Source organism: Homo sapiens, chromosome 9, assembly GCF_000001405.40.
Source record: "Homo sapiens chromosome 9, GRCh38.p14 Primary Assembly".
In the NCBI taxonomy this organism is placed as follows: Eukaryota; Metazoa; Chordata; class Mammalia; order Primates; family Hominidae; genus Homo; species Homo sapiens.
This window is the reverse complement of record NC_000009.12, coordinates 61,158,794-61,230,882: the sequence shown is the minus strand read 5'-3', so window position 1 is coordinate 61,230,882 and position 72,089 is coordinate 61,158,794. Positions and strand designations below refer to the sequence as shown.

General features: G+C 41.8%; 1 protein-coding gene and 3 long non-coding RNA genes across 5 annotated transcripts; 1 reads left to right on the top strand and 3 right to left on the bottom strand.

Moving 5' to 3' along the window:
• Nucleotides 1-18,509: 18,509 nt before the first annotated feature.
• Nucleotides 18,510-25,623, bottom strand: FAM74A4 (family with sequence similarity 74 member A4). 2 transcript variants are annotated; one of them, NR_110998.1, is made up of 3 exons: nt 24,864-25,623; nt 19,938-20,021; nt 18,510-19,609 (listed from the first exon to the last, which is right to left on the bottom strand). It is a non-coding gene; the product is annotated as a family with sequence similarity 74 member A4 (long non-coding RNA). The 2 variants fall into 2 exon arrangements; NR_026802.1 differs by lacking the exon at nt 19,938-20,021.
• A 1,813-nt stretch (nt 25,624-27,436) lies between these two features.
• LOC124902165 (uncharacterized) lies at nt 27,437-36,672 on the top strand. Its single transcript, XR_007061523.1, has 2 exons — nt 27,437-28,063; nt 35,312-36,672. It is a non-coding gene; the product is annotated as an uncharacterized LOC124902165 (long non-coding RNA).
• On the bottom strand, nt 34,603-40,847 carry SPATA31A7 (SPATA31 subfamily A member 7). The gene is made up of 4 exons (NM_015667.2): nt 40,630-40,847; nt 39,373-39,430; nt 38,744-38,804; nt 34,603-38,488 (listed from the first exon to the last, which is right to left on the bottom strand). Exons 1-4 carry the CDS (start codon nt 40,816-40,818, stop codon nt 34,753-34,755), a joined length of 4,044 nt encoding a protein of 1,347 aa, NP_056482.2. The 5' UTR covers nt 40,819-40,847; the 3' UTR covers nt 34,603-34,752.
• Nucleotides 40,848-55,217: 14,370 nt separating this feature from the next.
• On the bottom strand, nt 55,218-56,631 carry LOC105379249 (uncharacterized). The gene is made up of 2 exons (XR_948988.1): nt 56,592-56,631; nt 55,218-55,462 (listed from the first exon to the last, which is right to left on the bottom strand). It is a non-coding gene; the product is annotated as an uncharacterized LOC105379249 (long non-coding RNA).
• Nucleotides 56,632-72,089: the final 15,458 nt, after the last annotated feature.

Sequence of the window (72,089 nt, the reverse complement as noted above, 5' to 3'; positions counted from 1 at the left end):
TTTGGGAGGTTGAGACGGGAAGATTACGAGGTCAAGAGATCAAGACTATCCTGGGCAACATGATGAAACGCTGTCTCTACTAAAAACACAAAAAATTAGCTGGGTGTGGTGGTGCGAGCCTGTAGTCCCAGCTACTCAGGAGGCTGAAGCAGGAGGATTGCTTGAACCCAGGAGGCGGCGGTTGCAGTGAGCCAAGGTGGCGCCACCGCTCTCCAGCCTGGCAACAGAGCGTGACTCCGTCTCAAAAAAAGAAAAAAAAAAAATTTCAGGGATATTTATGTAGTGACCTGTTATTTAATTTTTCAATAATATAAATCTGTTTCAAGAAAAAGAAATTTTAAATAAACTCTTATGATTTTCTTTCTCCTGAAAATTATTCCAGAACTTAAAAAAAAGAAGAAACAAAACAGAGTAAGTACATTAGCTTTATTCAACATAGCATCTTGTCTAGTAGTAAACTACTAAAAACAGTCTCCTGAGTGGAAAAAATATAAATTTTTGTCTATAGCATCAGCGTTGTCCTGCATGTTCTCATTATTTTCTCCAAATAAATTGGCTCAATATGCTGCTAAGTATTACCATTTATGTTTATTTTGAAGTTCTATATCTTGTCTTTCCTGTTTCATCTGTAAACAGGCAATTATTGCCTCAGTGTGTATTCTGATACATTTTCTCTCTAAATCTATTGTCCAACATCTTGCATATAAAATCTGGCTTTTCTCTCATATATCAAAATCACAGGTCACATAGTCTCAGTGCCAAGAGTTATAAGAACAACTGCTTTATTTCACTCCTATCTCTGTGAATACAAAACTTCAATCTCTAAAGTATTTTCTATCTATTTATAACACTATGTTCCTGGTTTATTATTATATTATTTCATTATTAGTTCTTAAAAACTTAACAAGGTGCTGAATAATTTTGTGAAATATTCCATGGAGAACTACCATTAAAATAGTGATTACTTTAATTATATTTCATCACCTCATTTCACAAGTCATTACAAAACTTCTTAATTGTTTAAAAATGAATGTACTTGGGTGGGGCACAGTGGCTCACACCTGTAGTCCCAGCACTTTGGGAGGCCGAGGAGGCCAGATCACCCGAGGTCAGGAGTTTGAGACCAGCCTGGTCAACATGGTGAAACCCCGTCTCTACTCAAATTACAAAAATTAGCCAGGCATGGTGGCACACGCCTGTAATCCCAGCTACTCAGGAGGCTGAGGCAGGAGAATTGCTTGAACCCAGGAGATGGAGGTTGCAGTTAGCCGAGATCATGCCACTCCAGCCTGGCCGACAGAGCAAGACTCTAACAAAAAAAAAAAAAAAAAAAAAAAAAAAGGAATGTGCTTATCAGTCCAAGGGAAATAACTATCAAATTAGTCACTGCCCAAGTGTACGTCTTTTTTAGTGAACACAAATTGAGAATTTAGCACTGAATCTCCAAAGATTTAGTTTTTATCTAGGTTTTGAAATTGAATTTTGTTTTGTTTTGTTTTTTGTTTTGAGACAGTGTCGCTCTGTCGCCCAGGCTGGAGTGCAGCGGCGCAATCTCGGCTCACTGCAGGCTCCGACCCCCGGGTTCACGCCATTCTCTCGCCTCAGCCTCCCGAGTAGCTGGGACTACAGGCGCCCGGCGAATTTTTTGTATTTTTTGTAGAGACGGGGTTTCACCGTGTTAGCCAGGATGGTCTTGATCTCCTGGCCTCGTGATCCGCCTGCCTGGGCCTCCCAAAGTGCTGGGATTACAGGCGTGAGCCACCGCGCCCAGCCTGAAATTGTATTCTTAAGTCTCAGAAGGCTGAAGCTTTCAAGACAGGAAGAAGACAGGGATTCCCGAGTTGAACAGAGAGTGGGCCGGGCGCAGTGGCTAAGGCCTGTAATCCCAGCATTTTGGGAGGCCGAGGCGGGTGGATTCCGAGGTCAGGAGATCAAGACCATCCTGGCTAACACAGTGAAACCCCATCTCTACTAAAAATACAAAAAATTCGCCGGGCGTGGGGGCTTACGCCTGTAATCCCAGCTACTTGGGAGGCTGAGGCAGGAGAATGGCGTGAACCTGGGAGGTGGAGGTTGCAGTGAGCCGAGATCAGGCCACTGCCCTCCAGACTGGGCGACAGAGCGAGACTGTGTCTCAAAAAAAAAAAAAAAAAAAAAGGCCGGGTGCGGTGGCTCACGCCTGTAATCCCAGCACTTTGGGAGGCTGAGGCGGGTGGATCACAAGGTCAAGAGATCGAGACCATCCTGGCCAACATGGTAAAACCCCGTCTCTATTAAAAATATAAAAATTAGCTGGGCGTGGTGGCAGGCGCCTGTAGTCCCAGCTACTCCGGAGGCTGAGGCAGGAGAATCGCTTGAACCCGGGAAGTGGAGGTTGCAGTGAGCCGAGATCATGCCATTGCACTCCAGCCTGGGCAACAGAGTGAGACACCCTCTTGAAAAAGAAAAAACAAAAACAAAACAAAACAAAAAGATAGTAAACAAGAAAATACTAATGTAGTTGTTAACTTTGAGAAGGCAGTAATTTAAGACATGGATGTGAATGCAGATAATGGAAGTAAGGAGAGATCAGTGTAGGCCACAGTCCTGTGCTGAGTGCTGTCTTTACCTGTCTTGTAGGGATGGCTCAGATAAAGTCTTAACAAACAGGCAAATGACTGATTTATCTTTTTAGATTCTAAAGTTCATAAGAATAATAATGAGCTTTATAGTTGACAATAGCTAACTAAAATTTGATCTAAGGGGAAAAGAGCGCTCAATGTTAATCAGTCAGTTTAATCTTTCTGTAAACCCTCTCAAAAAGCAAAATTAAATTAGATCATTGTGGTGCACAGATTCTTTTGGTATGTGTGTCCCACCTATAATAAAGTTCTGGGCCAGGCGCGGTGGCTCACGCCTGTAACCCCAGCACTTTGGGAGGCCGAGGCGGGCGGATCACAAGGTCAGAAGATCGAGACCATCCTGGCTAATGCGGTGAAACCCCGTCTCTACTTAAGAAATACAAAAATTGGCCGGACGTGGTGGCGGGCGTCTGTAGTCCCAGCTACTCAGGAGGCTGAGGCAGGAGAATGGCAGAGCTTTCAGTGAGCCGAGATCACACCACTGCACTCCAGCCTGGGCGACAGAGCCAGACTCCGTCTCAAAAACATAAATAAATAAAATAATAAATAAATAAAGTTATTGGCCAGGAGCAGTGGCTTACACCTGTAATCCCAGCACTTTGGGTGGCCGAGGTGGGTGGATCACCTGAGGTCAGGAGTTCAAGACCAGCCTGGCCAACATGGTAGAACTTCCCTCTCTACTAAAAATACAAAAATTAGCCAGGCATGGTGGCGCAAATCTGTAATCCCAGCTACTCAGGAGGCTGAGACAGTAGACTCACTTGAATCCAGGAGGCAGAGGTTGCAGTGGGCCGAGATTGCACCACTGCACTCCAGCCTGGGTGACAGAGTGAGATGCCGTCTCAAAAAAAAAAAAAAAATTTATCTGAGGACTGACCCCACAATGGTGAGCCCTGCCTGCCATGTTTGTGTTATGGAATCATGTCCCATACCTGACCCTATTTATTTAAAGGTAGAACAACTGACCCAACCACATTTTCTCTTTAAAAAGTGGGAATTGGGATTGAGAGATACTGGTCTTTCCCTATGGGTCATTTCAACTTAGAATATTTAAGTTTGGGATCGTTGGTGCTTCCATATTTAACCAGCAGCTTAGAAAAGCAGACATAGTCAATCTGTGGAAAGAAAAGCTGAAGTGATGTGGAGAGAGAAGTTGTGAAAAGCGATCAGAGCGCCTGGGAGAGATTTACTTAGGGTAGCTGGAGCTGTTCCTGGAGCTCTTTCCAGACTTTGGTTCTAGCTCTTGAAGCTACCAGGCTTCCAGCCTTTAGAATAATTCCATTTTAACCTCAGAGATTTTGCGCTGGTTCAACACCAAACAAAAGAACACTGAATAAGACAGTAATGTGAGTAGAAAATTCTATGAAATAGAAAAGAAACTTAATGATGCGTCATAGACCATTAATATTCACTTTCCTCCGTCCCATGTATATAGATCACTTCGCCTCTTCCAAAATTCTTATTTCATAATAAAGATTAACTAGTTATTTAAAAGTTAACCATAGCCTATTTATTGTTTATTAACAAATGTGTTTAAAAGGATCAGGTGCTAAACCTTGGAAGAATATTAAGGCAAGATGTTATGAGATCACAGAAGCTTAGTGTTGAAGGGTGCATGCCTTCACGTGGGTACAGATTCCTCTCCGAGTGCTCATTCACCCATTGTGGTGTGAGCCCTGTGTGAAAACTCTTCAGATGCAGACATGAATAAGACAAGGTGTCTGCTCAAAGTCAACTAGAGGAGACAGTAAGCAAATAATTAGAATGTGGAACATGCCATAATCGAAGTGGATGGGTGTCATGGGAGCACAGATCATGGGGTATCTAACTTTGCTTTGGAGGTTAAAGTATAGCAGTCGTGAAGACTTCAAAGGGGAGGTGGATTTTTATTGGAACTGTTGAGAATAAACAAGGATATACATATTTTCAACTATGGCCTGAGGGTATATGAGCTTTAAGAGCTGAACTGTTGGGGGCATTCCAGACCAAGAGGAAGTCGTGGGCAGAGGCAGGAAGGTGAAAGGAGTATGCTGTTTTTGGGAGAAGCATAGTTAGTGCAGAGGGGCTATGACTCAGGGCACACAGGGTGGCAGAGTGTGTCCGGGAGATGAAACTGGCTTACAGGCAGGAAGTGAGGAACAAAGGACCTTCTGAACTTCTTATGGAATTTAGACTTCTATAGATAACAGAGAATCACTGTATGAATACACTGTCATACATTCTTTGAGAGAAAACACATTCATTTTTGAGAATCCTCATTCCTGAGTTCTTCTTTTTGTCTGTGGTACAGCTTCCTGCAGCCCCATCCACCAATTACAGACCTATCTTCTTAGTGTGAGTCTAATGTCTCCTCCATGGGAGGGAGCTGTAGAATTTAAAGTTGACCATCCTGCTCATGCCTGCGTTTTCTCTCTCCTGCAACTAATGCCTTCCTCTCTGTCTGAGACCTGGCATGTCAGGGTAGAAGGCCCTTCACCCTCCTTCTCTTGACAAACTCTGATTTATTGACATCTTACTGAATATCCAATGGCTGGAACTGGGATCAAGCTCTTCAGTGTGGTCTAAAAGCTGGGGGCAGGAGAGACCTCACTCCCTTCAAACTCACTAAGATATGAGGTGACCTCATTATACCACAGGCTTTTGTCAAGGCCACAGGGACATAAACTCAGGTCACTTTTGTTTCACAAGCGTTATTCTAATATTTGTGTTTTTTTGTTTGTTTGTTTGTTTTTTGAGATGGAGTCTCACTCTGTCACCCAGGCTGGAGTGCAGTGGCACGATTCGGCTCACTGCAGCCCCGCCTCCTGGGTTCAAGCAAGTCTTCTCCCTCAGCCTCCCGAGTAGCTGGGAGCACAGGTGCATACCACCACGCCCAGCTAATTTTTGTATTTTTAGTAGAGACAGAGTTTCACCATATTGGCCAGGCAGGCTGGTCTCGAACTGCTGACCTCGTGATCTTCCCACCTCGGCCTCCCAAAGTGCTGAGATTACAGGTGTGAGCCACCACGCCCAGCCTAAATTTGTGTATTTTTAAACTAAAGTGTCAAACTACATTTATCGCCCTCTTCTTAGTTTGGAAAAGTGCTTTGTTTCTGTTAAGATTGTTTTAGGTTTTATCTCTTCACCACACACAGGCTGCTCCTTCCAGTTCAGTATTAGCTGAGAATTTCATTTCAGTCCTCATACAGAGCAGTGATAACAGCTGAATAAACCAGAGCTGAAAGTGGGCCCATGTCCCTCTTTCCTACCTTTCTTTCACACCTGAGTCTGATTGAGTGCAGTATGCAACTTGGATGAGCGTGTGTATGCAAAGTGCACGTCAGCAATGACCATAGCTGGAACAGGATGGAGCTAGCCACCTCTTTATCATCTCCCTGCTCATTCTTTGATGCAGAAAACTAACCATGTCTCAAGCACGTGTAAATAATTCATGCAAAGTTACAAGACATGGTTCAAGTCATGTCCCCTCCAACCACATCAGCACCATGAGCAGTCCTTGAGGGTCTTCAGATAATAACAACACTAAGAGTTAGCATATGTTGAATGCTGTACTACGTATATCATTCTAAGGGGAGAAGCTATGTAGAACCAAAAGTAAGCACAGGCAGCTTCAAGCAGCACAGAGAAACACAACACAGGAGGTGGCTTATTTGATTGTCATTGAAGTTGTGAAAAAGTGTTAAAAACAATAAATACAATAGTTTAAAAAAGAAACAAGGAAAGTATTATATACCATAACAAAGTGGGATGTACTCCGGAATGCAAGCCTAGTTCAACAGTCGAAGATCAGTCCATTATACCAATGGGTTAAAGAAGAAAAATCATGTAATCTTATCAATAGATGCATAAAAAGAATTTGACAATATCTAACAATCATTCATGATAAAAACTTTCAGCAGGCTGGGTGTAGTGGCTCATGCCTGTAATCCCAGCACTTTGGGAGGCCAAGGCAGGAAGATCACGAGGTTAGGAAATCGAGACCATCCTGGCTAACACAGTGAAACCTCATCTCTACTAAAAATACAAAAAAAAAAAAAAAATTAGCCGGGCATGATAGTGTGTACCTATATCCCAGCTACTCAAGAAGCTGAGACAGGAGAATCGCTTGAACCCAGGAAGCGGAGGTTGCAGTGAGCCGAGATCACACCACTGCACTCCAGCCTGGGGGACAGTGTGAGACTCTGCCTCAAAAAACAAAACAAACAAACAGACAAAATAAAAACTTTCAGCAAACTAGCAATAGAGAGAAACTTCTTCAAATTGATTTTTTAAATCTAAAAAACCCCTCCACTTAACATGATACTCAAGCCTGAAAAGTGAGATACTTTCCCACTAAGAACAGGAACAAAACAAGGATGTCTCCTCTTATCACTCTTATTTAACTTTGTGTGGAAAGTCCTAACTAATGCAATAAGACAGAAAAAAGAAATAAAAGGTATACAGATAAGAAAGGAAGTGATAGCGGGGCGCAGTGGCTAACGCCTGTAATCCCAGCACTTTGGGATATCGAGGGAGGCGGATCACGAGACCAGGAGATCGAGACCATCCTGGCTAACATGGCGAAACCCCGTCTCTACTAAAAATACAAAAAATTAGCCGGGCGTGGTGGCGGGTGCCTGTAGTCCCAGCTACTCGGGAGACTGAGGCAGGAGAATGGCGTGAATCTGGGAGGCAGAGCTTGCAGTGAGCCGAGATCGAGCCACTGCACTGCAGCCTGGGTGACAGAGCGAGACTCCGTCTCAAAAAAAAAAAAAAGAAGAAGAAAGTGATAAAACTGTCTTTGTTCATATATGCCATGAGTGCCTATGTAGAAAATCACAAAGAATAAACAAAAAACTCCTAGAATGAATTCTATGTATATAATCTTTTATAAGTGATTACAGCAAGGATGAAGGATACAAAGTTAATTTAAAAAAGTCATTTCTTTTTCTATATGCCATCAATGAACAGTTGAAATTTAAAATTAAAAACACAGTGCCATTTACATTAGCACCAAAAATGAAATACTTAGGTATAAGTCTAACAAAATATGTGTAGTATCTATCTGAGGAAAACTATGAAAATCTGATGAACGAAACCACAGAAGATCTAAAAAATCGACTTACTGCATGTTAATGAATAAGAAAATTCAATATTGTTAAGATATCAGTTCTTTCAACTTGATCTACAGATCAGTATTGGGATCAATGCAGTACTTATCAAAATCCAAGCAAGCTACTTTGTAGATATTGACTAGCTGACTCCAAATCTATAGAAAGTCACGAGATGCAGAAAAGCCAACATAATATTAAAGAAGAACAAAATTAGAGAACTAATGCTTACTGACTTCAAGACTTACTGTAAACTTACAGTAATCAAGAGAGTGTGGTATTGGTAAAGAATAGACAAATAGATCAATGGAATAGAACACAGAGTACAGATAGAGACCCTCACAAATATAGTCAATAGATCTTTGACAAATAAGCAAAGGTAATTCAATGGGAAAAAGATATGCTTCTTAACAAATGGTGTTAAAACTACTGGACAACCACATGTAAAAAAATGAATCTAGATACTGACCTTACACTTCTCACAAAAATTAACTCAAAATGGATCATAGACTTAAATTTAAAGGCAAAACTATAAAACTTCTAAAAGATAGCAGGAGAAAATACAGGTGACCTTGGGTTTGACTATGAGTTTTTAAATACAACCCTATAGTGTGACCTATAGAAGAAAAACTTGCTAAGTGGGACTTTATTATAATTAAAAAAATAAAAAAACTTCTACTGCATGGGTGACACTGTTAAAAGAATTAGAAAACAAGTCACAGGGAGGGAGAACATATCTGATAAAGGGCTAGTATTCAAAATATACAGAGAATACTTGAAACTCTACAATAAGAAAACAAATAATCCAACTTAAAAGTGGGCAAAAGGCCGGGCGTGGTGGCTCACACCTGTAATCCCAGCACTTTGGGAGGCAAAGGTGAGAGGATCACGAGGTCAGGAGTTCAAGACCAGCCTGAACAACACAGTGAAACCTCATCTCTACTGAAAATACAAAAATTAGCTGGGCCTGGTGGCACGTGCCTGTAATCCCAGCTACTGAGGAGGCTGAGGCAGGAGAATTGCTTGAACCTGGGAGGCGGAGGTTGCAGTGAGCCAAGATCACACCACTGCACTCCAGCCTGTGTGACAGAGCAAGACTGCATCTCAAAAAGAAACAAAAAAAAGTAGCTGGAATCATACAGTATATATGTTGATATTATTTTTCCAGCTATATTATAAACTCCACATGGGCAACGTATATTCCCTACCTTATATAATGTATAATATATACAATATGTACCTGGTATAATGTATAATATGTACATATTTAATAAACACTCATTATTATAAATATTCACAAATAAATATACATAATAAATGTTCTCTAATCAACCACATAGAGTTTTTTTTAACACCTTTGAATAATGCAATAGGAACAATCTATTAAAATAAAACAGAAAAATATTCAAATTTAAATGAAACAAAGCAACTGCCAAATTATTAAATCCAAGTTCCTTATCTTAGGGGTCAAATGCAAATATTCTTATAGCTTTTATTGCACATACATGTTGGCGGTCATGGTAAAAGAAGATACAACTCTCAACTTCAATAAAATGTATTTCAATATTCAATAAAATTTCAATATTATAAGGAAACCAAAATGTTGTGTTAGTACCAGGACAGTTGCGTGTGTAGGTACTTGTGATTTCTTTTTCTTTCTTTCTTTCTTTTTTTTCTGAAATGGAGTCTTGCCTTGTTGCCCAGGCTGGAGTGCAGTGGCGCCATCTCAGCTCACTGCAAGCTCCGCCTCCCAGGTTCACGCCATTCTCCTGCCACAGTCTCCCGAGTAGCTGGGACTACAGGCGCCCGCCACCATGCCCGGCTAATTTTTTGTATTTTTTTTTTTTAGTAGAGACGGGGTTTCACCGTGTTAGCCAAGGTGGTCTCGATCTCCTGACCCCACGATCCACCCGCCTCCCAAAGTGCTGGGATTACAGGCGTGAGCCACTGCGCCCGGCCCATACTTGTGATTTCATGTGCACAGTGAGAGTTTGACTCCTTCATCCTCGCCCAAATACTTTTTCATCCCATGACTGTTGGGCTTTTTTTTCCCTTTCTTTCTTTCTTTTTTTAAGATTGCAACTCTATCAATACTGGGATGTCTATTCAAGCTAGCTAAATATGTTGATTAACTTCTCCACTCCCAGCACCTCCTAGAATCCCACTGCAATAACAACAAATAAGAACAAAGGGGCCGGGCGCAGTGGCTCAAGCCTGTAATCCCAGCAGTTTGGGAGGCCGAGGCGAGTGGATCGCTTGAGGCCAGGAGCTCAAGACCAGCCTGGCCAACATGGCAAAACCCCGTCTCTACTGAAAATATAAAAATTAGCCAGGCGTGTTGGTGCGCGCCTGTAATCCCAGCTACTCAGGAAGCTGAGGCAGGAGAAGAGCTTGAACCTGGGAGGCGGAGGTTGCAGTGAGCCCAGATAGCGCCAGTGCACACCAGCCTGGGCCACAGAGTGAGACTCTGTCTCAAAAAATTAAAAGGAACAAAATGAACCCATTTATACAAAGACTACAAGGGTGGAGAGACTTGGATAGCATGCAGGATATTCACAAGCAATTCTGGAAGAAAAATGGCAGATGAGTGCATTCTGTTATTAAAATCACAGCTCAGAGTCCTCCCAGGAAATGGCTGCGGTGTGTAGGGAGCTGTCTTTCACAGTGATGAAAAGAACTCTAGGTTCAGAGTGGGCAGGTATCTGGAAGAACATTTTTTCGCCAGCATCCCTTTATTTATTGATACGTCGATGAGAATAGTACCACAGCCCAATGACATTTATCATTTCAGTTGGCAGTGTCTCTGAGAGCAAGCTGCAAGATTTCCAAGCCTTCACTGAGTCTTCTACTGACATTTAGCTTAATCTTGACAAGTATATCTGACTACTGCAATGTGTTAATGATCAAGGAGTATGTCAAATTATAACATGTCTGCTGCAGGAAATTATGGGGCAATACAGACAGTGTGCACTGGATCAACCATTATCTATGCCTGGTGTTATGACAAAAAGTGATTGATTTTGGCATCAAAATTAAAGTGTTCGTCTGGTTCAACTTGTTCTTTGTACACCGTCCTTCATTATGACAAGCACATATAGCAAAAATACTGTCTTCAATATGAACTGTTGATTATTGATTAAACAGATCACATTTGGATGGGCTGCAGTTTCTGCATGTCTAACGGATGGGATCCTTCTGAGAATGCTAGAGTAGGGAATCATGACACCGAGCCACTTCAGTCATAGACCTTATTCTTGCACTTTTTTTTCTTGCTGGCAATTTTACATAGCAGGTTGAGAAAGCTACTCTATGCTAGTATAGACTATACACCAATAATTTTGATAATGAGTTCCAGGATGTATTTTTCTTCTTATATATTTTCCTTCCTACCATGATACTAGTAATTTATAAGGGGTCTGTGTAGTTTGAATGTATTTGAATAACTTTAGCTCTACTGTTTGATTTGACCCAAAGAAGCGAAGAGGACGTAAATATTCCCATTTAGAAGCCCAAAGTCAGTGAGATGAAACCCAACATCAAGAAATTGAAGCAAAGTTACTTGTGGATAAACAAAGCATTAGGTAAGTTGTCTAGAGCATAATAATTAGATTTACTGGCTTTCAAAAATTTGGATTGCAATAAGAGGAAACTTCATGCTATTTTTACAATTTTCAGTACAAAGGGGTGTATATCTAGAAACAATAAAGTTGTCATATTTGAGTACCTTTTCAAAAAAACGTAACCATAACCTATTTTTTTTTTTTATTAAAAGGACCAGGTGCTAAACCTTGGAAGAATATTAAGGCAAGAGTATTAAGGCATTTTAATTCAGCTTAAGTATCATGTTAAGTGGTGAAATTCAGATGTAATAGAATGCATAAAAGTGTTAATCACCAGTGCTTAAGATGGCCCACAGAGGTTGTTCTACCAGGCATATAGAAATCTTTCTCACTATGCCTGTTTGTGAGCAGGATCAGTGGTTTTGCACTGCAGGCACACATTTCATTTTGTCAAATATTTTTGCAACCTCCCCTCTACTTAATAGTTTAATCACTACATCTATACAAACTACTTGGTCAATGAGGGCCCATTTTACTTGTGTCTTCCAGAAATATTTTGCATTACCCCAAATGACATCTTCCAGCAGATCTTCCTCAGATATAAAGTTTCCAAAAAACTGGCAAATAAAATTACTATCTTCAGAACTTTTCTGTATTTAAAAATAACAATAAAAAGCTATGAATTTACATAAAATTCAAACCATTGTGTTTATAGCCACAGTCCTCCACACAATTTTCATGAGACCATTGGTAAAATCATGTATAAGCAACATTCCTTTATTCCTAGAAAGTAAATGTTTGGTAGAATTCTTCACTGAAGCCATTTAGACCTAGCATTGGAGTCTTTGTGGAAAGGTTTTAAATTACAGCTTCAATTTCTTTAATAGATACCGGGCTATTCTGTCTGTTTGTTTTTGAGTAAGACTAGATAATTGTGTCTTTGGAGAAATTTGTCCACTTCATCTAAGTTGTCAAATCTGTTGGCACAATGTTGTTCATAATTACCATTTATTATCTCTTCAGCATCTGTTGAATCTGTTGTTATGTTACTTCTCTTATTCCTGATAGGTTGTTTTTGTATTCTCTCTTTTTTTCCTGATAAGCCTGAATAGAAGTTTATCAATACTATGGACCTTCTCAAAGAGACAGAGTTTGGTTTCATTTATTTCCTGTAAATGATTTTTCCTGTTTTCTATTGCATTGATTTCTACACTGATGCTTTTTCCTTCCTTTCTTCTGCTTACTGTTGGTTTTATTTTCTTTTCTAGTTTCTTTTTTTTTTTTTTTTTTTTTTTGAGATGGAGTTTTGCTCTTGTAGCCCAGGCTGGAGTGCAATGGCAAGATCTCGGCTCACCGCAACCTCCCCCTCCTGGGTTCAAGCGATTTTCCTGCCTCAGCCTCCCGAGTAGCTGGGATTACAGGCATGCATCACCACACCCGGCTAATTTTGTATTTTTAGTAGAGACTGGGTTTCTGCATGTTGGTCAGGCTGGTTGAACTTCTGACCTGAGGTGATCTGCCTGCCTCAGCCTCCCAAAGTGTTGGGATTACAGGCATGAGCCACCATGCCCAGCCTCATACCTGATTTTATTGTGCTTTGCTTTACTGCACTTCTCAGATACTGCATTTTTTATAAATTGAAGGCATGTGGCAACCCTGCATTGAGCAAGTCTATCAGCACCATTTTCTCCAATAGCATGTGCTCACTTTGTGTCACTGTATCACATCTGGTAACTCTTGCAATATTTTAAATTTGTATTATTATGTCTGTTATGTGATCTGTGATCAGTAATCTTTGATGTTACTATTGTAACTGTTTTGGGGTGCCACGACTGTGCCAATATAAGATGACAAACTTGCCAGTAAATGTGTGTATTCTGACCGCTCCACCGACCATCCCCCATCTCTTTTTTCCTCTCTTCAGGCCTCTGTATTCCCTGAAACAGAACAGTATTGAAATTAGGCCAATTAGTAATCCTACAATCGCCTCTAAGTGTTCAAATGAAAGGACGAATCACGTATTTCTCACTTTAAGTCAAAAGCTAGAAATGATTGAGCTGAGTGAGGAAGGCATCCTGGAAACCAAGATAGACGGGAAGCTAGGCCTCTTTCACCAAACAGTTGGCCAAGCTGTGCATGCAAAGAGAATGTTCCTGGAGGAAATTAAAAGTGCTACTCCAGTAAACACACAAGTGATGAGAAAGTGAAACAGCCTTATTGCTGATATGGAGAAAGTTTGAGTGCTCTGGACAGAAAATCAAACCAGCCACAACATTCCCTTAAACCAAAGCCTAATCCAGAGGAAGGCCCTAACTCTCTTCAGTTCTATGAAGGCTGAGAGAGGTGAGGAAGCTGAAGAAGAAAAGTTGGAAGGTAGTAGAGGTTGGTTCGTGAGGTTTAAGGAAAGAAGCCATCTCCGTAAATTAGCTTTTAAAACTTTTTTAAGCAGGCAATCTCTGACTTTGCTTCAGTAACATTTCCTTCTCCTGCTCTTTCTCATTTTCCCATTGCTCATGCTTATACCTGCCCATCTTTCTCTAGTATTAAAGTTTGGTTAAATGTTTGATCTTTGAATAATATTTTATATTGTTATATGCCTCTGATTTTATCCTCTGGACAAACTTGAGAGACAGTGCAAAAATTTCTTTATATCTTTATAATATAAAGAATTATGGCAAATTTTAAAAGAAGTACCAGCTTTATTGAGGTATAATTTACGTATAATAAACTGCACCCTCTCCACCCCCTCCCCTCACTGTCTACCAAAAAATGTCTGATGATATCCTGGCAATCTGACCCTGCCTGGAAAACACCATAGAGAAAGACAGCAATGTGCTTCCTCACTCTGGAGTTCTATTGGATTTTAATGGCCATAGATGTATTATGAGCCACACAAACCAGCACTAAAGTAGAGATTTTTTTCCAGAAAAGGTGTGCTAAAAAAGCATGTAAATGAAAGCTTTTATTTGTTTTATTTTCAGCAACCAAGACATAAAATTATTAGGTAGGCCATGATACATAAACACTAACCACTGTACCATCCTTTGATGTTCATTGCAATGGATTCAATGTTTGTGCCCCCCACACAAATTCATATGTTGAAATCCTAGCCCCCAAAGTGATGAGATTAGAAGGGAGAATTGCTGAGAAGTGATTCAGTCATGATGGGCCCTGGGAAATGGGATTAGTGCTCTTATCAAAGAGACTAGGAGCACTGGCTTGCCCCTATCACCACATGAGGACACAGCAAGAAAGCACCCATCTATGAACCAGAAAGCAGGCCTTCACCAGACACTGAATCTGACAATGCCGTGATCTTGGACTTCCCAGCCTCCAGAACGATAAGAAACACATTTCTGTGGTTTATAAGTCACCCGGTCTATGGTATTTTGTTGTAGCATCCCAAATGGACGAAGACATAGTTCACTGTCAGTTCAATTGACCATGAAGGATTATGGGGCCTGTGTGTCCCTGGCACTGTGATAGGAACCGGGGAGAACACAGAGGGAAATTAATAATACTTCAGCCTGTATTTTAATAACTTAGAGTTTAGTAGAAATAAACTGAAAGGCATAGCAGGGTGAAAAAAAAAGTGTAAGTAATGTACTAATATTTGTTGAGCCCCACCATATGCTAGACTCTATTGTCTTACTTATACCTCTCAGCAAACCTATAAGTTAGGTCCTATTAGCTGATTTATAGATGGCAAAATAGGCTCAGTGAGGTCAAGTAACTTGCCCTATGTTATAGAGTTATCAGTGGGAAAGTTGAAAGTGGTCAAGGGCTATTTATAGTCAGGAGAAATTAAGCGAGTTTAGAGTCATTCCTTTTCTGTAGCATTACATTAGTCCTGAAATAAAGCAAAATGTATCAAATTCATATACCATATATAAATATATATTTTATTTTATTATTATTATTTTAAGACAGAGTTTCAGTCTTGTTGCCCAGGCTGGAGTGCAATGGTATGATCTTGGCTCACTGCAACCTCCGCCTCCTGGGTTCAAGTGATTCTCCTGCCTCAGCTTCCCGAGTAGCTGGGATTATAGGCATGGACCAACACATCCGGCTAATTTTGTATTTTTAGTAGAGACATGTTGGTCAGGCTGGTCTCGAACTCCTGACCTCAGGTGATTCACCTGCCTCGGCCTCCCAAAGTACTGGGATTACAGGCATGAGCCACTGCGCCTGGTCCTGTATTTTAGATAAGAAAGATGCTTTATCTGTCTCCCATTGGAATACATTTTTGTTGTTCGTTTTTTTTAACTTAATTAAACTTGAAAGCCAACTTTTGTCAAAACAGAAGAAAATAAAGCAATTTTTAAAAAAATCCAGTATTTAAAATACTTGTCATTTATAATATATGCATATAACAGAAAAGTAGAAAATAATTTTGCATTTTAAAAGCTTAGCTTCTACATGGCAAGTGTGGGACATAAAGTTGATACTTGACCATTAACTGGATATATTCTAGATTTTCACATTTAATGATAATGGATGTGTGTGTCTCATGGTCAAACTAAAATGATTTATTTTTTACAAATTATCTTTATCATTAGCAAACCAGTCTTACTTTTATTAGTCAATTATAAGTCCACAGAGATATAGGAGCTCAATTTGTTACAGGGAACTTGAGCATTCCATGGATTATCTGAGCTGAATTTGAAGAATGTACTGTGGAGATCTTCTATGTGACATATATAAAGGACGTAGGTCAACTACTGGTTATTATTTAGAAAATACTTTAGGGAAAAAAATTATCTTCTGGGGCCAATAATTGAGTTCTATTAAACTACAGAGGTAGATAATTTTGAAATGAGAAATCAAAATATATTTTGATTTTATATTACTCATATTTTCATTTTATTCATAAAGTCTTTTGGAAAAAGACAACAGAAATTGTACTTTGTTGAGAAGACTCCTAGAGCCAAATAGTCACAGACTCAGAATACACAGAGACAAGCAAAGATGGTTCCAGCAAGCTCTAAGGACACAGACATGTGAAAGAGGTGCTGAAGACACACGAGGACTGATGCATGGTAGATGTCATCCTGATATGGCTGGGCTTCTGGACTCACTGCCTCCTCCTTCTAGAACCCAGCACCTCCAAGGCTGGGAGAAGAGAAGTTTGGGGTCTATGGGAAATGACCTCTGGAAGTGGCTGTGACTGTTTCCAAAGACAAATACAATCTAGATTCTCGAAACAATGCAAATGAATAAAAAATGTAAGTTTAGCAGTTAGTGAAACATTAAGATGAGATACAGGAGTAAACACATTTTTTTCCATAAAAGTAGTGAATGTTAAATAATGAAATACAGTGGTAAAACAATTACAGCCTGGAGGCTTTAAGATGTAAATCAAAAATGGAGACCAGTGGTGTTAATATCATATGAGAGGATTAAATATGAGCTGCTGGTCCAACTGTGTTCTGCAGGAATTCAGGTAGATGGATGAGAGACAGGCTATGAGTAAAGCATTACCACAGCTGGGGGTGCAGTGTATGGAAGCTCATCCTAGCTAACACTTGGAGAAGAACTCACACATTGCAAACATATCCGGTTAAAAACTGGCATTTGCTGCAACTAAAAAAGGCAAGTGATGGTCTAGGTGAACTGCCTTTTCTTTCTCTCCTTCCAAAGGACAAAATTAATTTTTATTTTTTTTTGAGACGGAGTCTTGCTCTGTCACCCAGACTGGAGTGTAGTGGTGTGATCTCGGCTCACTGCAAGCTCTGCCTCCCAGGTTCACACCATTCTCCTGCCTCAGCCTCCCAAGTAGCTGGGACTACAGGTGCCCCCCACCACGCCTGGCTAATTTTTAGTATTTTTTAGTAGAGACGGGGTTTCGCCATGTTAGCCAGGATGGTCTCAATCTCCTGACTTCGTGATGTGCCCGCCTTGGCCTCCCAAAGTGCTGGGATTACAGGTGTGAGCCACCGCACCCGGCCCCACAAAATTAAATTCTTAATTAAGGAAACTGTTTCTTTTACATCTATTTTTTCATCCCAAACTCAAATGCCAAATATTTAGCTATTATACATGTATTCATTTGCTTAGAATACACTCTATCCAGCTTGACATTTCTTTTAAATTTTCCCATTACATAATTAGATTCTTGATCCTCATTTATGTGATGTTTCCATCCTGTGCTGGGTTTTATGCTCCAAATACATGTCCTTTCATACTTTAATGGACACAAATGTGCTTTATAAATATTTTGAAATCCATTTTAAGGTAATTTATTGAGTGAAAATTCTGTGCTCGGTATTTTATTGGGGTCAGTGGTGGGGTAGGAGAAGGAAAGGACATGGCTTTTGCCCTCTAAGGAAGTTGCAGGGAAACTGTCTCTGATTTCATTATCAAAGCGAGGCCCCTTTCTATTTCTCCATTTCAATACCTTTTCTACTGACTTCAGATCTATCAGATGTTATAATTATTTCCCACTTGTGTTTGTGTAACTGTGTTCTGACTATCCACACATTAGGTGTGGGCTCTGTGAAAGCAGGGACCATATTGATCCTGTTCAGTGTCATACCATATCCCTAGCATAGAACTAGTACAGGCATAACAAAGATCTGTGAAAAAGTAAATGCATGCATAACTCAGTTGATCAATTAATGTACATCACTTGGCAGAAGAATAAAAGGATCACGAGAGCAGATGAAAGAAGACTTTATATTTTGCAGAAGAAAATTTTCTGTGTCTTCAAATGATCACAAATATAATTAATAAAGTTGATGAGGCTTTCTTCAAAATGGTGCTTGTAGAAAAAGTGAGAGAAAGGCAAAACAAGAGAAATAATATGGATATTTAGCATTCTGGATGTTTGCTAAGTGACAATTTAATCACAAGAATACACTTCACAGGCCGGGAGCGGTGGCTCACACCTGTAATCCCAGCACTTTGGGAAGCTGAGGCAGGCGATCACGAGGTCAGGAGATCAAGACCATCCTGGCTAACATGGTGAAACCCCATCTCTACTAAAAATACAAAAACAAAATTAGCTGGGCGTGATGGTGGGCGCCTGTAGTCCCAGCTACTCAGGAGGCTGAGGCAGGAGAATGGCGTGAACCTGGGAGCTTGCAGTGAGCTGAGATCGCGCCACTGCACTCCAGCCTGGGCGACAGAGCGAGACTCCGTCTCAAAAAAAAAAAAAAAAAGAGTACATTTCACTCCATTGTCGAGAGAGAGAGAGATATATATAAAATACATATTAAATTATGTGTGTGTATATATATATCTTTTAAGACCAATTTTATTGAGATATAATTTATAGACAGTTAAAGTCACTCATGTTGTGTATAATACGATTAGAATTTTGACAAATGTGTACATACAGTTGTATAATTGGTGCCACCATCAAGATATAAAATATTTCCATTACCCATAAAAAGTTTCCTCAGTCCCTTTTGTGGCCAATGAATCCCCACCTTCCTGCAACCAATGGTTTTCTTTCAGAGACTATAGTTTTTTGTTTTCAAACTTTCTGTGAATAGAATATTACACTGTGTATTTGATAATTGTTTTCTTTCAATCAGCATGGTGTTTTTAAATTCATATATGTTATGTATATTACTACTTCATCCTCTATTTTTGCTTAGTAGTATTCCTTTTCTAGCTAGAAAGTAGTATCAAGATACTAAAATATATTTGTTCATCACTTGTTGATAGGCAACTATAAATAAATTTATTGCCATAAGCATGTGTATACAAGCTTTCTGTGAGCATATGTTTTCATTTTTCCTGTATAAATTTCTACAAGTGAGATTTTGGGGTCATATGGTAAATCAGTACCAAAGTATTTTCCAAAGTAATGTATTATTCTTCATTTTCATCAGCAATATGTGGGAGTTCTAGTTGTTCTACATCTTTACCAATATTTGGAATCATCAATCTTCTTAATTTTAGTCATTCTTTTTTTTTTTTTTTTTTTTGAGATGGAGTCTCGCTTTGTCTCCCAGGCTGGAGTGCAATGGCACAATCTTGGCTTATTGCAACCTCTGCCTCTCAGGTTCAAGTGATTCTTCTGCCTCAGCCTCCCAAGTAGCTGGGATTACAGGTGCCTGCCACCACGCCTGGCTAATTTTTTTATTTTTAGTAGAGACAGACAGGGTTTCACCATATTGGCCAGGCTGGTCTTGAACTCCTGACCTCATGATCCGCCCTCCTTGGCCTTCCAAAGTGCTGGGATTACAGGCATGAGCCACCGCGCCCGGCCTTGATGACGTCTCTCTTTCACTTTTGTTCCTGACAGTCCAGACTGCACAATTTCGGATGTGGGAGACTGGGTGATTTCTTTGATCTTCCCAACCAAATATGACTTACTTAAGGATTTTACCTGTAAAATACATTATTAAAGGTTAAGAGAAGGGTGACAATGGTGGCCTCCTTAGCTTAACTGAATGGTTATGGTTTTTAGTTGTAGTTGCAATCTTATGCTTGTGTGGTTCTTTGATTAGTGTTTGCTTTCTCTATCCTATACTATTAACTTCATGAGAATAGGAAAATTATTCCTCTTTGAACTCACCATTGTATTCCCAATTCTAGCACAGCGCCTGGGATTTCCTCTGTATGTGTTTTTGAAATGCACCCAATAGATCCACAGACAGATTTTAAAAATATAAACATAGAAACAAATCCTTCTGGTCTTGAAGCTTGAAACTTACATTTGTTTTCTCTGAGTTTCTTCCTCAGGAAATGGACTCTCAGCTCTCTCAAAAAGTATCAAAGAAGTGAAATTCATCAGACCACTGTGTCGAGACAATGAGATGCCAGATGCCAGATTCCTTATTTGTCATGATTGCTTCCTTAGCCCTCCCTAGTTCCTGTTTTCCTGCTCATAGTTACATTTCTTCCTTGCTATATAATCCCCTAATTTCGGCTGGTTGAGGAGATGGAATTGAGACTGATATCCCATATCCTTAGCTGTAGCATGCAATTAAAGCCTTCTTCCTTGGCAATATTCATTGTCTCAGTGATTGGCTTTCTGTGTGCAAGTAACAGAACCTAGATTGAACTCCTGGTATTTCAGTAACATTTTGTGTGTAAGAAAGAGGCTGGAGGAAGGAGAGTAGGGGAAATAGGAAGAGTGTCTTAATATTTTTGTTGCTATAACAGAATACCACAGACTGAGTGATTTATAAAGAAAATAAATGTATTTAGCTCTGAGGCCTAGGAATGCCAAGAGCATGATGCTGGCCTCTGGAGAAGGCCTTCTTGCTGCCTAACAACATGGCAGGGGGCATCACATAGTGAGAGAGCAAGAGCAAAAGGGCTTATGATAAGGAACCCACTACTATGCTAGTGACATTAATCCATTCATGAGGGCAGGACTGACATAAATCTATTCATGAGGGAAGAGGGATTAAGTTTCCAATCTATGAACTTTTGGAGGATACATTCAAACCATAGCAGAAAGACAGACAGAGATAGATATGGAAAGAGGGAACAAGCACACATCACACATACAAAAACTGGACAATATTTTTGTAAATGAAATGCCTAGAGCCTCTCTCGTATATTGTATTTGTTGATATTTTCTCAATTTAAACTTATCACTCCATAATTTCTCTTTTTCTTCCCCAAAATGATGTACATGTTTCTTCCTTATAACCATAAAACACAGTAATTGTTTCCTGGAAAATTTTAAATGTCTCACTACAATTCAAGTATCATACTTACTATATGTTTTTTATCTTCTGTATATTTTGAAAATGTAAGAGCATTATTGTCTTATACAAAATAGGTGCTAGCAGAGTGAAGAGACAACCAAAAATAACTCAATAAGAAATGGACAAATGATCCAAATAGACATTTTTCAAAAGAAGACATACAGGCCAACAGGCATATAAAAAATGCTCAATATTACTAATCATTAGAGAAAGGCAAATTAAAAACACTTTGAGATATCACCCCATACGTGTTAGGATGGTTATTATAAAATGACAAAATATAACAAGTGTTGGAGAAGACTTGAAGGAAAGGCATCATGGAAAATAGCATGGAGGTTCCTTCAAAAATTAAAAATGAACTACCATATGAACCAGCAATCCCACTACTGGGTATATATCCAAAGGAAATGAAATCCGTATGTCGAAGAGATATCTGCAACACCATATACATTAAATCTTATTTATATATTAGCCCAAGATGTGGAAACAATGTAAGTGTCCATCAGTGGATGAATGAATTTTAAAAAGTAGTATATATACACAATGAAATACTATTCAGCCATAAAAAATAATGAAATCTTATTATTTGTGACAACGTGGATGAACCTGGAGGACATTATGTTAAATGAAACAAGCCAGGCACAGAAAGACCATATGATTTCACTTTTATGTCGAATCTGAAAAAGCTAAACTCATAGAAGTAGAGAGTAGACTGGTGGTTACCAGGAGCTGGACTTGGGGTGGGGAGTGGGGATGTTTATCAAAGGATTCAAAATTTCATTTAGGAGAGGGGAAATATTCAAGAAGAGATCTACCGCACAACATGGTCACTATAGTTAATAACAACATATTGTATTTTTGAAAAAAAATGCAAAGAAACAAAGTAAGTATTAAATAAAAACTGGTTCTTTGAAGCTTTGGCACTGTAATATATGAAGGCCAGAAGCCACATTTATATAGTTCCGTTTCTTGAGCATCCAAGACAATGGATGAGATGACAGTGTTGAGGAAGACAGGTCACTCACTGCGAACACTAGATTCAGCTTCTCCCCCTGCTGTTTGACTCATTCTGCAGAAGGTGAGAATTTATCTGAAGGAGTTTACATATTTTTATGTGACAATGTATTCCTGAGAAGATACCAAATTCTTTCTTCTACATCAAAAATACAGCATGAAACTGACAAGAGAGCACATAAATGATGATTTTTTTTTTTAAGTTTCCAGGAATATCACATGTATCATATTACTGAAAAGAAAAAGAGCATTTTATGCCATGAAAAACTTTGGATATCCTTGAATAATGTTGACTAAAAACAGTGAGTTTATTTAGTATTCATTGTGTCTATATTTGGAGTGTATATTTTTAGTATTTGTCATCTTGCTTATCAAACTCCTGAATCTCACTTAAAAAGTATTTTCCAAAGTTTTTGAAATTTCTCCACAAAAGAAGAAAAAACAAAAAAGCAAGTATTGGAAGTCAAATAGGTTTGAGAAATATTATGACACATGTCCTTCTTGCACATCATAAAGCCTCTAACACTTTTCATAGTAAACCAATAAATGAAACTCAGACTTCTTGCTTTGCTTAATCAAAAAATTAAAGTTTTCCAAACTTCTTTGACTACAGAATCTTTTGACAACACAATATTGATCATTGCACACTTTGAGAGATATTACTCTACAAAAGTCACTGCACAGCACCACTAAAATATGGTGACCGATAAAATGGGCAAAGGTCATTCAGTGAAAGTTTCAAAGCAAAGAGAATGAATGAATATATATATATATATATATATATATATATATATATATATATATGGATGTCTACTTTTTGGATTACAGTTTTCAGATTATGTTTGTTTTAAATAAGCCAGTCTGCTTTCATAATAATTATACTTTTAAGCCATTTTCTGATGAGACATTTGTCATCATGAGAACAATGTAGTAAAAGTTTGTTACACTGGGGATTAAGATATTAGAGTTTCCATTCAAGATTCCCTAATACTGGAAGAGGTTCACTTAAATTCCATGATTCTATGAGAGGAGTCAAATCTGAGGTGCAGGCTCTGCACCTTCCCAGGCCTGCAGGGGCTTTGCACCTTCTTGCGGAACAGTTGCCAGCTGTTATCGCTTCACTCTTAGGTCACTGCCTTCAGTCAAGTCTTTTTTTTTTTTTTTTTTTTAGACAGAATTTCGCTCTTGTTGTCCAGGCTTGAGTGCAATGGTGCAGTCTCGGCTCACTGCAACCTTCGCTTCCCGGGTTCAAGCAATTCTCCCGTCTCAGCCACCTGAGTAGCTGGGATTACAGGCACCCGCCACCAAGCCCAGCTCATTCTTTTTGTATTTTTAGTAGAGATGGGGTTTCATCATGTTGGCCAGGCTGGTCTTGAACTCCTGACCTTGGGTTATGCACCCACCTTGGCCTCCTAAAGTGTAGGGATTACAGGCGTGAGCCACCATGCCCGGCCCCAAGTCAAGTCTTTTTCACAGCCTTGGTTCACCATAAAACTAAGGTGGACAATTGTCATGGACAGAATTGTGTTGCCTCAAATTTATGTTGAAGTCCTCACCTCTAGTACCTCAGAATGGGGCTGTATTTGGAAAGAGGACCTATAAAGAGGTAATTGAGGTAAAATTAGGTTATATGGGTGGGCCCTAATCAGTAAGACTGATTTCCTTGTAAGACAAGGAGATGTGGACAGAGACCACACACAGACCACAGGACAATCATGTGAGGACACAGTAAGAAGGTGGCCATTGGCAAGGGAAAAGAGAGAGGCCTCAGAAGAGACCAAATGTGCTGATTCCTTGACCTTGGACTTCCAGCCTCCAAAACTGTGAGAAAAGAAATTTTTTATGGCTGCATAGTATTCCATGGTGTATATGTGCCACATTTTCTTAAAAATGATGAGTTCATGTCCTTTGTAGGGACATGGATGAAATTGGAAATCATCATTCTCAGTAAACTATCACAAGAACAAAAAACCAAACACCGCATATTCTCACTCATAGGTGGGAATTGAACAATGAGAACACATGGACACAGGAAGGGGAACATCACACTCTGGGGACTGTTGTGGGGTGGGGGGAGGGGGGAGGGATAGCATTGGGAGATATACCTAATGCTAGATGACGAGTTAGTGGGTGCAGCATACCAGCATGGCACAGGTATACATATGTAACTAACCTGCACATTGTGCACATGTACCCTAAAACTTAAAGTATAATAATAATAAATAAACAAAGAAAGAAAGAAAGAAAAAAAGAAATTTATGTTACTTAAGCCACTCAGTCTGTGGTATTTTGTTATGGCAGCCCTAGTAAACTAATACAAATATTTTTAGGGACAACAAACCATGGACTTTGTTATTCTAGTAAGATGACTTTAGCACTATTACCTACTTCTACCTTGAAGTGGTAAAAAAAGGCAGTGAGAAGCATTTCCATGGAGTGTATAAATCGTGTCCCGTGAAACAGAATTAGCTAATAAGGTTAACACCTGTCAGCTGTATATGATGCTGCGTCTCCAATCTCCATCCGGACAGCAAAGGGGAAGGCATGGACAGGAGACCTGCCTTCAGAAGAGCAGCTGACAAAGGGGCCCACAGCCTGGGGACGGTGACGGCAGTAGCCCCCCGAGGCCTGGGATCCCACAGCACAATTGTGAAGGGAAAGTCTTACTTGCTGGGCCCAGATGTGTAATTTTCTCCCACCACTGTTTTTTTTTGTGAAAAATTCTTAAATAAACATGGTGTTGGACATTTTTCTGACTAGGAAGTTAGGATATTTGCTTTTCTAGCATCTTTATTAGATGACTTTTTATGTTTGCAAAGTCACTCAGAAAAAACTTCATCCTCCCAACACCTCCCTGGACCACAGTCCCCACAAATGACATTGAACTCACAACATAAAGGAACTCACCACTAGGTAAATAGGTGCTTGACTGTGATTTAACACCTGAATTACTAAAATTGATTGCAATAATTATCCAAAGAAAAACAGCCAAGTGCAGCAGTAACGACAGCCTCTGAACTCTCTCCACATCTTCTTGTGGACAGCCTTTGAGCTCTCTCCATGTCTTCTCCGGGACAGCCTCTGAACTCTCTGCACGTCTTCTTGCAGACAGCCTCTGAGCTGTTTCCATGTCTTCTCCGGGACAGTCTCTGAGTTTCTGAGCTCTTTCCACGTCTTCTCCGGGACAGCCTCTGAACTCTCTCCACGTCTTCTCTGGGACATCCTCTGAGCTCTCCACGTCTTCTCTGGGACAGCCTCTGAGCTCTTTCCACGTCTTCTCTGGGACAGCCTCTGAGCTGTCTCCACGTCTCCTCCAGGACAGCCTCTGAGCTCCCTCCACATCTTCTCTGGGTCTCCTGTGGAGTCTGATCACCTTTCAGTTAAGGCATCTCCTGTGAGCAGCCCAGTTGGCTACTCTGAGTTCTGGGGGTAGCTGTCCTTGGTTTCTCTGAATTGCCCAGAAACCAACCTTTCTGTTGCCCATCGTAGTGCCTACGTGGCTTAGCTGGAGCCCTACCCTGCTTTTGTTGCCCAACAAATGCCTATGTGACAGAGCTAAATTCCCATTCAGCTTTAACTGCTTAGTTTTAGAAAACAGGATGTCTGGGGTCAGAAGTTCCTTCTTAGGACTAAACTGGCTGAAGCTGGCAAAATCCGCAATGGCAGCTTGACCTCTGAAAAACCTCTAGCTTCATTATGATCCAATTTCCATGCTAAATGACACTCCCACTGGCACCTTGACAGTTGACAATCACCATGACAATGGCCAGAAGAGACCAAAAACAGGCAGAAAAGAGGTGGCTCTTTGATTCCAAAAAAACCTACCTCCCTTCCCAAGAAAAGCTATGAATATTTCTCCCTTTCCTCTGTATACCCAGCCCCTTCATTAAGAATCCTCAGTTCTCAGGCTCTGAGAAGTTGATTTGCAGGCTATGCTCCCACTTCTGCAATTCCATGGCCATTGAAAAAAGCCCACACTGTTTGATACTCACTCTCGGTTTGGTGTATTGGCTTCACACCAAACAAGAAAGAGCTCCTTTAGGGGTAGTCAGGACCCTGATTATATTCCCACATAGAAACTGTTCCCACTCACTACTGGCACAGCAGAACACATAAACTGTCAGATGGCTCCATTTCAATGATTTGACTTGTAATTCTCAATTGTTTCTGTTCCTAAGATTTTAGGACTTTCTATCAACTCATAAAAAAAATCTTTAAAAAGGTAAGGCAACCTTCAAATCTAAGATGCTCAGCTTTAAACTAGTAAGTTCTTAAGGATGTTTTTTTTCCTTCAAGGAAACTATTCTCCTCTTTGCTGAGCAATAATACAGGTTTTAATATTAAATAAGTACACAAAGTAAAAGAAACAGACAAAAATGTCTTCATAGCAAGGCTGTTAACAGATTTCTTTCTTTTTTTTTTATTTTTGAGATGGGGTCTCACTCTGTTGCCCAGGCGGGAGTGCAGTGGCACAATCTCAGCTCACTGCAACCTCTGCCTCCTCAGTTCAAGTGATTCTCCTGCCTCAGCCTCCCAAGTTGCTGGGATCACAGGTGCCTGCCATCACGCCCGGCTAATTTTTTTGTATTTTTAGTAGAGACGGGGTTTTGCCATGTTGGCCAGGCTGGTCTCAAACTGCTGACCTCAGGTGATCCGCCCACCTTGGCCTCCCAAAGTGCTGGGATTACAGGCATGAGCCACCGTGCCTGGCCAGATTTCTAATATACGTAAAGAAAAAAGAAAAATTTTCAAATATTTGTTTAGATAAGTACTGATATTTAAAAAAACAACCAAGCCTAAATCCCTAGATTTACAATTTTTAAAAAATAAGAAAAGCAATGTAATTCACAGAATAAAATCTTTTGGAGTAAAGTAATATAACTCTAACAAATTGGTAAATCTAGGCAAGAAATGACTTGCCCAAGTAACAGACCTAGTAGGTGGAGAGTTCATCTGACTCCAGAAACCACACTCTACAAAATAAACTTATTGACGTGAAGAATGTATATAATCTGTAACTGGTGTGAAACTGTGGCAGAAATACAAAGAGCCGTGGTCTTGCTCATGATGTTCAAAGGCAATATTTGAACTGAGGGATGGCTGTGTGAATTGAAGTGGTCACTGGAGAAACGTGTTTGAGATTGTGAACCATGGGGAACAGGGGGTGGTAATTCTGGATTTTCGGCATAGAGGAGAAAGAAAGAACTGCAAACATCATTACAGTGAAGGAGGGTGAGGCCCTCCGAAAACTGATTGCGTTTCACCAGAAACACTGATCCAGTGGGGGCAGCTGAAGCACGAAAATGATTAGAACCAGAGTGATGTCACCCACTTTTCTTTCTTTCTTTCTTTTTCTTCTTTTTTTTTGAGACAGAGTCTCGCAGTCTCGCTCTGTCTCCCAGGCTGGAGTGCAGTGGCGCGATCTCGGCTCACTGCCAGCTCCGCCTCCTGGGGTCACGTCATTCTCCTGCCTCAGGCTCCCGAGTAGCTGGGACCACAGGCGCCCCCACCATGTCCGGCTAATTTTTTTGTATTTTTAGTAGAGAGGGGGTTTCACCGTGTTAGCCAGGATGGTCTCGATCCCCTGATCTCGTGATCTGCCCGCCTCGACCTCCCAAGGTGCTGAGATTACAGGCGTGAGCCACCGTGCCTGGCCGATGTCACCCACGTTTCTTAGGAAAGACGTTAGCATCCTCTAAATCCTCACCGACTGTGCCTGGCGCAGCATTATTTTGCAGTTTTCTGGGATTTACAGTTGGCATCATTTGCACAGCGGCAGCGTGACGTGGCTGTGGAGAGCACGGAAGCTCTGTCCCCACGGAAGTGGGCTCTTCTGGTTGCAACATGGTGGAGGCCAGCGCGGCCTCAGGTGAGGGAAGATGCCACAGCAAACCTCTGAGCAACCAAGATGACAAGCACCTGCTTGGAAAAGGTGACAAGCCACAAGGCCATAGGCCCAGTTATAAGGATGAATTGTGTTACACGAATGGTTATAAACCTGACCGACCTCAGAAGGTATATGGAGGAGGCAATTATCAAGCCCCTTGATGGTCTGTGGCTGGATGCACCATACTTTGCCAACGGTGTGAGCATGGCAGAGAATGTAGGTGTGTATATAGGGGAAAACCTCCAGAAAGTTTTTTCTGTGGGAGTTCTTTGTAAAATAATAACAATGCAACTGGAATTATATTGCAATCTATAAAGGGAAATCACTCTTAGGGATCAACATTGTAGAAAGACAACTTGTTTTTTGCTTCTTTGCTCAGTGTTAAGAAGTCATCACATCATTGTCACCCTCCCCACATTCTGTTCTGTAGTGCCCGATTTGTTGAAAGCAGTATGAGGCCTGTTTTAAACATAAATCTATTCTAAATCTAAATTTGTAATACATTCTGAATGTCATTTAGACAGTCTTTTGCCTGGAGATTAAAAATTACTTTATTTCTAGCAAAGTGCTCTGACGTAAAATATTTTAACAACAAAGAAGATCTGTGTTTGTTGTTTTCTCCATTATCTAATTATTGATATCCATTTCATCTGGGCACATATAAATGGTAAAAATATTTACAAGCTTTGAATTAGGTGAATCTAATTAAAAATAAAATATAGATGTTAATAGAGCCTGGAAATATTGTCAATATCTTTTTAATAGATTGAGCCCCGTTGATTATTTCTTCTGGGGTAAAGGCTCAAATTTATTCTGTGAAATTAGACACTCAAATCATCTGAGGCAATATATGGCAGATGAATATACACTGATTGATGGAAATGTTGCTTTAATGCACATTGTTCATTGCAATTTTGCGTAGATTACTGAACTATGAATTACTATTGAGGAACAGCACATTCAACGTGTCATAGCAATCAACTATTTAGTATGGACATTTTCTATGTTTCTAGATTTTCTGGCCACTCTGAGCAAATTTAAATCAAATGACTGAAGTATAATCACTTATTTTAACTCTGTTAAAACAGTCAACTTGAAAAGTATATTTTTCTGTATGAATTTTTTTTTCTAATTGACTCTATTTTGTTCTGATACCTAAACTTATTTAAGTTGCGCTGTTGAAAAAAACTATAGGCCAAGCGCGGTGGCCCATGCCTGTAATCCCAGCACTTTGGGAGGCCGAGGAGGGTGGATCACGTGGTCAAGAGATCCAGACCATCCGGGCTAACACAGTGAAACCCTCTCTCTACTAAAAAAAAAAATACAAAAAAATTAGCCAGTCATTGGTTGCTGGCGCCTGTAGTCCCAGCTATTCAGGAGGCTGAGGCAGGAGAACGGTGTGAACCCAGGAGGCTGAGCTTGCAGTGAGCCAAGATCACGCCACTGCACTCCAGCCTGGGTGACAGAGCAAGACTCTGTCTCAAAAAAAAAAAAAAAAAAACAACAAAAACAAAACTATATATATATGTATATGTATAATCTGAAGATCCATGTCGATTCCATTATTTTACGATGCAGTGACATTATAAGGAAGTGGAAAAATTAAGTTAAAATTTTTTAATTATGATGAATATAGAAAGGGGATTTCTTGTTGAAACAAATAGGCTAAAAGAGCCTTGATGTCAGCTATGCCTCTCTTAGAGAAAAGACTGTGACCCTGTCATCCCGTTGGATAATCTAGTGATATGCTTTAACAGCTATTGTTAAAATAGATTTTACCAAGGCAAGGACAACAGTTTGCTTATGAGCAATGAGAAGTAAGTAGTCTTACCAGAGTGCACCCTTTGGAAAGTGCTGCGTATATAATTAGTGAGGCCATTCATAATTCATTTTTATTGTACAAATGCTGATTAAATGTATACCTTCTTCCACTCAAATGTTAACGTGTCCCTTCCTCAATACATTTTATTAGGCTATGTATATATCTCAAGCATAGATTAATTTGTTTTGTAAGATTTCAAAACATTCCTTTTTTAGCCCTGTAATGAATATAAAATGGATCCCTACTGCCCATCTTAGAGAATGCGTGTTTCATAGAACTGTTTAAAAAATAAATCCTTTTAAATTGCCCATCTGCTTAAGCTATGTTTGTGGAACATTAGGACTAAGTCATGTCTGACAAACATGTGTCATACTACTATTTGAGGGCATTACTGCATTTTAAGGAATAAAATAATATTATTAAGAAGTATAATTTTTCCAAGTGATACAATAAGAATATTGCTAGAGATTTGACCTATTTGTGAAAAATCTTTGCATGATTATTAGCTTGCTAAAAATAAAATGAACTCTGCAAACGTGATCCAAGCTGTTCTGTATGAAATTATGTGCTAGTTGCACAGTCCCCTGGGAGACCAGTGTGAGTCCAGATGCCTCTTTGCTGGTTTGTTTCATTTCTGGGGTTCATTTTCTAGAGGTTTTTATCATATTTTCAAAGTACAGAAGTCAGGCATCTCAAATTCAAGTCTTGTCTCCCCCAAACTTTAAAAAATATATGACATTGATGTAATTTGGCTGGATAATAACAAACTGAACAAATAAGATATTTTCTTTCATTGAAGGTTGGTAACATTTTCTTCACTTAAAAATTTTTGGTTGGGCACAGTGGCTCATGCCTATAATCTCAGCACTTTGGGAGGCCGAGGCGGGTGGATCACCTGAGGTCAGGAGTTCGAGTCCAGCTGGCCAACATGGTGAAACCCTGTCTCTACTAAAAATACAAAAATTAGCCGAGCATGGTAGTGCACACCTATAATCCCAGCTACTCAGGAGGCTGAAGCAGGAGAATCTCTTGAACTCCAGAGGTGGAGGTTGCAGTGAGCCAAGATTATCCCACTGGACTCCAGCCTGGGCGACAGAGCAAGACTCCATCTCAAAAAATAATTTAAAAAAATGAATTTTCTAAATTGTGGGTCAGAATTCAAGCTAATGGAAACCTGTGGAAGAAAGAATTTTGCAGGTCTGCCTGTGGAATCCATAATTCTTTTCAGAGGCAGCGCTATTACAAAAAAAAAAAAAAAAAGTGTGAGGATGTCCCCAAGCAGAAAACCGCCTTCACTGCAATGCTGACAGTATCTGGGTGTCCCAGGGTTCCTGGGGAGTGCAACTGATATCCCGGCTGTGCTGCTACTGTGCTGAGTGGTTTTATATCCACTGAGAAGGATGTGTCAACAGGTGGCTGCTCAGGCACCTAAAGAATGGATGGATGTGAGGTCTCTGTGAAGCCTCTGGGCCAGATCTCTGAGGAGTATCTGTGAGGGGCATCTCACCTATGGTGAGGACGCTGTGTGAGCGCTGCATGGGAGGCCTCAGTGCCAGGCTCCTGGTGAGAACTCTGAGTGAGGTCTCTGTGGAGCACGCAGAATGCGTGAGTTCTGTGTGGAAAGTCTCTAAGAAATCCGAGTCAGTTTCTGTACGAGGCCTGTGAGGCCACATGAGGTCTCTGTGGGAGGACTCCATGGGGCAGCAAGAGGGCTCCATTGCCTCTTGTGAGGCCTCTGTATGAGGCCTTTGCAGAAGGTCTGTGTGGGAGGTATCTTCCAGAGGTCTCTGTGGGGTCTCTGTGGGAAGTCCCTGTGTGAAATCTCCGTGCTAGGTCTCTGTGTGAGGGACCATGGACTATATGAAGTCCCTGTGTGAGGACCCTGTGTGAGGACCCTGTGAAAGCCCTACAGAATCTCTGTGTGGAATGTTTGAGGGAATTCTATGTGAGAGGTTTCTGGGCAATGAGTGTGGAGCAACCTGAGGCCTGTGTGAGGAATCTATACAAGGTCTCTGTGGAGAGTGGGAGGTCTCCAGGCAAGGTCTCTGTGTGAGGAGGACTCTGAGAGAGGTCTCTGTGAGGCAGTGGGGGGTGCCGTGTGCCATTTCTGGGGCTGGAGGCCGGAGGTTGCAGTGAGCTGCATGAGTCTCTGCATGAGGTCCCTGTTTTATGACTCTGTGTGAAGTCTCTGAGGTCTTTGTGGGGTCTCTGTGTGAGATCTCCCTGTGAGAACCATGGAAGGTCTCTGACATTTGCGGGAGGTCTCTGTGGGACTGAGTGAAGTCTCTCAGCGTGGCCTCTGTGGGGTTCTCTGGGTGAGGACTCTGGGAATCTCTGTGCTAGGTCTCTGTGGGGCACCATGAGGACTCTGAGAGCTCCGTGGGGTCTCTGTGGAGGCTGCAGTGTGTCTCTCTCTGTGGCAGTGAGAGGTCCCCGTGTGCTCACTCTGTATGAGATATCTCTGTGAGGTTCCTGTGGGAGGTCTCCGTGGGTCTCTCCATTGCTGGCCTCGCTGCATGTCATGGGAGACTGAGCTGCAGAAGGGCTAAGGGGTTGTTGTTTCCTGTGTTCTTGCTGGTCTCTCAGCGTTGCCTGTGGCGCTTCTCCTGGCCTGAGCCATGGGCTCCACGTCCAGCTCCTCCACATCCCAGAACTCGCGTCTTGGTTTCCTGAGGGAACCCAGCAGCAGCCAGGCATGGCCCATCCTCAGTGGTCAGGGTCCCAGCTCTGTGCCACACTCTCCTGAGCTCCCGGAGGACCGGGGCTGCTCTCTGCTCCAGGTCCCAGCTCCTCCTGCTGATCCTGGCTCCGCTGTCACCGCTGGGCCCACCTTGGAGGCTGCTTCAGTTATCCGGGCCCCAGAGAGGACCTGGCCCCAGGAGAAGCCACAGGCTGGGGACTGTGCCCACTGCCCCCTGCACCCCGGTGCCGGCCAGTCCCACATGTTGGGGGCAGGGCCATTTCCATTGTCATCTAGATCAGTGGCACTGCCTGGCACTGGCCTCTCCACCATTGAAATGAGGCCCCTGGAAGTGGGCCTCTTGCACGCCTGTATGTGGCACAAGGCAGAGAAAACTCCCTCTAGAGACCTGGCTCCTCCTGTCCATGATTTGTGGAGACCTCCTGCTTTCCCATATGGACAGGGCCCAGAGAGGAGGAAAGCTGTGCTGAAAGCAGAGGGAGACAGCAGGGATGGCTCCTGTCCTGCCCATACCCTGCCCATTCTGGACAGGTCACTTCCAGCTCCCTTGTATGTTCAAATCCTGCCTGCCTGCATCTTCCCTTGCTGGTCTCTGGGACAAGCAAGGATGTCAGGAGCCAGGGGAGATTTGCTGTGTGACCCCAGCTCAGCTGCTGGGCCCTTGTAAGTCGCCACCTTTCCCCAGGGAGCAGTCCTGGGGCTACGTGTATATTAAAGGTCACCAGACTTCGACTCATGCCTGGGGTTCTCTAGTCCTTGCTTTTCCACCTATTGTCAACACATCCTTTAAAAAATTCAATAGGTAGGCCAGGCGCCATGGCTCATGCCTGTAATCCTAGCTCTTTGGGAGGCTGAGGCCAGTAGATCACCTGAGGCAAGGAGTTCGAGGCCAGCCTGGCCAACATAGCAAAACCCCGTCTCTACTAAAAATATAAAAATTAGTCGGGCATGGTGGTGGGTGCCTATCATCTCAGCCACTTGGGAGGCTGAGGCAGAAGAATCGCTTGAACCCAGGGGCCGGAGTTTGCAGTGAGCCAAGATTGCACTACTTCCCTCCAGCCTGGGCAAAACAGTGAAACTCTGTCTCAAAAAAAAAAAAAGTTCAATAGATTATTATGTGCAAGCTTATCGAAGATGTTAAGAAATTCATCTTCCTTATTCACTTTGCCTTCTCACTAATATGGCCCTCTGTGTTGGGGGTAAATGTGGTTTTTCTAGGGGTCTGTGATCTGGGAGCTGGAGCAGAGACAGACCCTGGGGTGTGGCCAGGATGAGACACTAGGCCCCTCTAGGCCTGTCTAAGGGGTTGGAATGTCAGAGTCTCCTGGCTCACGGCACCACTGATGGCTCCCTCACACACGCCACTTTGCCACCTTTTCAATTCTCTGTCTGCATCCCCTGTAGCTCTACAGAGTCCCACCATCAGAAGCCTCTGCACACACAGGCATACCCTACTCCATTCACCCAGAACTACTTCGCTGAAGCTGAGAGACATGTAGGTGAGATAGACAAAGGCCGGTGACCCAGGAGCAGGGTCATTCACTCATCTGGGGCAGGGGAGTTCACGGCCCTCAGCAACCTCCATGAAGGCTGCCCCCCTGACCCCCTAGCCCCCACCTACACATGCACAGAGCTGGAAGGTCTGTCCCCACTGCCACTCCAGAGTGCGAGAAAGGGAGAGGCAGTGGGATGGGGACTCTCTGCTTTGCATGTTGGCTGAGCTAAGAGAGCCCATCTCCATCCCAGCCTTTGTCAGGGAGAGAAGGGGCTTCCCAGGGGCAGACGTTATCTATTCTCCACCAGGATACCCAGGGTCAAGACTTCTCCCACTTCTAAACTCAGGGCCCAGCACTCTCCCACCCAAACTTCCACTATTTTGTGACACATGAAGGTACTCGGCTGTGGCACTTCCTGGAGCCTGCATGGAGATGTTCAGTCCCGTGACATCTCTGCAAACCTTCTCCCTACAGCTGCATGAAGTTTGAGGTAGAGTAAGTAGTGGAAAGATGGGTTGAACCTTATTTCAGAGTGGGACCTTCATAGGTTTTTCTCATCTTGTTTTTAGAATTTTTTGTTGTTTGTGTAAAGACGGTATTACGGAAACATAAGGTTCAGTGAAGGAACTCAGGATGAAGGTGGGCTTACAGCACCACTGTCAACATCCCTCCATGTCCTGTCGCTTCTGGAAACCAAGCCCACACCAAGCATGGCACAAATAAAAGCCATCACCCTCTTATGAATAAAAAACCATATATATTGTGGAATATTAAATGTTCTGCATGTACTAACATGAGAGAAAATATTTTTTCTCTACATAGAGTGAATTTTTTCTTGGGGACTTGTTTTTCTCCAGGGAAGGCTAAAAAAGAATTTGTGACTGACCAAATCAGATACCTTCCCAAAGAAGACAGTGCCTTGGACAGTGGTGATGGTGGCTAGAGGCACCGGATGTCTTCGGCCAGTGCTGAGGGGGACTGACTGGGGATACAGCTTTCTTGGGGTGCAAGATTTGGGGATGTCGCAGGCCCCATTGCTCATTGTTGCACCGCACACTTTTCAAGGGCTGTTGATTTCTGATTTGTCTGTCTCTGTTGGGACAACCCTGGCTCTTGAGAGTGGCTTGTTGACTGCTGGCTGCATAGCTCAGTATTCTGCCGTGTTCTGAGTAGAAGAGGTGCCTGTGGTTGCAGGGAAACCCACAGACTGGGGCTTGAAACTTCTGTTTGTGCTGATTTACCTTCGAGGCATGGCGCGCATGGCAAAGTGACATTTTCTCGTCCAGCATTTGTCCAACTGCCGTCATGAGACCCTGAGCTTCAGCACTGCTGCTGTACACACGTGATCTGTTTTTTACTGTTTTTTGGCTCTCAGCAGTGACTGGTGCTGGCTTGCTTTTTTTCTTTGAAAAAATCCACTGAAAAATTTGCTTGATGTTTTCTCCAAAGGGGCTTACTGAAGGAGGCTGTTTCTTTGATGGCAGTAGCTGGACGCCTTCATCCTGATGGGTGTCTTCTGTTTTCCTGACTGGGGTAAGTTGAGGAGTCCTCAATCCTTCAAGCCTTTCTTCATGTTTTTCTAAGTTGGGTTTCCTAGACTTCTCACTCTTGTGAATAGGGGGAAACATTGGCCTTTGGCTCTTGCATGAGCCTTGACAGTTTGGGTTTCTGGGCTCCTCGTGCACCAGTTTGCTCCTTCTGGCTGCCATGAGGTCATGTAGCTCCTGGGAAGCCCGCATGTTCCCAGTAGGCATGCTCTGGAGATGGCCCTGGGGCACTTGAGAAACCAAATTCTCTGAAGCGTGGGGCACAACAGATGCTTGCCCATCTGGAAGGAGCACAACAGCGGCACAAACTTGAGGCTGGGTCTCTGACTTTGTGGCCATTCCAGGCTCAAATTCATTAACAACCTCCTCCATAAGACACAGCTTTCTTGGATCTTGGGAGACAGACACTCTAGGGTGTAGAGAGCTTTTGCTGGTCCCTGGAGCCTCGAAACCATGCACATCCTCACTTGTGGCTTGGAGGTTTGCCAGCATACAGGTTTCCAAGGGGACTCTGCATTGTGGCACTGCCTCCCTTGTCTCTCCAGCCTTTGAAGATTGGGCTCCTAAGCTCCTGCTCTGCTGGATGCTGCCTGTGAGGCTGTACGTGAGGGGCTTAGATGGCCACCTGCCCTCCTGTCCAGCTGGAGGAGGCTTCAAGGGTTCATGATCATTCCAAGATGGGATTCCTCGCGGTGCCCTCTGGAACTGCTTCCATGCAGGTGAGGAGGCCAGAAGACTCTCTGGCATGTGATCAGATGCTTTGGTCAGCACCTGCTTTCTCAGACTTGCCATTGGTGGCTTTCTAAGGAACATGTCCACCTCAACTTCTGAGCCAGCCCCAGATTCACAGGTGGCTGAGGAGGGACCAGCAAGCTGTGTAAGGGACAAGGATGAAACCTTTTCCAGTTTAAAGCACTGAATGGGCTTGAGGACCCTGAGGGGTAGACCCCACCTGTGTTTGGCCCAAAACCTCACAATATGGGCTCCCAACCCCTGCTGAGTACACGGCTCGAGGAAGGAAAGCACCTGGGCTGTGTTCACACAGGCTTTCCCACTTTTCGGGGCTGCTAGATTGCTGGTTTTCACATGGGTGTTGGACACGGGAAGAGCCTGGTTGACAGCAAGCCAGGATCGACGCACACACACGGGGATCAAGCCCTCGTTGGTCTGGCCCAAGTTCCTGCCCATGTGGGCTTTCAGGATGTTTTCTATATGAGTCCTCTCTGTGCATCTTAATAAATCACTTCCCGAGTCACTCCTCAAGGGCTTCCTCAAGTTCCTTTCCAACTCCTCAGAAGTCACCCCCAGAACCTTCCGTGGGAAGCTTTTCATATCCCTGGATAGATTTTGTGGGGTCTCACCCAGAATTTGCCCCAGATGTGGGCACGGGTCCCTCTCTAGCTGGAACTTCACCTTCTGTGCCTCCTTGCTGCTTTCACCTGTGGACATGGAGGACTGCCAGGGACTGGGTTTGCCCTTGGCCTGACTTGTCCCTGGTGATTCATCCCGAAGCTGCATCAGATCCAGAGACTCTTGGATCCTTCCCAGGTTGCCCCAGTGTTGGATGATCCACTTTTTTATGTGTTGCTCCAGTTGTCTCCGGAGTTCAGGACTGACTGGAAAGTTCTCAGGCAGAATGGATGTCAAACTTTCCTGGGGAAGGTTAGGAGTGGAGACACTAAAGACGTCCTGAGATTTTTGGACCCTAGAGGGTAAAGCCAACCTACCTTCTAGTTGTCTCCTCAACAAAGGCCATTCAGGGTGCTGAGTTTCAGGTAGGGAGAGAGCTTGCACTTTATTCTGCGATGCAGGGCAAGCTACTCCAGTGTTCTGAATCAGGGATGGAAAAGCAGGAGATAGGACTGGGAAAGAAGATTGAAGATGGGCCTGAGCCTCGGCCTGAGCCATAGGTGTGGGCCGGAATTGGGGTGTGGATGAAATAAAGGGTTGGCACTCGGGCCCCAGATGGGACAGGGGCTGGGCCTGGAAAAGCAGTGGGGACATTGTAGTCTCCCTTTGAATTGGGCAGACATTGGACATTTCATTGAACAAGAAAGGAGGAGACTGTAAAGTATAAGACCTGTCAGTTACCCAGGCGTTAGCCACCAGGGACTCGCTGTGCAGAGAGGGGAGGCCCCAGAAAAGCTGGCTATAATTCTTCCAAAAACTTTCCTGCCAGAGCCTAGGATCTGAGAGCTTCTGAGGTCCGGGCAGCTGTTTCGAGTTCTCTCCCATGTTCCAGAAGGGTTTTGGGTTTGTGGTGTCCTGCTCAGCATCCAATGATTTAGCCAAATTCCGCAAATAATTTAAGTGCTTTTCTGGGGTCATTCGATTTGTAAATGATCCAACATTTTCTTTTTCTTCCCAAATGTTGACCTTGGCTGTTTCTGTGACTTGTATCCCCACGACATTCTGGCCATCAGAGCTGAGCAAAAACAGGCTACCAGCTTCCATCTGACAGGTCTCTGGTGGGTGGCGGGAAAGATGATCTTGCTGGACTGATGAGTTAAAGGCGCACGAGGTTCTGGCAGTCTCCTGCCACCGGGAGGAGGCAGAAACATGACTGTTTGAGCCACCAAGGCCTGAGATGGCTGGGACAGAAGCCACCAAATCCTCATGTGGAGACAAGCTTTGAGGGACGGTGCCCAGTGGAAATGCCACTGAGTCACAGTGAGATGGAGTTATCAGTGTGGAGTCCCGCAGGGGAGGAGCAGTGAAGCCTTTTGGAGGAGGCAGAGAGCAGGCCAGAGGATCAGGGGTGTGTGGTGGGTGAGGGAAAAGTGCAGGTGGCTCGGGTGAGGGGTGTTCTAGGGGAAGGGAAGGTTCTGGTGGCTGGGAGGCACTTAGGGAGGAGACTGAGGTGGTCATTGGGCCTGGTGATGGGGTGGAGGCCAGATCCTGAGGATGCTTGGCTTGAGGATCCGGGGAAGCTAACGGGGAGAGAATGGGAGCAGCATCTTCCATAGGCTCATGAGAGGACTGGGAGGCTCCATCAGGTGCTCTTTCACCCACCTCACCTGGGGGGTCTGGACCGGAGAGCTGACCAAAGTCACCTTTGTCAAGGTGTGGCCCCAGGAGGCTGCAGGAGACAGGAGGCACGAGCTGCAGCCAGGAGCCGGTGGGGCCGGAGGGCAGAGTGGGTGCTCGGGCCACAGCCCCTCCACCACCCCACACCCTGATTGCCCAATTCTCCTGCTACCCCTCGCCCCAGGGTTTTACTCCCATCCTCTGTCCCCCTGGTCTCCCCATCCCAGGTCAGCTCCAGGCTGCCTGTGGCCCTGGGGTCACGTCCCAGCCCTGGTAGGAAGGATGCAGGGAAGGGGAAGTGCCTCACCTCTGCAGTTGTGAAAGCAGGTCCGAAGTCTCCTCCAGGCCTCTCGGGCACTCTCTACCAGCTGGAAATCAGGAGACTGGGTTAGGGCAGTGAGGGAGGGGCCTGGGTTCTCACAGGAGGCTGAGTGGCTGTTTCTTTAGGGAGGACCATGGGGAATTAGACCCTGGACCCCACCCATCTGTGTCCAAAGCCACATGACCCCGACGTTAATAGCAAGGCATGGAGGACAAGGCTTTTTCATTCACAAAGGGCTTCCACACACGGACCCCCCACCCCCACAGTCCTCACAACTGCCCTGTGGGGAGAAAGGACTGAGGTGGTCTCAAAGAGGAATCAGCCTTAGCAGAGTTGGACAGCTGTTCCCAGGGAGCGGGAGGCCCCCTCACCCCCCTCCGCATCCAGGCAGGCATTGGTCTCCCCAGGACACACACACTGCCCCCTGCTGGGTAACGCCCAGTCCCTGGCCCACCATGGCTTCATTCCCGCATGGAATCTGAGAAGGACCCGGGGTTCTGATTTCCTTCCTAGGAGCCCCCACCTCAGGCTTCTTCAACTGACTTCTTCAGAGTCAGTTCCCTTCGGGACAGATGAGATCAAATTAACTCTAGTGTGCTCTGGCAGAGCCTTACCTCTCAGACTGTGGTTTTTCATCCTGCCTCTGGGCCTCCGCCTCCGCCCTACTGGACACTGGGAGACACGATGACGTACGGAGACAAGATGACGCAGAGAGACAAGATGACAATGGGAGACAAGAAAGGGTGAGAAGCTAGGACCGGCTCTCCCTCTCTGCCCCAGCCCAGCCGCAGCATGCTGCACTCAGGAACCGCATGGCTCTCTCTGTCTTGCTCAGGGAGCTCTGTGTGCTTCCTCCCACTCTTGTTTAAATGGATGATAAACTGCTTTTCTTCTTAGAAAAACAGCAAGAGGGGGCTGGGCGTGGTAGCTCACGCCTATAATCCAAGCACTTTGGGAGGCCAAGGTGGGTTGATCACCTGAGGTCAGGAGTTTGAGACCAGCCTGGCCATGGTGAAACCCCGTGTCTACTAAAAATACAAAAATTAGGCAGGCATGGTGGTGGGCGCCTGTAATCCCCAGCTATTCAGGACTCTAAGACAGGAGAATCGCTTGAACTCAGGAAGCAGAGGTTGCAGTGAGCCGATATCACTCCATTTCACTGCAACCTGCACCACAGAGCGAGACTCCATCTCAAAAAATAAAATAAAATAAAATAAAATAAAATAAAATAAAATAAAATAAAATAAAAATAACACACACAAATAAAATAAAAATACACACACACACACACACACACACACACACACAGAGGGATTTTCAATATGAGGTCCACCACGGACACCTTCAGTCCCTGTTCCTCTGCTCCAGGAACACCCAAGTTCAGGCCCGCAGGCACTGCTGAGCTATCAGGTAGGATTCTGCTTCCCAGAAGACCAGAGGAGACACCAGGCCCTGGTGGGAGGCCCTCAGGGGCCCAGCACAGGCCCCAGATCACCCCACACAGGGGAGGCTGGGCCCTGAGCCACCTGCACCAGAAAGGGGCTGATGAGCCAGGGCTCAGGGCCTGGTCTCGGACAGAGACCTCCCCAGTCTCATGACTGGTACTGGTGCTGAGTCCACTGGTTTGATTTTGCCTTGATGCCTCCTGTGCTCCCCCACAGATGGACTGAGAGCTTGGGATGGAAATCCCAGTACACTATCTACCCCTACCAACCCCTGGCTGCCCTGCCTCTCCCTGGAAGGATGATGTTCTGGTCTCTTCTGAGACTTCCCATCATAGAAGGCTCTCCACTGGATTTGGAAAAGTGGAACTAATAATAAAAAGAAAGGAGAGAATCAAGCTCTGTGGGTTGGGACTGAGGGTTCCTTACCTTTCTCTTCCCAGGCGATGGTGAGGGTGGGTCATCACAACGGAAGTAAGATAAGTAGGGGAGTAATAGGAAGAAGAACCCCAGGGCAAACACCAAAGTGAGGAAGATATCCAACACCCATGGTGTGGAACTGGGGGCGTTTAGCGATGAGGCACTAAGTAATTTTAAAGGAAAGGGAAGATTCTCCATGTGAATAGGCGCGTTGCTTTCAAGCAACTGAGCTCTGGGCATCCCCGTGGGGACTAGGGACTGGGGCCCAGGCCTGCGTCACAGAGGTGGGGCCTTGATGTCACAAAGGGCTCCTTTGTTGGGGAGGGGCAGTGGGAGGGGGAGGCGCAGAGGGAGGGGGAGGTGCAGCAGGAGGGGGAGAGGGAGGGAGAGGGGCAGGGGAGGGGGAGACTGAAGCACAGCCCCTCCCCACCCCCCAAGCTGGGGATCCCTCCACCATCCCACCTTCTAGATCCCTCCTTCCCACTAAGTTTTGTCAGTGATAGCCAATTTTCTATTCTTTCTCCCTGGAATATAGATATTACCTGGTTCCTTTTATCTGTTGGAGACGGTGGCTTGAGGTTACCTATTTTATAGCCCTTGAAAATCTGAAGTTCTGAAATTTTGGCTATGTACCAGGGATTTTTATTCTCAGAATCTCGTTCATCCTCAACTCCAGCTTTTCCACACTATGTTTTTGTCTTGTATCAATCCAGGGACAAAATGTAAATTTCTTTTACTCTTATTTAGTTTTGCAAATTTTGAATAGTAAGTTTTAAAAAATTATTTCTATCTCACTTTCAATCAAAGGGAACTACCCACATACAATTAAGATTTTTTTTTTTGTCTTTTAAAATTTTATTTGTGTACTTATGTATTTATTTTATTTTAACTTTCGGGATACATGTGCAGGACATGCAGTTTTCTTACATAGGCAAATATGTACCATGGTGATTTGCTGCACCTATCAACCCATCACTTAGGTATTAAACCCAGCATGCATTAGCTATTTTTCCTGATGCTCTCCCTACCACCGGCCCTCCCTCGACAGGTGCCAGGGTGTGTTGTTTCCCTCCCAGTGTCCATATGTTCTCATTGTTCGGCTCCCACTTGTAAGTGAGAACATGTGGTATTTGGTTTTCTGTTCCTGTGTTAGTTTGCTGAGGATAATGGCTTCCAGCTTCATCCATGTCCCCGCAAAGGACTTGATCTCATTCCTTTTTATGGCTGCATAGTATTCCATGGTGTATATGTACCACATTTTATTTATCCAGTCTATCATTGGTGGGCATTGGGTTGATTCCATGTCTTTGCTATTGGGAACAGTGCTGCAATAAACATACACGTGCATGTATCTTTGTAATAGAATGATTTATATTCCTTTGGATATGCAATAATGGTATATCTGCCACAGCCTCTGTACTGCACTGTGGGGAATTCTGCCCAGCGCAAACCACCCAGTCTCCCTAGCACTGGTGGGGGAAAACCACCGGCTAGACCCGCAGTAATGGCGGTCACCCTTCCCCCCAGGAACTTGGTCTTCTTAGGCAGACTCCAGGTGCTGTGCTAGCCAGTGGGGATTCCATGCCAGTGGGTCTTAGCTTGTGGGGTTCTGTGGGAGTGGGTCTGCTTGGCTCCCTGGCTTCAGCCCTCTTCTCATGGGAGTTGATGGATCTCCTGCTTCACTGGATTTCTGCGAGCCACCAGAGTACGCAGAAACTCCTACAGCTCAGTACCTGCCCAAGTGGCTGCCAGCTGGAGCCCCTGCTATGGGTCTGCACAGCTTTGTGCTTGGGACCCAAGGCCCTGGTGGTGTGGACTCACAAAGGGATTACCTGTTCTGGGGTTTGCAAAAATCTGTGGGTAAAGCACAGTTCTCCGGGTGGGTAGCACAATCCCTCACTGCCTCCCTTGGCTGGAGGAGGGAGGTCTCTTTGCCCTGTGTAGCTCTTGGGTGAACTGTCGCCCAACTCTGCTTTTCCTTGCTCTCCATGGGTCACACCAACTGCCTAGTCAGTCCCAATGAGGGAATCTGGATACCTCAGTTAGAAATGCAGAATTCACTCGCTGTTTATGTTTGTCTCAGTGGGGGCTGTAGAGTAGAGCTGTTTCTACTCAACCATCTTGGCCCCTCCCCCCAATTAAAATAATTAATATTCAAAATTTGTAATTCTAATTATGAAACAGTTATAAGTAGTTAAACCTTCAAGTGGTATTTCTGTAAATGTGTAGCATTTACAGTTCTGGACTTGGTAATGCTTAAAGTGCACGATAACTTATGGGACTGCTACATAGGCATACCTCAGAGATACTGTGGGTTTGGTTTCAGGCCACTGTGGAGATGAGCTCTTTAGGGCAGTGCCCAATGGAAGTGCCATTGAGTCACATTGAGACGGAGTCAGAATGCAGTCCAGCAGTGGGGGAGCAATGAAGGCTTTTGGAGGAGGTGGAGGGCAGGCCAGACAATGGGGGTGGGTATGATGGGTGAGGGGAAAATGCAGGTGGCTTGGGTGAAGGGCGTTCTAGGGGAAGGGAAGATTCTGGTGGCCAGTTCTGCAATAAAACAAATATGGCAATAAGGCAAATCACACAGAATTTTTGGTTTCTCAGTGCATATAAAAGTTAGGTCTATACTATACTGTAGTCTATTAAGTGGGCAATACCATTATGTATAAAAAAGTCAATGTACATACCTTAGTCAAAAATTATTTTACTGTTTAAAAATGCTATCGATCACCTGAGTCTTCAACATCATGATCTTTTTGCTGGTCAGTGGCCTTGCCTCAGTGTTGTGGCTGCTGACTCATCATGGTGGAAGCTGCTGGAGGTGAGGTGGCTGTGGCAATTTCTTAAAATAAGACAACAATGAAGTTTGCTACATCAGTTGACTATTTCTTTCAAGATTCCTCTGTAGCATGCAATGCTGTTTGACAGCATTTTACCCACAGTAGAGCTTCCTTCAAATCGGAGACAATCCTCTCAAACCCTGCCACTGCTTTATCCACTAAGTTTATGCAATTTTCTAAATACTCTGTTGTCATTTCAACAAGGTTCACAGCATCTACACCTGGAGTAGTTTCCATCTCAAGAAACCACTTTCTTTGCTCATCCAAGTTCTCATTTGTTAAAATTTTGTCATGAGATTTCAGCAATTCAGCCACATCTTAAGTTCTCTTCACATCTTTTAATCTTAGTTCTCTTGCCATTTCCACCACGTCTGCAGTTACTTCTTGCACTGAAGTCTTGAACCCTCAAAGTCATCCATGAGGATTGGAATCAACTTCTTCCAAATTTCTTTTAATATTGATATTTTAACCTCCTCCCATGAATCACAAATGTTCTTAATTTTAACCTCCTCCCATGAATTGCAAATGCTTCTAGAATGGTGAAACCTTTCTAGAAGGTTTTCAACTTACTTTGCCCAGATCTATCGAAGGAACTACTATACATGGTGGCTACAGCCTTATGAAATGTATTTCTCAGATAATCAGCCTTGAAAGTCTAAATTACTCATTGATCCCTGGGCTGCAGAATGGATGTTGTATTAGCAGGCATGCAAACAGCTTTAATTTTCTTGTAGTTCTCCATCAGAGCTCTTGGGTGACCAGGTAAATTGTCAATGAACAATAATATTTTGAAAGAGATCTTTTTTTAAAGCAGTAGTTCTCAGGTGTGAGCTTAAAATATTCATGTCGTAACAGATGTGATGTCATTCAGGCTTTGTCCCATTTATAGAGCACAGGCAGAGTAGATGTAGCATAGTTCTTAAGGGCCCTAGAATTTTCAGAATGGTAGATGAGCTTTGGCTTCAGCTTAAGCCCCTAACAAAAGAGTCATCCTGTTCTTTGAAGCATTGAAGTCAGGCATTTATTTTGCTACCTGGCTGTAAAAGTCCTGGATGACATCCTCTTCCAATATAAGGCTGTTTTATCTGCAATAAAAAGCTTTGTTTAGTGTAGCCACCTTTGTTGCTTCTCTTAGCTGATCTTATGGATGACTTGCTGCAGCTTCTACATCAGCACTTGCTGCTTTTCCTTGCACTTTTATCTTATGGAGAAGACTTCTTTCCTTAAACCTCATGAACCAATCTCTGCTAGCTTCAAACTTTTTTTCTGTGGCTTCCCAACCTCTCTCAGCCTTCAGAGAATTAAGAAGAATTAGGTCCTTGCTCTCGATTAGGGTTTGGCTTAAGGAAATGTTGTGGTTGGTTTGATCTTCTATCCAAACCACTCAAACCTTCTCCATATCAGCGATAAGTCTCTTTCACTTTCATACCACTCATGTGTTCATTGGAGTAATACTTTTAATTTCCTTCAAGAACTTTTTCTTTTCATGCACAGTTTGGCTGTTAGGTGCAGGATGCCTAGTTTTTGGCCTGTTTCAGCTTTTAACATGCCTTCCTCACTCACCTTAATCATTTCTCACTTTTGATTTAAATAAGAGATGTGTGACTCTTACTTTCACTTGAACACATAGAGGCCTTTGTAGAGTTATTAATTGGCCTAATTTCAATATTCCTGTGTCTCAGAAAACAGGGAGACCTGAGGAGTTGGGGGGATGGAGGAAGGGCAGATCGATGGAACCATTCAGACACACATATGTATCAATTAGGCTCATTGTCTTTTGGAGCATGGTTTGTGATGCCCCAAAACAATGACAATAGTAATATCAATGATCACTGATCACACATTACCGTAACAGATATAATAATAACAAAACATTTGAAATATTGCAAGAATTACAAAAATGTAACACAGAGATACAAAATAAGCACATGCTACCAGAAAAGTGGCACTGGTAGACTTGCTTGATGCAGGGTTGCCATAAACCTTCAACCTGTAAAAAATGCAATATCCAAGAAGCATAATAAAGTGAAGTGCAATAAAACAAGGTAAGCTTGTATATGTATGCATGCACACACCAGTACGCATCCACCTATCCACACACAAATCTTTGTACAAACAAATCCTGTATTTTCAATTCCAACAATACATCATTTGCACCTTAAAAATATCTGTCAACCTTGTAGTATCTTTTCTGTCTTTGTTATCAGGGTAATGCTGGCCTCATAAAAAATGTTTGTATTCCCTCCTCTTCAACTTTTGGAAGAGTTTGTGAAGAAATGGTACTAATTCTTCTTTAAACATTTGCTAGACTTCTCCACTAAGCTATCTGGTCTTGGATTTTCCTTTTTCAGGAGCTTTTTGACCACTGACTCAATATTTTTACTCATTATTTGTGTTGATTTTCTATTTCTTCATGTTTCAATCTTAGGGGATGTATGTTTCTAGAAATTTCTCTATTTCTTCTAAGTTAAACAATTTGTTGACACATAGTTGTTTAGACTGTTATTATCCTTTGTATTTCTATGGTACCAATTTTAATATCTGCTTTTTTGTTCTAATTTTATTTATTTGAGGCTTCTCTCTTTTTTCTTAGCCTAGTGAAAGGTTGCTCAATTTTTATTATTTTTATTTTATTTTATTTTATTTTTTTGAGACTCAGTCTGGCTCTGTCTCCCAGGCTGTAGTGCAGTGGCGCAATCTCCGCTCACTGCAAGCTCTGCCTCCTGGGTTCATGCCATTCCCCTGCCTCAGCCTCCCAAGTAGCTGGGACTACAGGCGCACGCTGCCCGGCTCTGCTAATTTTTTGTATATTTAGTAGAGGCGGGGTTTCACCATGTTAGCCAGGATGGTCTTGATCTCTGACCTCGTGATCTGCCCGCCTCCCAAAGTGCTGGGATTACAGGCATGAGCCACCGCGCCCAGCCATTATGTTTTCAAAAAATCAGCTTTTTGTTTCATTGATCTTTTCTATTGTTTTTCTAGTGTATTTCATTTACTTCTGCTATCATCTTTGTTATTTCCTTCCTTCTTCTAATTTTGGGCTTCATTTTTTTTCTTTTCTATTTCTTTGAGGTTTATTGTTTATTTGAGATCTTTTTTCTTCATTTAGCACTTAACCTGTATAAACTTCCCTGTTAGAATTGCTTTTGCTTCATCTCATAAGTTTTAGTATGTTGTGCTTTCATTTTAGTTTGTCTCAAGATATTTTATTTCTTTTTTGATGTTTTCTTTGATCTATTGGTTGCTCAGGAGTGTGTTGGTTGATTTCCACATATTTGTCACTTTTCTAAGTTTTCTCCTGTTTTTAATTTTCAGTTTCATGCCACTGTGGTCAAAAAGAATACTTGATAAGATTTCAATCTTCTTAAATTTGCTAAGACTTGTTTTCTGGCCCAATATATGACCTGTGTAGGAGAATGTACTGTGTATGCTCAAGAAGAATGTGTATTTTGCTGTTTTGGAAAGTAATGTCCCGTATATGTCTGGTCCATTTGATCTATAGTGTAGTTCAAGTCATCTGTTTCCTTATTGATTATCTGTCTGAGTGATCAATCCATTGTTGAAAGTGGGATATGGAAGTCCCCAACTGTTATTGTATTATTGTTGTCACTTCTCTCTTCAGATTTGTTAATATTTGCTTTATACAATTAGGTGTTCCAATGTTGGGAGAATATATATTTGTAGTAATTATATCCTCTTGATGAATTGACCCTTGTATCATTCTATAATGACTTTCTTTCCCTCTTGTTACAGTTTTTGACTTAAAGTCTATTTTGTTTGTTGTAAGAATAGCTACTCTTTCTTTTTTTTGTTCCCTGTCTTTCCTTTCAGTCTATGTGTGTCTCTAAAGGTGAAGTGAATCTCTTATAGGCGGCATATATTTGGTTATTGTTTTACTGTCCATTCAGCCACTCTGTGTCTTTTCTAATTTGGTCCACTGATATTTAAAGTAACTATTGATAGGCATTTTGCAGTTTCTTTGTTCTTTTATTTCTCTCTTGCTGTGCATGATTTGATTATTTTGATTATTTTCTGTAGTGGTATACTTTGATTCTTTTCTGTGTCTTTGTATTAATTCTTTTTTAAACGTGGTAAAATTTTCATTTGTGTAACTATTACATGTTTTGTCTTTGTGATTATCCTGAGGCTTCCATAAAACTTCATATGCTCTCATGTGCCACATAAGGATGTTTTGGTCAATGATGGGCCACATATACAACGGTGGCCCTGTAAGGTTATAACATTTTTATTGTATCTTTTATATGTTTAGATACATTTGGATACACAAATGCTTATCATTGTATTATAATTGCCTATAGCATTCAGTATAGTACAATGCTGTACAGATTTGTAGCCTGGAAGCAATAGGTTATACCATATAGCCTGGGTGTGTAGTAGGTGGTATTATCTAATTTCGTGTAAGTATACTCTATGATATTCACACCATGACAAAATTGCATAATGAGGCATTATTCAGAACATATCCACATTAAGAAATGTATGATTATAGTTATAATGGTCTATTTTAAGTTGATAACAACTTAACTTCAAGCATATACAAAACCCTACACTTTACTCCCCTCCACTTTTTATGTTTTTTTGATGTCAGCTTTTATTTCTTTGTTTATTTTGTAGTTATATTTATTTGTAATATTTTTTTGTCTTTTAACCTTTTAAAAGTTAAAGTGATTATACTCCATCATTACAGTATTAGGAATATTTTGAATTTGACTGTATAGTTACTTTTACTGGTGACTTTTTATAACTACATATGTTTTCGTGATGCTAATTAGTCTTATTGCATTTCAGTTTGAAGAACTCCCTTTAGAATTTCTTATAAAGCAGGTCTAGTGACAATGGACTCCCTTAGATTATTTTGGGGGGTTTCTGAAAAAGTCTGTAAGTCCTAGCCAGAGCAATTAGGTAAGAAAAAGAAATAAAAGGCATCCAAACTGGAAAAGAAGTGAAAGTGTCTCTATTTGAAGATGACATGATCTCATATAGAGAAAATTCTAAAGGCTCCAATTAAAAACTGTTAAAATTAAGAAACAAGCAAATTTGCAGAACACATAATTAACATTAAAAAAAACCTGTTACGTTTTTATATACTAATAGTTGAGTATCCCAGAAAGAAATTAACAAAACAATCTCGGGCCGGGCACAGTGGCTCACGCCTGTAATCCCAGCACTTTGGGAGTCTGAGGTGGGCAGATCACAAGGTCAAGAGATCGAGACCATCTTGGCTAACATGGAGAAACCCTGTCTCTACTAAAAATACAAAAAATTAGCTGGGCGTGGTGGCAGGAGGCTGAGGCAGGAGATTGGTGTGAACCCGGGAGTCAGAGCTTGCAGTGAGCCAAGATCACACCACTGCACTCCAGCCTGGGCGACAGAGTGAGAGTCCATCTGAAAGAACACAATCTCATTTACAATAGCATCAAAAAATTAACTACTTAGGAAGAAATTTAAATAAGACAGTAAAATTTGTATATACCAAAAACTATAAAACACTGATGAAAGAATTTGAAGAAGATACATATCCCTATTACTCAGCGCGATCTATAGATATAAAGCAACCCCATCAAAATTTCAATGGCATTTTTCAAAGAAATGGAAAAAAGCAGTTCTAAAATTTTTATGCAACCTCAAATGACCCCAAACAGTCAAAACATCCTTCAGCAGAAAAAACAAAAGTGGAAGCATCACATTACCTTATTCCAAACTAAATTATAAAGCTGTAGTAATCAAAATAGTATGCTACTAGCATAAAAACAGACATGTAGGCCAAGGGAACAGAATAGAGAGCATAGAAAGAAATAAATCCATGACTTTACAATCAATTGATCTCTAGCATTGGTGCCAAGAGTACACAATGATAAAATTTAGTCTCTTTATTAAATGGTGTTGGGAAAACTGGATATCCACATGCAGAAGAATGAAACTGAACCCTTATCTCACTGTACATACAAAAATTGTCTCAAAATGGATGAAAGACCTCAACAAAGGACCAATATTGTAAGACTCTTAGATATAAATATCGGAGAAAAGCTCCTTGATACTGGTATTGGTAATACATTTTCAGATTTGATACCAAAAGTATAGACAACAAAAGCAAAACTAGACAAATGGGAGTAAATCAAACTAAAAGCTTCAGCGCAGCAAAGGAGACAACCAATACAATGAAAAGATAACCTAAAGAATGGGAGAAAATATTTACACACTATACATCTGATAAGAAGTTAATATCCAAATAAATTAGGAACTCAGACCATTCCAAAGGATCTTGTATTGGTCTGTTTTCATGATGCTGATAAAGACATACCAGAGACTGGGTAATTTATAAAGAAAAAGGTTTGGCCAGACACGGTGGCTCACGCCTGTAATCCCAGCACTTTGGGAGGCCGAGGCAGGCAGATCATGAGGTCAGGAGATTGAGATCATCCTGGCTAACATGGTGAAATCCTGTCTCTATTAAAAATACAAAAAATTAGCCAGGTGTGGTGGTGGGTGCCTGTAGTCCCAGTGACTTGGGAGGCTGAGGCAGAAGAATGGCGTGAACCTTGGAGGTGGAGCTTGCAATGAGCAGAGATCACACCACTGCACTCCAGCCTGGGTGACAGAGCCAGACTCCATCTCCAAAAAAAAGAGGTTTAATGGATTCACAGTTCCACGTAGCTGGGGAGGCCTCACAATCACAGTGGAAGGTGAAAGGCATGTCTTACATGACAGCCAGCAAGACAGGATGAAAGCCAAGCAAAAGGGGAAACCCGTTATAAAGCAATCAGATCTCATGAGACTTATTTACTACCATGGGAACAGTATGGGAGAAACTGCCCCCATGATTCAATTGTCTTCCACCAGGTCCCTCCCACAACATGTGGGAATTATGGGAACTACAATTCAAGAGGAGATTGGAGTAGGGACACAGCTGAATCATATCATTCTGCCCCAGCTCCTCCCAAATTTCATATCTTCACATTTGAAAACAAATTATGCCTTCCCAACAGTCCCTCAACATCTTAACTAATTTCAATATTAACTCAAAAGTCCACAGTCCAAAGTCTTATCTGAGACAAGGCAAGTCCCTTCGAGCTATGAACTCATAAAGTTAAAAGCAAGTTAGTTACTTTCCAAATACAATGGAGGTACAGGGAGCAGGTAAACATACCTGTTCCAAATGGGTGAATTTGGCCAAAACAAAGAGGCTACAGGCCCCAAGTCCAAAATCCAGCAGGCCTGTCAAATCTTAAAGCTCCAAAGTGAACTCCTTTGACTCCATGTCTCACATCCAGGTCACACTTATGCAAGAGGTGGGCTCCCATGGCCTTGGGCAGCTCCACCCCTGTGGCTTTGCAGGAAATAGCCCCCCTCTTGGTTGCTTTCATGGACTGGCATTGTCTGTAGCCTTCCTGTGTGCATGATCAAGCTTTTGGTGGCTGTACCATTCTGGGGTCCGGAGGACAGTGGTCTTCTTCTCACAGCTCCAGTAGGCAGTACCTCAGTGGGGACTCTGTGTGGGGGCTTCAACCCCATATTTCCCTTCTGCACTGTCCTAGCAGAGGTTTTCCATTAGGGCACCACCCTTGCAGCAAAATTCTTTCTGGACATCTAGGAGTTTCCATACATCCTCTGAAATCTAGGCAGAGATTCCCAAACCTCAATTCTTGACTTCTGTGCACCCACAGGCGCAACACCATGTGAAACTGCCAAGGTTTGGGGCTTGCACCACCTGAATCCACAGTCCAAGCTGTACCTTGGACCCTTTTAGCCATGGCTAGAGTAGCTGGGATGCAGGGCATCAAGTCACTAGGTGGCAAACAGCAGGGGGCCCCTGAATCCAGCCCAGGAAACCATTTTTTCCTTTTAGGCCTCTTGGCCTGTAATGGGAGGGACTGCTGCAAAGGTCTCTGACATGTCCTGGAGATATTTTCCCCATTGTCTTGGTGATGAACATTTGGGTCCTTGTTGCTTATGCAAATTTCTGCAGCTGGCTTGAATTTCTCCTCAGAAAATTGGTTTTTCTTTTCTATCACATCGTTTGGCTGCAAATTTTCCAAAGTTTTATGCTGTTTCCTTTTAAAACTGAATGCTTTTAACAGCACCCAAGTCACCTCTTGAGTGCTTTGCTGCTTAGAAACTTATTCTGCCAGCTACCCTAAATCATCTCCCTCAAGTTCAAAGTTCCACACATCTCCAGGGCAGGGGCAAAATGCTGCCAGTCTCTTTGCTAAAGCATAGCAAGATTTTCCTTGACTCCAGTTCCCAACAAGTTCCTCATCACTATCTGAGACAACCTCAGCCTGAATTTCATTGTCCATATCATTATTAGCATTTTGGTCAAAGCTAGTCAACAAATCTCTAGGGAGTTCCAAACTTTTTCACATTTTTCTGTCTTTTTCTGAGCCCTCCAAACTGTTCCAACCCCTGCCTGTTACCCAGTTCCGAAGTTGGTTCCACATTTTTGGATAACTTTACAGCAGCACCCCACTCTACCAGTACCAATTTACTGTATTCATCTGTTTGCATGCTGCTGATAAAGGCATACCAAAGACTGTGTGATTTATAAAGAAAAAGAGGTTTAATGGACTCACAGCTCCATGAGGCTGGGGAGGCCTTACTTATGGTGGGAGGCTAAAGGCACATATTACACAGCAGCAGGCAAGACAGAATGAAAGCCAAGTGAAAAAGGAAATCCCTTATAAAACAATCGGATCTTGTGAGGCTTATTTACTACCACAAAAACAGTATGGGGAAAACCGCTCCCATGATTCAACTATCTCCTACTGGGTCCCTCCCATAACACATGGGAATTATGGGAGCTACAATTCAACATGCGATTTGGGTGGGGACGCAGCCAAAGCATATCAGACCTGAAGAGATACATTTCTAAAGGACATACGATTGACAATAGGTATATATTAAGAAAAAGATGTTTGCCATCACTAATCATCAGGAAAATGCACAATGAGATATCACCTCACATCTATTAGGATGGCTTTTATAACAGTAAAAAGGTAACAAATGTTGCTGAGGATATTGAGAAACAGAAACCCTTGTGCTTAGTTGATAGTTGATGGGAATGTAAATTGGTACAGCCATTACAGACAACAGTATGGAGTTTCCTCAAAAAATTAAAAATGGAACTCCCATATAATCCAGCAATCTCACATCTGGGTATATATCCAAAGTAAAGAAAATCACTATCTCAGAGAGATATATATACTTACATGTTTATTACAGTGTTATTTACACAGCCAAGGTATGGAAACTACCTGTGTCCATTGACAGATGAATGGATGTTTTAAATGTATTACACACACACACACACACAGACACACACACATATGTAATGGAATATCATTTAGCCTTTAGAAATGAGGAAATACTGCCATTTGTAACGAGATGGATAAACCTGGAGTTTATTATGGTAAGTAAAATAAGCCAGGAACAGATGCAAAAAAATCCTGCATGATTTCACTTATATGCATACTAAGAAAATGTCAAACTCATGGTAACAGAGTAAAATAGTGCTTACTAGGGCCTGGGAGTTGGGGGAAAAGAAAAAATGTTTGTCAGAAAGTACAAACTTTCAGTTATAAGATGAATAAGTTCTGCACATCTAATGTACAGCATAGTGACTAAAGTCAATAATAATGTATACTTGAAATTTGCTGAAAGAGTAGATCTCAAGTGTTCTCCACCACACAAACACAAATAAAAAGGTAACCAGGTGAGGTGATGAATATGTTAGCTTGATTGTGGTAATCATCACTTCACAATGTATATGTATATCAAAATATCACACTGCATACCTTAACTATATACAATTTTTCTTTGTTAATCAATAAAACTGGCAAAAATATCTTTTACATGTTGCCTTGACTCCATTTCTTATTTTGTCAAAATAGATAGTCCTCACTGTTTGCATAAGTTTAGAAACTTGTGCTACATCCAGAAGTCAGGAGTGCGGTAGGGTGAACTAAGTTACTGATTCTTTAGGAACCTTAGGGTGTGAGGTGGGACTGGAGTTCAAGGTCTAGGAGCTCAGTCTGGTCTTGAGCAGCTTCTTTTTTATTTTGTTTTGTTTTGCTTTGAGACTGGGTCTCACATTCTTTCCCAGGCTGGAGTGCAGTGGCAAAATCTGGGCTCTCTGTAACCTCCGTCTCCCGGGCTCAAGCAATCCTCTCACCTCAGCCTCCCATGTAACGGGAACCACAGGCATGTGCCACTATGGCTAGCGAATTTTTTTGTATTTTTGGTAGAGATGGGGTTTCCCTTGCTGCCCAGGCTGGTCCTGAACTCCTGAGCTCAGGTGATCCACCCACCTTGGCCTCCCATAGTGCTGGGATTACAGGTATGAGCCACCATGCCTGGCCATGAGCAGCCTCTTCTGATATCCCTAGTGTGTTCTGTACACATTTTCTTTGTCTGAATGCGCCTTTCCTTTCTCTCTATTGGTCTACAGATTTTTTCCTTCTTTAGGATATTATTAACTTGAATTCAAATTTTTATCAAAAATTGGACCTAGCTCTTTTTATTCATATTTTCCTGCTATATTTTTTACACTAATTTATTTTCGATAGGTTTTATTGAGTGTTTTTTTGACACTTAAAAATTTTACCTCACAATCTTAACCTTTGATTTATGTAATTATTGTTCCATTATGAGTTATTTCTGTCATCTCATTTTATGATTTTTCATACTTTCTTTACTGTTTATTTTTTCCTATTGTACCTTTCACTCTATAGATCAAATCTTTTTCTATTTGTTTGAAATCTGGAAATTTTTAACATTGTAATGGTGGTTATATCATTATTTATGTTAATTTTCTCAATTTCTGATATGTGTCAAAATTAATATCATCTCAGCAAACAAGATAAGTGCTCTAGCCTCCTCTTGCCACCTCTGGTTTGCTTTCTCTGTTACGACAGCACTTTGTCTAAGGGGGTGCTTTCTGAAGTTTACTTGGGGTTGTTTTCAATATGTTATGTTTTCATTTATTTTTTAGAGTATGATAAACACCACTACCATTGATTCTGGAACCCTCAATTCTAACACCACGGTGTATTTCTCTTCTTAGTGGAGTATGACCTCTAAGCATTTTCAAAGGGATTTATTTGAAATAAAACTTTTGAGGCCTTACTTTTTAATGTCTTTTTCTGGGCTTTCATATTTAAAAGATTGTGGCTGCAAATAATTCAAGGATTAAAATTGGTTTCCTTTTAATCCTTGAAAAATATTACTTCATTTTATTCTTGTCTCCAGCATTGCTGTTGGAAAGGCTGACACCAATCAAAACCAATTTTTCCCTAAAGGATGATCTGTCTTCTCATCATTTTGACAGGATGTAACAAAACAAAGGAGTCTTCAATGTTCTGAGTATAAATCATTTTGCAATTATAAACTTAACTTAATATTAATGCAATACAAAAAGAATTAAAACCTTCTTGAGACATGCAAGTGCACAGGAAAATTAAGTATCATGCACTCATTCAGGAAGAAAAGGTGCAAAAGAAATTTAATGAAAGAGATGGTCGTTAGATGCAAGTGTGGCTGAATGTAGGGATGCGATGCTGACACGTGGCAGCAGGCCTGGCAAGCTGTCTATCCCAATTCAACTACTTCAGAAAGAGAAGAATATTAACTAGGCTATCTTGGTGATGTGCTGAAAAAAGTGCTGTGTTTCCTTTTTAATCATTCAAAACAAAGGTAGTAAAATTCCCGGGAAATAAGAAATAATGCATCATAAATGTATAAAAGTTGAGGAAAATACTATATTTTTATGAATTTAAAATGCCATCTCATTTAGATTGTTATGTCTTTTCAGAAGTGCTTTAAAATTGATGGCACATAGTAAAAAATGGCATAAATTCCAACAATTAATGGAAAAACATTAATCCATCTTCTTGAGTCTTGGAACCAGGATTCTTTTGGGAGGCTTCGGTGTATCTGTGTATCATTTCATTGCCTTCACACAAATCAAATCACGCCACCTGCGACTGTGGTTTGAAAAAAAAAGAAAACATAATAATGATGCTGTCAATTCACTTGAGATTCCATGATCAAAATTAACCTACGAACAAAGCACAGACTTTATTATAATTACAAAATAGGATGTAATTTACATAAAATGTGAAAATATAAGCATAGAACGAAATTTGATACAAGTCGAAAGCTATGACAGGGACTGTTGGAGGGGAGGGAAGTTGTACACTAATCTCCACATCCTACTGAGCCAATCAGTGGTGTTCAAATTGGATGGACCATATATTATCTAAACAGTATATTATTTAAGCAAAGAATTAAGCACTGTAAGTATATTATTTAGAGAAAGCAAATTTTTAAAAAATCCCATAAAATTATATATTAAAGACTAAATTGGAAATATAGTTTTAGAAGAAGAAAGTAGGGTAAATGAGCTATATTCTCTACCGTTCATAAAAAGTCAAGGGATATTACTTAAAATTGTTAAAACAAAATTAGGTGATTGTATAATATTATTTACAGTTCAAGAGAATAGCATATAGTAAAAAAAGAAAATGATAAACCTTGCCTAACTCTGAAAAACAGGACCAAGGTCTATGGAAGGAAAAAAAAAAGTTTCTGGTTTTCACTGGTTTTTTGCCCATCAAACTGTTTGAATGATTTTCAATGCACATGTGTTGGTTTAATTTTAAAATGTTCTTACTTACAGATCCCCTTGAATTACGTGTAAAATTAGGTTTCCTTTAGTCAATGGTGTATGAAAAGTAATCAACTCATCTAATTGAAGTTAGACATTAATAAATAATAAATTGGGGAGAACATAAATATACTCATTAAAAACAACCAGAACATAGCACTTGGCTCTATGTTCTGCTTATCTAGGAAGTGGAATTCTTAAAATTAAAACAAAATAATAAGGAGCTTCACATTTTCTTTTTCTTCTTTTTTTTTTTTTTTTTTTTGAGATGGAGTCTTGCTCTGTTGCCCAGGCTGGAGTGCAGTGGCACGATCTTGGCTCACTGCAACCTTCACCTCCCGGGTTCAAGCGATTCTCCTGCCTCAGCCTCCCGAGTAGCTGGGACTACATGTGCGCATCACCACGCCCAGCTAATTTTTGTATTTTTAGTAGAGACGGGGTTTCACCAGATTGGACAGGATGGTCTCGATCTCTTGACCTTGTGATCCACCTGCCTCGGCCTCCCAACGAGCTGGGATTACAGGCATGAGCCACTGCACTTGGTTGGAGTTTCACATTTTCTGAAAAATGTTAGAAATAAAAATGTAAGTGTTTCACTTAGATAAAGCTCTCATAATCACTGGTAGACTAAAGTCAATTTAGATTACCATTTATATTTTCAAATTTATAATATGACCAATATTGCCATCAAAATGTTCAGGCACAGAATGGTTTAAAGTAGCTGTCTTATTATTTCTCAATATTCTCTTTTCTTCTATGATTGGCATCACCAATCATGGTTGGAGCATCTTTTTTTTATTTTATTTTTTATTTTATTTTATTTATTTATTTTGAGACGGAGTCTCACTGTATTGCCCAGGCTGGAGTGCAGTGGCGTGATCTCGGCTGACTGCAAGCTCCACCTCCCAGGTTCTCACCATTCTCCTGCCTCAGCCTCCCGAATAGCTGGCACTACATGTGCACACCACCATGCCCAGCTAATTGTTTGTATTTTTTAGTAGAGACAGAATTTCACCGTGTTAGCCAGGATAGTCTCAATCTCCTGACTTCGTGATCTGCCCGCCTCAGCCTCCCAAAGTGCTGGGATTACAGGCTTGAGCCACCGCACCCAGCCATGGTTGGAGCATCTTACCAAGGAACTATACTTGTAGTTTTTGAGTGGAAACAAGGGAGAAATTTTATTCATGCCTTGACCTAATTAATAATGCGTAACTAGATTCTGATGGCCGTTATCAATAGAACTGTCATCAGATTCAAAGAGCACTGGGCCGGGTGCGGTGGCTCACGCCTGTAATCCCAGCACTTTGGGAGGCCGAGGCGGGTGAATCATGAGGTCAGGAGATCGAGACCATCCTGTCTAACAAGGTGAAACCCCGTCTCTACTAAAAATACAAAAAATTAGCCGGGCGCGGTGGCGGGCGCCTGTAGTCCCAGCTACTCGGGAGGCTGAGGCAGGAGAATGGCGTGAACCCGGGAAGGGGAGCTTGCAGTGAGCCGAGATTGCGCCACTGCAGTCCGCAGTCTGGCCTGGGCGACAGAGCGAGACTCCGTCTCAAAAAAAAAAAAAAAAAAAAAAAAAAAAAAAAGATTCAAAGAGCACTGTTTGTCTCCTCTAATATGGAGAAATGCCACAAATAAGTGGGAAATAATTTAATGACTGTAGTTCATTTTTAATCATATAGCTGAGTGATATTTTAAGTCTGACAAGAATAGATATTTGAACAAAAATAGCCAATTCTCTGTTACATAATTTAATACATTTGTGTTAAGAGGTTTAGACAATAAAGTTAATTTTGAAATGCATTATAAATAACTGAGTAATTAGCAATCATTAAGTTTATTTTTAAATAAGTATTTAGATAACTAATTAGCAATCATTAAGTTCATTTTTAAATAACTGTTTAGTCCACAAAAAATAAAAAATATATTTTAGAAAGGGAGGGCATTCCAAAATCTGTCTCAGGAGCATTCAATCTCAAATATATTTTAATGAAGCAGAAATGTAAATACATGTTTAGATAATTTAGGTTAAAAAAGGTAAATTTTGGTTGCCTGCTTAACTTTTATGAAACAGATATTTTTCATTCAAGTCCAGCATATATTTTGCTATGACTTTCACATCCTTTCCTCAGAGACTATTTACCTAAACATTAGGGTACCAAAGGAACTAGGAAACAAAAACTTGTTAGAGAGAAAAATTTTAAGTGAGGCGCACATTCTGGTGATATTAATTTGTTTTTGACATTTTATTAATATTTTGAGAACACTAAGAAAATAAAATCCAAAGGGGCAAGCAGGTATCATTGTCTCAGTCTGGGCCCTCTTTTGTCATCCTCTGTAAGATGGCAGTCATCAAAGAGCGTGACCCAAGAAGAAAGTAAAACAGTGGAACAAATGAGCATTTCTCTAAATACAAACAGTAGAGTCCCTGAGAAAGAATCCTTTAAGGCCTTAGATTTCTTTAAACATTTTTAGATAAATAGTCTGGCCTATGCAGAACAAAATGAAATGGTGATAATGAACAGGATAGTGAAGTTTTGTACTAACTGACATAAACGACGAGTTGATTAATGCTTAGGATAGTGTGAAAGAAGAATTGAAAGCAAAATGCAAATCAAAAGAAGAAATACCCAGACAGACTCTTTCCTAAAACATGCATCATAAAATATTTAAAAGCATCTGCTTTAATGCATGGGCTGAGTCAAAGTAAGGCAAATTTTCAGATATCTACAAGAGCAAAAAAAGTTTGAATCCAGAGGTGTGAGTGTCTCATCTGGCATTTGCCCTGGGGTGTCTCCCAGGAACTATTGGCCCAGAACCATGAGCACCTAATTCAGGAGACAGAGACTGATGCCCATGCAGGGAGGAATATAGGCTAAAATGCCTCCTGCATAAATCTAGGATTTCTAAAGAGAAGCATGTTAAGTGGGGCTAGGAAAATCCCACTCCCATAAGAAGAAAGTGAAAATCTATGCTTGTCTTGGTTTCAATAGGGTAGACAAGAAAAAAGAAAAAAAAAATGGTAATTTCTAAGTATAAGTCAATAGACATATTGGTTTGGATTTGAATTCACACTATCTATGGGCCTGAGAAATACCAGGATGGAAATTAGCCTCTGGCAGTGAGAGGTTAGGCCAGCTGCACTTCCTGGGTCGAGTGCGGACTTGGGGAACTTTCCTGTCCTACAAGGAATTTGTAAAATGCACCAATCAGCCTCTGTAAAACACACCAATCAGCAGGATTCTAAAAGTAGTCAATAGTGGAGAGGATTGAAAAAAGGGCACTCTGATAAGACAGAAACGCAACATGGGTGGGAAGAAATAAGGGGATAAAAGCTGGCCACCCGCAACCAGCAGCAGCAACCAGGTGGGGTCACCTTCCAGAGTGTGGAAGTTTTGTTCTTTCGCTCTCAGCAATAAACCTTCCTAGGCTCACTTTTTGGTTCCGTGCCATCTTTAAGAACTGTAACACTCACCAGGAAGGTCCACAGCTGCATTCTTGAAGTCAGGGAGACCACGAACCCACCGGAAGGAACCAACTCTGGACACAGTCCTGCAAACTAGTTAATCTGAGTACAATCATAAAGAGAAATATATTTTGCACTAATACTGGGAAACAGATTTTGTAACACAGCTTTCATTGTTGTTAAGTGAAGATAGTATATTTTACAATAAGCAACACTGGGACCACTGATCTCCATAAGGGAAAAAAATGAAATTGAAATTTAATCCTGGAGAACAAACATAAAAATATATTTTAACGGATAAAGATAGCTTCTCAACATTTTTAGAAAAAAACCTGGGAATAATTATTTTTTTCTTTTTTGAGATGGAGTCACTCTGTTGCCCAGGCTGGAGTGCAGTGGCGCGGTCTCGGCTCACTGCAAGCCACCTCCTCTCCCATGTTCATGCCATTCTCCTGCTTGAGCCTCCGGAGTAGCTGGGACTACAGGCGCCCGCCACCCCGCCTAGACTAATTTTTTGTATTTTTAGTAGAGACAGGGTTTCACCGTGGTAGCGAGGATGGTCTTGATCTCCTGACCTTGTGATCTGCCCACCTCGGCCTCCCAAAGTGCTGAGATTACAGGCGTGAGCCACCGCGCCCGGCCATATCTTTTATCTTTACATGGGGAAGAAGAACAAACTGAAAGAGGAAAAATTGATTTGATAACACAAAAATTTAATACTTCTGTTTATTAAAGGATACTGCAATGTGAAAAAAAATACCCAAAACTTGGCAGAGCTATTTGCAACACATCTTACCTAGAAAGGTCTGGTATCCAGAATATGCCTCCTATAAATAAGTGAAAAATAACATGTCTGTTGAGAAGTTAGCACAAATACCCCATAAGCATGTAAAAAGTGCTCAACCTCATAATAATCATGAAAATGAAAATTAACAATTAGATATCCTTTCACACATATTGACAATTTTTTTTTTGAAGTTCTGAAACGTGTGGTATTGGCACGGATAAAGAACCATGGAAGTATTCATCCCACACACTAAAGTAGGACAGCCATTTGGAAAACAGAAAGATGCTGGCTCATACAGCTGATCATAATGTACCTTATGATCCAGTGACTTCACTACAACCTAGTGCAACCTAGTCAGCCTGTTACAGGCCCCAGAAAAATTCTTGCGTTTGTTTACCTAGAGATATATGAGAATGTTCCCAATTTTAAAAACCTGGAAACAATCTAGTTATCTCTCAATATGGGTAGATAGTGGACTGGGTAACTAAATGATCATATATTCCGATAATAGAGTACCTCGCAGCACTAAGAGTGAATGAACTGCAGCTATTCACATTCTCAAATACAGCACTGCAATGAGATACTACTGCATGCGTATTAGAATGGCAAAAATCCAGAACCCTGACAACACCAAATGCTGATGAGGATGTGAAGCAACAGGAGCTCTCATTCAGTGCTGATAGAAATACAAAATGGAGAACAGTTTTGTGGCTTCTTAGAAAACTAAATCTACTCTTATTATACGACCCAGCAATCTTGTTTCTTGGTATATATCCAAAGGAGTTGAAAACTTATGTCCACACAGAAACCTGCACACAGATGTTTATGGAAGCTTTATTTATAATTGCAAAAACTTGGAGACAAGCAAGATTTCCTTCAGTAGGTGAATTAACAAACTGTGGTACATCCAGACAATTGAATATCATTCAATGATAAAATAAATGAGCTGTTGGCCGGGTGAGATGGCTCACGCTTGTAATCCCAGCACTTTGGGAGGCCGAGGCAGGCAGATCACGAGGTCAGCACATAGAGACCATCCTGGCTACCACGGTGAAACCCCGTCGCTACTAAAAATACAAAAACTTAGCCAGGTGCAGTGGCAGGTGCCTGTAGTCCCAGCTACACGGGAGGCTGAGGCAGGAGAATGGCGTGAACCCGGGAGGTGGAGCTTGGCTTGCAGTGAGTGGAGATCACGCCACTGCCCTCCAGCCTGGGCGACAGAGCAAGACTCCCTCTAAAAAAAAAATAAAAAAATAAAATAAATAAAATAAAAAATAAAAAGAGCTGTCAAGCCACGAAAAGACACAGAGGACGCTTATATGCATATTACAAAGTGAAAGAAGCCAATCTAAAACGGCTACATACTGTCACTTCCAACTATATGACCTTTCTGGAAAAGGTAAAACTATAGAGATAGAAAAAAAAAATCAGTGGTTTCCAGGAGTTAGGAGGAAGAGAGGAATGAATAACTAGAGCACAGAGGATGCGTAGGGCCCTGAAAGTACATGTATGATATTTTAATAGTGAATACTTGTCATTGTAAATTTGTCCAAGCCTGAGTGTGAACCTTAATGCAAACTATAAGATGTATCATGTATCATTAATTGTAACAAATGCAGCACTCTGGTGGGGGGCGTTTATCATGAGAGAAGCTATGCATGTGTGGGGGGCAGGGAGTATATGGGAAATCTATACCTTCTGCTCAGTTTTGCTGTGAACTTTAAACTGCTCTAAAAAATAATGTGTGTGTACATGTATATATATATATATATATATATATATATATATGCATACACATGTTTGTGTGTATGCATATCTAATCACAAGAAACAATACATAGTTGGCCAGGCACGGTGGCTCACGCCCGTAATCCCAGCACTTTGGGAGGCCGAGGTGGGCAGATCATGAGGTCAGGAGATCGAGACCATCCTGGCTAACACGGTGAAACCCCATCTCTACTAAAAAAAATATAAAAAATTAGCCAGGCGTGGTGGTGGGCACCTGTAGTCCCAGCTACTCGGGAGGCTGAGGCAGGAGAATGGCATGAACCCGGGAGGCGGAGCTTGCAGTAAGCGGAGATCACGCCACTGCACTCCAGCCTGGGCAACAGAGGGAGACTCCGTCTCAGAAAAAAAAAACAAGAAACAATACACAGTTTCACTTATTAAAAAAGTCAAACATGTGCAAAACTAAACAATATGCAAGTCTACAATGACAAGCAATGGAATGATTAACAGGAAGTTAGGGATAGTGGTTACCTCTTGTGGAAAGAGTGAGTGGCATTGAAGAAGGGCAATGGGAGTTTCTAAGATACTGGAAATATTCTATTTCATAACCTGAAGGAAGGGCGCATATGCTCATTTTATATTCTTCTTAAGCTGTACACACACACTTTTATATTTATGATCTATTTCATTAAGTAACAAGACATATATATGCATTTGTAAATAAGTGAGATTAACACATTTTTGGATACATATAACATATCAAAGTTGACTCAAATAATTAGAAAATCTAGATGGAAATCATACCATTAAAGTAATTGAGTTAATAATTAATAATTCTACAAAGAAAACATGATGCCTAGATGATGTCACCAGTAGTTCCAATGTTACACTAATAATCTGCGAGGGGAAAAAAAAGAGACCATTCTTTAATTCATATGATACTAGGATAACCTTGCTATGGTGTACCTCATCCATGCACACAGACAAATAGTGTAAACAAAATACTAGGAAGTATACCTAGCAAAGTATAAAAACCATGAACAAGCTCGGTTAGTAATGCAAATTTAGTTCAGTGTTAGAAAATCTACTGAAATTATCTCCTTATCAACAAATTAAAGACAAAAATTATATGATTGTCTCAAAAGGCCTATAAAATTATTTTACAGCTGGGCACAGTGGCTCACGTCTGTAATCCCAGCACTTTGGGAGGCTGAGGCGGGTGGATCACGAGGTCAGGAGATTGAGACCATCCTGGCTAACACAATGAAACCCTGTCTCTACTAAAAAAAAAAAAAAAAATTAGCTGGACGTGGAGGCGGGCGCCTGTAGCCCCAGCTACTCGGGAGGCTGAGCCAGAAGAATGGTGTGAATCCGGGAGGCGGAGCTTGCAGTGAGCCGAGATCCTGCCACTGCACTCCAGCCTGGGCCACAAAGTGAGAATCCCTCTCAAAAAAAAAAAAAAAAATTTACAAAAATTAAATTATTGATATTTCCACCTATGAATAAAGGGTAACTTCCTTAACCTGATAAAAGGAGTCGACAAATAACCTACAGCACCTATCATGTTTTGTGATTAAAAATATTGAAATCACTCCTTTTAAAATCAAGAAAAAGACAAGAGTACCATTGTCACTAAACTGCTTCCAAAGCTTATATGGAAGAGAAAAGGGCCCAGTATAACTAAGACAATCCCATAGAAGACTAAAGTGTGCGAAGGTGGGAGGTGGAGCTTATGTGAGTCTATCTCGTACCAGATTTGCTGTGAAGTTATAATTACCACAGCAGGAATTGCTATTGTGAAAGTGTATGCTTGTGTGAAATCTTGATGTATGCCCTGGCTAACATTACAGAACAGTCAGAAAGGGTCTATATGATCCATGGTATGAGCAATTGGTATCCATATGGGAAAATATCAGAATGCATCTCTATCCCAAAAATGGATCCCTATCACACAAAGGCCAGATCTAAATGGACAAAGGACTTAAATTTGAGATGCAAATATTTAAAAATCTTTTAGAAGAAAATATAAGAGGGTAACTTATTACATGCCACACCTACTATGTGTACTTTGTACGATGCAAGTGTTGGATATGAGTGTAGTATGTAAGTGTAGATGCCTCTAAGCAGTATATGCATGCTTGCTACTTTACACACGTGAAACACTAGGAATGGGAGCATGAGAGGAAACCCTAGGTCATTCTGGTCTCCAGACTGCTGCTCCTGCCCACCCCCGGTTCCAGCACTCCCTTCCCCATTCTCCTATCCAGATCCTCTGTTCCAGGCACAGCCACTTACAGCAGCTCAAGCCAGTGGCACCCACGGAGAGGCCCTCTTCACCCTACTGCTGGGCTGTCATGTCCCCTTTCTTTTCTTTCTGAAAAACAGTTTTCTCTGCCTATGACTCCTCATGTTTCACTCTCTCTAAAGCACATGGAAGCCTGGTTCCCTCCTCTGCTTTATCAGACCTGTTGCTGTGAGTTCCACTAGTGACCCTGCATGACAAATTCGGAGGTTTGCTCCCTTTTGCATAGCGTAAAATGTTTACCTCGTGACATACTTGATAAATACAATTTTATAATTGTTAAGCTATCTATATATTCTGTATCTGTTTCAAAAATTATTTATAGGCGAGGCAAGGTGGTTCATGCCTGTAATCTCAGCAGTTTGGGAGGCTGAGGTGAGAGGATCATGAGGTCAGGAGATCGAGGCCATCCTGGACAACATGGTGAAACTCTGTCTCTACTAAAAATACAAAAATCAGCTGGGTGTGGCAGCATGCACCTGTAATCCCAGCTACTCAGGAGGCTGAGGCAGGAGAATCGCTTGAACCCAGGAGGCGGAGATTGCAGTGAGCCAAGATCGTGCCACTGCACTCCAGCCTGGCGACAGAGCGAGACTGCGTATTCAGCCCCCCCAAAAATATAAAGACAATGTCAATTATGCCACACATAGGTTGTTTTTATTCCATAATATTGCTCTCCATGTGTGTAATATGTTTCTACTTCACACATAGTTTTGATCAAAGATTAATCTATTGCACAGATATTTTTCTTAGTAATTAATAAAACTCAGCTTGGATTTCTTTAGCTAGATAAAACACCTTATACTAAGTGAATCAATCAAAGCTCTTTGTTGGAGTGAGATCTGAAAACTTTCGCTCAAGCTGGCTGCCTCAGCTTCACGGCATCAAATAATGGAGGGAGAAGTGGAGGCTGACATGCAGCAAGAATGACTGTGTGTGTGCTGGAGAGATATTTTGTTTAATTCATTTATAAGATACTCATGCCACACTGCTACGTGCCAAACAGCTGTTCTTGCTACTTGGTAAAAATTAATCATCTAATAGTTGAAAAGTTAATTGTTGTAATGTGACTTCAGTATGGCCAATCTCTGGGATTGAGAGCCAAAAAAAAGCATCACCATCATGATTGAGAAATGGAGTTACTGGCAGTAATGGAGCAAACCACGATTCTGCACTTGGACACAGAATTATTCCTGACAAGATCCTGGCTCCTAACTCTTCCACCAAAACCGAGTCTGCAGCTCCCACACTGAAATGCCGCTCATTTCACCCCAAGTGTGTTCCAGCCATTCCTTCTTCTCCTTCCTACCAGCTCTGTAATGTCTCCATCACAATGCTAAGGTCAGGGTCAATGGCACTTCGTTTCAGAAACTTTCTGAGAGCCCTGGAAAGTAATCTCTTCTTGTTCTTATTCCATGATCTCCTGCACCTTCTTTAAATCACTGATGATCATTTGTGTAGATGAGTTGTCTCCGTGTGTGTCTGACCTTTCTCCCAGTTGGTGAGTTCTGGAATCCAGGAAGCATTTTAGTAAAGTAATAGTTTTTAGTAATTTAGTTCACCTCTGTGCACCCTACAGCTGTTTCTCACATGTTGGGGCTGCCCAGTGAGCACTTGCTGAGGGAAACTGCAGGGAGACTTGCAGGTCAGGTTCACTGAGCCAGAAAGTGAAGCAAACTGAGAGGGCAAAGTGCAAGACACTGGCTGAAATATATGAACACACTGGGGAAACAAACATCCCCGGCCTCTGTGGAGGCGGAACACAGTCGCTGAGGTCTGTGATTCAGCAGCACCCACCTGGCAAAGCATGCTCAGCATCCGGCTTCGTTCTCCCATAGTGCTTTCATGGTGAGGAAGAAAAGCTATACATACTAACATGGGCCAGCTGGAAACCACAGCTATATAGTATTGCTTTTCAGCTTTTCAGCTGGAATTCCGAAAGAACTCTGAGGTCATGCAGAATGCGGCATATTGTTAGATGGGGCCTGGGTGGGCTTGGTGTTAGAGGACCTGCCCCAGGTCATGGTCTGTGGTGGGGAGGGAGGGTGCGATTTCCCATCCCCTTACCTCTTTGTCCCATCTTTTTTGCCCTGTACACACATGATCGTCCTCAATATCTTAAGTAGAATCTCCCATATAGCTAAAATTGATATTGGCATCTAAAGTATGCCTAACTTAGCTGAATATTTGGCCTTTGCCTTTAAAGGATCTGTAAGTTATTGGGATGAGACCAAGGAGAAAAAGGAAGACCATAGATAAGCATAATCTGCCATCCAATAATTTCATGACATGCTTATCCTTGGAATAAAGTTGGACTGTTGTCAGGAAACTGTCCCACCATTTTTGTTGCATGTAGAGACCTCCATTGCTATGGCCTCCATTGTAATGGGCTGTCATTGGGTTTGAAAAAAGTCTACATGTTGATTTTGATGGCAATAAAAGAGTCAGAGGTGCAAGCTGGAGCAAGGTGCTCGCCAAAGCTAGGCCTTTCCCCTCCCTCAGGAACTGGCAACAAGAGCAAGAGTTAGCTTCCTGAATGTTTGCATTTCAAAGAGACAGCTCTCAGGTCTTTGAGGAGACAATTCTGGGATGTAGATTTACACTTCAAAGGCAGAGAAAAGATTTATAATTGCAAGCTTTCTAAGGTTCTAAGAGGGGATTCGGGGCTCTACCTGCCCATCACCAGGTTTTGCCTGAAACAAACAGTAAATTCTCCTTGCAAGTGAGCTTTCTCAGGCAGTCATTTTAAGGAGGGCTGGGGTCATCTGTGGGACATCCTTGTGCTGCTGGAAGCCTCACTAGAGTTTGGTCCTCTCTTTGGGCAGGGGTTTGGAAGGAGTAGTTAAGTACTGCGAGGCCTGCGTTCTCATGACCAAAGTTCACAAATGCCCATTTCCTTCTTTCTTTCTTTTTCTTTTTTTTAATATTTAAAAATCTTTATGTGTCTATTAACACCTTTTGGAAATTTCCATCCCTTTCAAACTATGTTCCAGTCAAACAAAACAAAGTGTGGCCCAGCAGCCCTGGGGAGTCTCTGGGTGAAGGGGAGATGAGCACACAAATGTTGAGAGTTTGAGAACCCCTGGCCTTGATCTTTATGATAGTTGGTCAAGTGGTCATCAGTGAAATCCACAGGGATTCCCTGAGAGTGTATAGCTTTGGCATGATGGTTGCTGTAATCTGAAGGGGAAAGTAGAAGTTTACATGTGAGCACTGAAGAAGCTTGAGACTGTCTCGCTCTGTCACCCAGGCTGGATGCAGTGGGGCCTTCTGGGCTCACTGCAACCTCCACAATTCTCCTGCCTCAGCCTCCCCAATAGCTGGGATTACAGGTGCCTGCCACCACATCTGGCTAATTATGTTTTTCTTTAAAATTAGTTTTATTTAAAAAGTACAAGTAGCATCTTAGTTTTACTTTTGCAAAAAGTAAAGAAATGGTGTTTCGTTGCAAAAATTAAACAAATAAATTTTGGATTGTAGAAAATTCATTAAAAACTCAAATTTTAATTTATTTAAAATCTATCTGGTGCTGTAAGTGTGGCTATTGGCAGATCTCTTTTTATTTATTTTTATTGATTTATTCATATTATCAATAACTAATTTTTAAATTATTATTCGTGAGCCCTTTCCCATGACAGCTTCTTGGAAATTTCTTTCTCTCCCATTAATCTAGTATGATCTCTCAGGCATTCTTATTTAAAGTTCTTCCTCTCACTATTCCCTTCTTCACCATCATGCCTAGGTTAGTTACAAAGAACTAATTTAATGACCCATTTATTCTGAAGGGAGGCACAAGAAGTGAAGCTTCTTTCTGAGGCCTGAAGGGATCTCACCTCCTTAAATCTCTGTTTCCCTACCCCTACTTCAGATATTATTGAGACATTATATTTTCTTCCTCTACCTTCAGAAACTTCAGTATCAACAGGTCCAGATCTGCCTAAGCCCTCAGATGAGTCTGCAAACAATCATTGTGTCAACATTTGACTCATGCCTTGCAGATGATCCCAGGCACCGCTGTCTTAACCTGTGAAAACTGCAAATTCTTGGCACAAACAACTTCTTCTGCACATCCCTCCTCCTCATACATACAGTAAGGGACTTGGCCAAATTCCAACACAGCCTCTATCAGCTCAGAGCCACGTCCCTACGATGCCCCATACCCCTCTAAAGCACCTGCCTGGGAACATTCAATTCTGCCAAAAGAATTTATTGTTTGTCCCACCCAAAACTTGACTATAGGCCCCTGACCTCCCATTTCTAAGAGCCTTAACTTTAGAAAACTTGCAATTATGGCCAGGCGTGGTGGCTCAAATCCCATCACTTTCGGAGGCTGAGGAGGGTGGATCTTGAGGTCAAGAGAGCAAGACCATCCTGGCCAACATGGTGAAACCCCGTCTCTACTAAAAATACAAAAATTAGCTGGGCGAGGTGACACACACATGTAGTCCCAGCTACTTGGGAGGCTGAGGCAGGAGAATCACTTGAACTTGGGAAGCGGAGGTTGCAGTGAGCCGAGATCGCCCCACTACACTCTAGCTTGGTGACAGAGTGAGATTCCGTCTAGAAAAAAAAAAAAAAACACAAAAAAAAACAGAAAACCTGTAGTTATAAACCTTTTCTCTGTCCCTTTAAATCTCCTATAACACAGAATGTCTTTCTCAAAGACTTAGGAGCTATCCCTTTGGACTATAAGGATCAAGAAGGATACAGGATTGTCTCCTGGTCTCTGTCTCTGCGTAGGAACCTAACTTTGATAAGCACTATTAGCAAACACAGATGGCCTCATCACATTGACCAACCTTTCCCCAAACATCAGTCCATGCTTTTCCTTTAGCACACTCCAACATTTGCAGAGCCTCTTGCTTTTTGTTTCAGTGGAGTTGAGGCTTTCTAACATACTATAAATTGATATGTCTACTTATTGATTAGAAGACAGAAATTAATCACTGGATTTCATTATCACGCTGACTTTTAGGATTAAAGGCAGCCTGTGGTTACAGATGCAACATCTTTACATTTCGAAGAAAAACAGGAGAGATTTGTCTTTGGCTCCTTTGGACCTCACTGAGTAATAGAAAAGAGAGAATTGAACAGGTTTGGATGATACAGCACAAGTCAGTTTAAAGTTCCAGGCAAAGAAAGCAACGGTTATTTTTCACTCCAGAGAGTGAATCATTCTTTGGGGCCACAAAAGAGAAGATTTGAAGAATAAGCAGGGACATCTAGAAGGTGGCTGAGTGTACTCCATCAGGTTAAATTAAGCTATTTTGTTGTTGTTGTTCAAATAGCTTCCCCACAGGGTACATTTCATATCTAAAGTGCTATTCCCTCTCCCATCATTTTATTACATACGCAATATCTGGCTGAGAACCTCTTTCTTGCCCTCCTTCTTACTGGTTAAGAACACAGACAGTCCTCTCTTTGCACAGCAGTGCAGGGCCATACAAATCACTATGTAAGCTAAAGATCTGTAAAGTGACCTAAATAATCCATGTGAAACATCGACTGTTCTGTGTCATTTAAAAATTTTGGCCAAAACATTAAAAATCTCTTACTGTTGGTTATAAATGTATAAGGAAATGAAACATAGTGAAATTAGTACTTTTTTTTTTTTGAGATGGAGTCTCGCTCTGTCGCCCAGACTGGAGTGCAGTGGCACGATCTCGGCTCACTGCAAGCTCCACTTCTTGGGTTCAAGCGATTCTTCTGCCTCAGCCTCCCAAGTAGTTGTGGCATGCCACCACACCAGGCTGATTTTTTCTATTTTTAGTACAGACAGGGTTTCACTGTGTTAGCCAGGATGATCTTGATCTCCTGACCTCATTATCCGCCTCAGCCTCCCAAAGTGCTGGGATTACAGGAGTGAGCCACCGTGCCTGGTTGGGAGTACTTCATTTTTACACTGTAATTTAAAACATTAAACAACAGCCAATTAAAGTGCTTTATTTATTTATAGACGTGTATCAAGCCCAGTTTGAACAGTGCTTGCCTCCCTCTTGTCGTATAGCTTATGATAAGGAACCAGCAGTGTTTCTATGCCTTGGTGAACTGTCGTGCTGTTTTCGGAACAGCATCTAACATTGTCAACGTCATGCAATATCTACAAGAGTTCCTTTAATATGAAGTTTGTTGCTGTCTTTGCCGGCATCACTTCCTCTGGGGCTTCTTCATCCTTTTCATCACAGCTGCGTTCCTCATTTATGTCAGAACACTGCGTTGCGCCAAGTTCCTCTTGCTGCGTTTCCTGTGGTGAGCCAATTCTATGATTCCATTTACATTGTATTTGAATACACTTCCAGGGTTATCACATTTTTTATTTCTTTGCCGCACATCAATGGTTGTTGACCAGTTTTTTCTTCTGATTATTCATATTTATAAATGTCACATGGGTTTCTCACTGGGAGACAAGGAGTCAACACGATTGCAGACTCTGCTGTCTGTGTGCGAACTAGCAGATGCACAGTGAGCAGTCACTGACAGGCTTTGAAGGAGGTGAATTGTGTCCCCCTAAAAAGATATGTTTGAAATCCTAATCCCCAATATCTCAAAATAATATGATCTTATTTGGAAATAGCACATTTACAGAGGTTCTCAAGTTAAAATGAGGTCATTAGGGTGGGTCCTAATCCAATAGACTAACTGATGTCTTATAATAAAGGAGAATTTGGATACAGCTCCAGACACACACACAAAAAAGACGATGTGAAGACACATAGAGAAAACAGAGTGATATATCTGTAGATCAGACAACACCAAGGATGGCTGGCAAACCCAAACAGGAAGGAGAGGGGAAGAAGGATTCTCCCCTAGAGCCAGCAGAGAGCGTGAACCTGCCAACACATTGATTTCTGACTTCTAGCCTCCACAACTACGAGTCAATACATTTCTGTTGTTTTAAGCAACCCGGCTTTTCATACTTTGTTGCAGCATCCCCACAAGATTAATACAGTCCCTAATCATGATGCTTGCCTGTTATTTACTCACATAGGCATTTGTGGAATTAAGAGCTGGGAATGAAGTTTGGATTTTATGTAGTTGCTCACAGTTAGCATATTGTGGTAACTGAAATTGTAACCACGTTTTTGGGAGACTAGTGCTATTTAACTAAACTATGTTAATTAAACCTGTGCATATTCAAATGTGCAAAGCCAGGACTGTTTTTACTTAGTTCAGGTATTTAGAGGGAAAGAATGTTTGCCTCTTTTCAGGGCCTTAGAGCATGCCCTGTGCCAGCAGGCCCCTTCCACAGCTACTTAACATCTCTTCTCATCTTGCCAGCCACCTCTCAACTCAGATGACCAGCAAGGCCATCTTTGACTATCAAAATGAAGTAGCCCCTCTCCGCTTTTGACTACGTTCACTTGCTTTATTGTCTTTATAGCATTTTTATTTACTAAAATAACATTTTTTTCATTACTTGATTTTTTTCTTGATTCAGTACTTCTAAAAAATGCAGATTAAAATTCCAATGACAAACCAAGTTAACTAATGTTAAAAAGTGTGATACTGGTCAGGCACGGTGGCTCATGCCTGTAATCCCAGCATTATTGGAGGCTAAGGCAGGCAGATCACAAAGTCAGGAGATCAAGACCAACCTGGCTAACACGATGAAACCCCGTCTCTAACAAAAATACAAAATTTAGCCAGGCGTGGTGGTAGGCA

Coding starts and splice junctions, on each gene's coding strand:
- SPATA31A7 (NM_015667.2), bottom strand. CDS start 40,818: ATGGAGAATCTTCCCTTTCCTTTAAAATTACTTAGTGCCTCATCGCTA. Junction 38,805..39,372: donor GAAAAACCACAGTCTGAGAG/GTAAGGCTCTGC, acceptor CCTGATTTCCAG/CTGGTAGAGAGTGCCCGAGA. Junction 38,489..38,743: donor CTGCTTTCACAACTGCAGAG/GTGAGGCACTTC, acceptor TGTCTCCTGCAG/CCTCCTGGGGCCACACCTTG.